The sequence below is a fragment of the Oncorhynchus gorbuscha genome, unplaced genomic scaffold (genome assembly GCF_021184085.1).
Source record: "Oncorhynchus gorbuscha isolate QuinsamMale2020 ecotype Even-year unplaced genomic scaffold, OgorEven_v1.0 Un_scaffold_2204, whole genome shotgun sequence".
Taxonomy (NCBI): Eukaryota; Metazoa; Chordata; class Actinopteri; order Salmoniformes; family Salmonidae; genus Oncorhynchus; species Oncorhynchus gorbuscha.
The window spans coordinates 7,128-79,216 of NW_025746773.1; the positions used below are offsets into that span (position 1 = coordinate 7,128).

The 72,089-nt window shown below is 44.1% G+C and overlaps 2 protein-coding genes and 1 long non-coding RNA gene across 4 annotated transcripts; 1 reads left to right on the forward strand and 2 right to left on the reverse strand.

Annotated features, from left to right (window-relative positions):
• Window positions 1-2,458: 2,458 nt before the first annotated feature.
• LOC124025148 (melanophilin-like) lies at window positions 2,459-29,135 on the reverse strand. 2 transcript variants are annotated; one of them, XM_046338813.1, is made up of 15 exons: window positions 27,635-29,135; window positions 26,940-27,086; window positions 18,955-19,166; window positions 13,475-13,587; window positions 11,441-11,485; window positions 11,177-11,238; window positions 10,968-11,078; window positions 10,750-10,870; window positions 10,392-10,588; window positions 6,565-6,651; window positions 5,967-6,185; window positions 3,393-3,554; window positions 3,094-3,147; window positions 2,939-2,987; window positions 2,459-2,843 (listed from the first exon to the last, which is right to left on the reverse strand). In XM_046338813.1, exons 1-15 carry the CDS (start codon window positions 27,701-27,703, stop codon window positions 2,797-2,799), a joined length of 1,695 nt encoding a protein of 564 aa, XP_046194769.1. In that variant the 5' UTR covers window positions 27,704-29,135; the 3' UTR covers window positions 2,459-2,796. The 2 variants fall into 2 exon arrangements, with proteins under 2 accessions (XP_046194769.1, XP_046194770.1); XM_046338814.1 differs by having other exon boundaries at window positions 18,955-19,176; window positions 27,635-29,131.
• On the forward strand, window positions 10,731-41,378 carry LOC124025150. Its single transcript, XR_006837159.1, has 4 exons — window positions 10,731-10,872; window positions 10,975-11,115; window positions 11,245-11,387; window positions 40,791-41,378. It is a non-coding gene; the product is annotated as an uncharacterized LOC124025150 (long non-coding RNA).
• On the reverse strand, window positions 35,303-37,133 carry LOC124025149 (E3 ubiquitin-protein ligase TRIM63-like). Its single transcript, XM_046338815.1, has one exon. The coding sequence runs from the start codon at window positions 36,954-36,956 to the stop codon at window positions 35,877-35,879; it is 1,080 nt and encodes a 359-aa protein (XP_046194771.1). The 5' UTR covers window positions 36,957-37,133; the 3' UTR covers window positions 35,303-35,876.
• Window positions 41,379-72,089: the final 30,711 nt, after the last annotated feature.

A 72,089-nucleotide genomic window follows, 5' to 3' on the forward strand; every position in this document is an offset into this window, starting at 1 on the left:
CAGAGTCAATGTGGAGGCTATATACAGGGGGTACCAGTACACAGTCAATGTGGAGGCTATATACAGGGGGTACCGGTACAGAGTCAATGTGGAGGCTATATACAGGGGGTACCGGCACAGAGTCAATGTGGAGGCTATATACAGGGGGTACCAGTACACAGTCAATGTGGAGGCTATATACAGGGGGTACCGGTACAGAGTCAATGTGGAGGCTATATACAGGGGTACCGGCACAGAGTCAATGTGGAGGCTATATACAGGGGGTACCAGTACACAGTCAATGTGGAGGCTATATACAGGGGGTACCGGCACAGAGTCAATGTGGAGGCTATATACAGGGGGTACCAGTACACAGTCAATGTGGAGGCTATATACAGGGGTACCAGTACAGAGTCAATGTGCAGGGGCACCGGTGTCGAGGTAATTGAGGTAATATGTACATGGAGGTAGCGTTATTAAGGTGACTATGCATAGATAATAACAGAGAGTAGCAGCAGCGTTCCGGGGGGAGGGGAGGTAATGTAAATAGTCTGGGTAGCCATTTGATTAGCTGTTCAGGAGTCTTATGGCTTTGGGGTAGCAGTTATTTAGGAGCCTCTTGAACCTAGACTTGACGCTCTAGTACTGATTGCCATGCGGTAGCAGAGAGAACAGTCTATGACTGGGGTGGCTGGAGTCTTTGACAATTGTTAGGGCCTTCCTCTGACATTGCCTGGTATAGAGAGGAGGTTCTGGATGGCAGGAAGCTGGGTCCCAGTGATGTACTGGGCCGTACGCACTACCCTCTGTAGTGCCTTGCGTTTGGAGGCTGAGTAGTTGCCATACCAGGCAGTGATGCAACCAGTCAGGATGCTCTCGGTGGTGCAGCTGTAGGACCCATGCCAAATCTTTTCAGTCTCCTGAGGGGGAATAGTTTTTGTCGTGTCCTCTTCACGACTGTCTTGGTGTGCTTGGACCATGTTAGTTTGTTGGTGATGTGGACACCAAGGAACTTGAAGCTCTCAACCTGCTCCACTACAACCTTGTCAATGAGAATAGGGGCGTGCTCGGTCCTTCTTTTCCTGTAGTCCACAATCATCTCCTTTGTCTTGCTCACATTGAGGGAGAGGTTGTTGTCCTGGTACCACACTGCCAGGTCTCTGACCTCCTCCCTATAGGCTGTCTCATCGTTGTCGTTGATCAGGCATAGCACTGTTGTGTCATCAGCAAACTTAATGATGGTGTTGGAGTCATGCCTGGCAGTGCAGTCATGAGTGAACAGGGAGTACAGGAGGGGACTGAGCATGCACCCTGAGGGGCCTCTGTGTTGAGGATCAGCGTGGCGGATGTGTTGTCACCTACCCTTACCACCTGGGGGCGTGTTTAGTCCAAGGGCCCTTAGCTTAGTAATATAATAATATATGCCATTTAGCAGACGCTGAGTTTATCCAAAGCGACTTACAGTCATGTGTGCATACATTCTACCATGGGTGGTCCAGGGGATCGAACCCACTACCCTGGCGTTACAAGCGCCATGCTCTACCAACTGAGCTACAGGACCATTATGATGAGTTTGAGGGCAGTCTAATGGTGTTGAACGCTGAGTTGTAGTCAATGAACAGCATTCTCACAAGGCGTTCCTTTTGTCCAGGTGGGAAAGGGCAGTGTGGAGTGCATTGATATGGTCTTACAGTTTAATTGATGCCTTTTAGTGTCATTGATATGTTATTACAGTCTAATAGAAATCTTAAAAGTACACGTGTTTGTTTAAAAAGCAATAATGTATGAATGTGAAAACGCTGTGTCACTAGGTGGCAGCACTTTTCTGCCTGCAATCACTATACCAATATGGGCATGGCAGAACGGGCCTTCTTACCTGTAGTGTATGTTAAGATCCCCCAGAATAGAAACACTCAAACAGATGTGATACAATTTATTGGAAGCAGAAGCCCAGTGACAAACAACGCACTGCATATTTTCAAATGATACAGTATATATATATATATATTCATCCTACTGCAATATTTATAATTGTCTTGAAAACGGTTTCAGACATATTTTTTTATATGAATTGAGAGAAAACAGAGATCATTATCCAGACTAGATAACTTGTTATTTCATATCATATTTGTCTGGTCAGTGTCAAGACAACATTTCACTTTTTCAGAAAGATATGTACTAAGACAATATGTAACAGACACTCTGTTATTTGAATGTAACACAGTTGGTGATGTAAGATAGTAAGTCGTGGTGCTTGTTTCCCAGAATCCCATGCAACCCAAAAGGTCATTATTAGACTAGGTCATGATAGTCTACAGTAACTACCACTTTACCAGTGTTCACTAATCAAACTCCATTTTAACACAGAAAGTCACCTTGGCCTCTGCTTGAATATTGGTAGCCTATATGGCACAGATTCATCTTTTAAATCAGGAAACTTAGACTGTTTTGCAGCAGGAAGCCCAATTCTGATATTTTTCCCCACAAATTGCCCTTTTGACCAATCACATCAGAGCATTTCATGAGTTTAGACATCAGAGACATTGAGACTGAGAGGATACTTTATAATGCGTATGACTTTCAGGCAGTAAACCAGGGTTGTTTTTGCATTGAACACAGCTATGGTGTAGCCTGCTTTTACAGCACAGAACTACTGTGCATTGTGGGTGTGGTTATACCATTAACATACTGTAACAATGTGAATATGAGATTTACATCAGATATACAGTGGATCAGTGACAGATAAGGTTGAAGGTATATTTCAGTAACTAAGACAATACAGACAGTTTCATTGGGCGTATTCGTCGTACAGTCATTCTACATGTGATTGGATTTCCGTAGGGATCCTGAGCCGTTGCTGGGTTCTGATGGTGGAAACAAGAGGAGATGGTCATAAGCACAGTTGGTCAGGACTGAAAGACAACATATTAGGGGCATCACAATATGCTTTGGGCCTTACTTGTGGGGAAGTCTTGGTTAAACCTTTTCCTGTTCTGTGAACCTGATATCTGTCAGATAGAATAGTTGTTTTAGACAACAGCATGCGACAACAATAAGCATCAAAGCAAGCCAAGAGGGTCTGAAGAGAATTATTGAACTGCACAACATACTCACCTTTTTCTTCCCTGAGGCCCTTAGAGCAGCAAGTTTGTTCTCCAAATCAGACACCTAAGAGAGAAGGAAAAGACAGAAAGTACAAATTACACCCCTTCTGAAGGAAAACAAGTTATCTGAAAATAATAGATCAACTAAACGAGCTCTTGTGTTTTATTGTTATTTCTTCATGCGTCTCTGTAGGCCACAATGGTTCTTGGAAATCTACAGTTCACAGTGTGCTTTTCAGTCCATACAGCACATCCCTGTTGAGTAGAAAGCCTGCTCAGTAGAATCCGCAGTAGAGCCTCGTCACCTACCTCACTCTCAGTGCTCTGGACCCGATGTGCAGTCAGAGCCACCACGTCCTCCAGGTCAGACAGCTCCGAGTCTGTGGCCCCTCCGAAGCGGTTCTTGGCACTCTGCTCCAGATGCCTCAGCTTCTTCTCCAGATCAAAGGACTTCCCTGAGGTCATGTACACCTGGAACAGGGCACAGGACAACCACCACAAATGTACCCTTACAGATGAGCTGCTAACCAAACACCATTAGCAAGCTAACAGTTTCCAGACTGCTTGGAATACAAAGCGAATCTCTGCTTTAAGACAACACAAGACGTCTCTTCGCATGCTTTAAAGAAAAGGCTCCAGACCTACACTTGACACACAGCTATTTTGATTGGATTATGATTGCTTAGGAGGAAAAGAGTGTGATTTTTAAGCTTACATTTTCCTCAAGTTCTCTGTAAGACTCAGCTGCTTTCCTTACGTCAGCCACGTCAGTTATCATAGGGCTGTCATTAGACGTTATTGAGGGAAGTACTGTTCATGGCGCTTTCAGCGGCATTAATGGTTCTTAGAAACTCTTTGGTGATGTCACAGAGGGCCGCCGCGGTGGATCTCTGAAAGCCATGTAAGGGAACAGAAATTAGCCGGTGGGAAAGTACCTACGTCTCCTATATGTAGCGGAGGTGATTTGGAATCACACTTTCGTGATCAGGTAGCCCTGCCTGAGACTTGCTAGCCCACATGTCACCCTGAGACCACAAGGATTTTGTCTTGGTCTAATGGTGAAGACATTTACATTGACATTGCGGTCATTTAGCAAGAGACTCTTATCCAGAGGGACTGACGGTTGGTGCAACCACATATCACAGTCATAGTAAGTCCAACTTTTCCTCAGTAAAGCAGCTATCAGCAAAGTGCTGAAGTGCGAGTGAGAAAAGACAAGTGTGAGTATTAGTGCTAGAAAGAGTGATAGGGATTGTTTTAAGATGTTAGCTCTGCGTACGAGAGGTCCCTGGTTGGAGCCAATGATGTAAACCCTAGATGACTGACAGGGGGTGTTGTTTTGATGCCACCATACGGCCATTTTGGTACTCCCCCTGCATTTATTAATGTCTACATTGGTTTTTGACAAGTATATTCTATTACAGACACTTTAATGCATACGTTTAAATGACATTATGTGGGGCCTCCCAAGTGTCGCAGCTGTCTAAGGAACTGCATCACAATGCTGGAGGCGTCACTACAGACCCGGGATCAATCCCAGGCTGTGTTGCAGCCGGCCGTGACTGGGAGACCCATAAGGCGGCGCACAATTGGCTCAGCGTCGTCCGGGTTCAGGGAGGGTTTGGCAGGCCGGGATGTCATTGTTCCATTGCGCTCTCGTGACTCATTGTGGCGGGTTAAGCAAGCAGTATGTCAAGAAGCAGTGCAGCTTGGCATGGTCGAGTTTCGGAGGACGCATGGCTCTCGACCTTCACCTCTCTCAAGTCCGTAGGGGAGTTGCAACGATGGGACAAGACTTACCAACAATTGGGGAGAAAAAGGGGTAAAAAAATACAAAAAAACAAAAACACATTTATTTCATGTGAACTGAACATAAAAATACAAAATGTATTCCTTAAAATGTTTATTGTTGTTGTTGTACTAATGATATTGTCCCCACTACAACAAAGAAATACCTAAATACATGTTATTTTGTTCTTGATACATTTTATTGAAATACTGTAGAATTCCATTCATTCCCATGGAAGAGTTCTCCTATGGAGTTCTCCTATGTAGTTCTCCTATGTAGTTTTCCTATGGAGTTCTCCTAAGTAGTTCTCCTATGGAGTTCTCCTATGTAGTTCTCCTAAGTAGTTCTCCTATGTAGTTTTCCTATGGAGTTCTCCTAAGTAGTTCTCCTATGTAGTTCTCCTATGTAGTTTTCCTATGGAGTTCTCCTATGTAGTTCTCCTATGGAGTTCTCCTATGGAGTTCTCCTATGGAGTTCTCCTAAGTAGTTCTCCTATGTAGTTCTCCTATGGAGTTCTCCTAAGTAGTTCTCCTATGTAGTTCTCCTAAGTAGTTCTCCTAAGTAGTTCTCCTAAGTAGTTCTCCTATGTAGTTCTCCTATGTAGTTCTCCTATGTAGTTCTCCTAAGTAGTTCTCCTAAGTAGTTCTCCTAAGTAGTTCTCCTATGTAGTTCTCCTATGTAGTTCTCCTATGTAGTTCTCCTAAGTAGTTCTCCTATGTAGTTCTCCTATGTAGTTCTCCTATGTAGTTCTCCTATGTAGTTATCCTATGTAGTTCTCCTAAGTAGTTCTCCTATGTAGTTCTCCTATGTAGTTCTCCTATGTAGTTCTCCTATGGAGTTCTCCTAAGTAGTTCTCCTAAGTAGTTCTCCTAAGTAGTTCTCCTATGTAGTTCTCCTAAGTAGTTCTCCTATGTAGTTCTCCTATGGAAGAGTCCCAATATGGAGGCAGGGGGCTTGAAAACATCTCATTGGCCATTACATAGCATCAGCAATCCAGGGTTTATACACATCAGTGGTTGGATCCTATCACCTCCGCTACAGCTTTTTGGTGTGTGTCTGAGATGTAACAGGGTAACAGGACCCCCAAAATTCACCTGCTGAGCCTCGGTGGGCCCCTCATCGCTGGAGGAACTGAGGGGCTCTAGGGGGAGGACTGGGAGGTTACTCTTCACAGCGGCCCTCTTTAATAAAGGGGTCTTCTTCCCCCCTCCTGCTTCCTCGTCGGAGGACGGAACACTGATGTTCCCTGCCAGCTCGCTCAGCTTCCTCCTCAGCTTCTCCTCCTCTATCTGTGCAGCGGTCGGGGGCGTCTCCTGTGGATACAAGCAGGTTTGACTTACTAGACTATTTTCCATTTTGCTGCTAGTGGAACCTCGAGCCTCAACAGTGCATCTCCAGTGAACTCTGTTCTGGGCAGTTTTCTTGACTTTATTCCAGGTGGACAGAAACAGGGTTGGGGTCAGTTCCATCTAGGTTCTCGTCAGTTTAAGACTTGAATGTTTAGGAGTTGAATTGCTTATGTCCCAACTCTAGTTGGGCAACAACAGGTTAAGGCCAGAGTTAGCTAACAAGTTACCCTTTGATGAACAGCTGTGATTCTCTCTAATATGATTATTCCAAGAAAGGGTTAGGCAATAAGCAATAAGAAGCTCTGTTAGGAGAGCAGTAGTAAGGTTTTTAACCCTTTCTTACCTCATCGTCGGGGGGTAGAGTCATCTTGGACTCCAGCCGGTTCAGGAGACTCTCTATGGCTGACATTCGCTTGTTTAGCGCGTTGACCTGTATCACAATGACAGGAGAGGAGTGAGGTGAGACCAAGTGAGGTGAGACCAATACAAAATGACAGGAGAGGAGTGAGGTGAGACCAAGTGAGGTGAGACCAATACGAAATGACAGGAGAGGAGTGAGGTGAGACCAAGTGAGGTGAGACCAATACAAAATGACAGGAGAGACACCCTATTCTACATCCTACAATCTAAGCTTGTTGCCATCAATCTCACACAAATTATCAATGAACCTACCAGGTACAACCCCAAAACCATAAACACGGGCACCCTCATAGATATCAACCTAACCAGCTTGCCCTCCAAAGACACCGTAATGGGTCAGTGGTCAAACGACCTCCACTCATCAATGTCAAACGCTCCCTGAAACACTTCAGCAAGCATGCCTTTCTAATCGACCTGGCTGGGGTATCCTGGAAGGATATTGACCTCATCCCTTCAGTTAGAGGATGCCTGGTTATTCTTTCAAAATGCCTTCCTACCATCTCAAATAAGCATGCCCCATTCAAAAAATGTAGAACCAGGAACAGATATAGCCCTTGGTTCTCTGCAGACCTGACTGCCCTTAACCAGCACAAAAACATCCTGTGGCGTTCTGCATTAGCATCAAACAGCCCCCGTGATATGCAACTTTTCGGTGAAGTAAGAAACCAATATACACATGCATAGAAAAGCCAAGGCTAGCTTTTTCAAGCAGAAATTTGCTTCCTGCAACACAAACTCAAACAGGTTCTGGGACACTGTAAATTCCATGGAGAATAAGAGCACCTCCTCCCAGCTGCCCATTGCACTGAGGATAGAAAACTCTGTCACCGCCGATAAATCCACCATAATTGAGAATTTCAATAAGCATTTTTCTACGTCTGGCCATGCTGTCCACCTGGCTACCGCTACCCCGGTTAACAGCACTGCACCCCCCACAGCAACTCGCCCAAGCCTTCCACATTTCTCCTTCTCCCAAATCCAGTCAGCTGATGTTCTGAAAGAGCTGCAAAATCTGGACCCCTACAAATCAGCCGGGCTAGACAATATGGACCCTTTCTTTCTAAAATGATCTGCCAAAATTATTGCCACCCCTATTACTAGCCTGTTTAACTTCTCTTTCGTGTCGTCTGAGATTCCCAAAGATTGGAAAACAGCTGCGGTCATCCCCTATTCAAAGGGGGACACTTTTGACCCAAACTGCTACAGACCTATATCTATCCTACCCTGCCTTTCTAAGGTCTTCGAAAGCCAAGTTAACAGATTACCGACCATTTTGAATCCCACCGTACCTTCTCTGCTATGCAATCTGGTTTCAGAGCTGGTCATGGGTGCACCTCAGTCACGCTCAAGGTCCTAAACGACATCATAACCGCCATCGATAAGAAACAATACTGTGCAGCCGTATTCATTGACCTGGCCAAGGCTTTCGACTCTGTCAATCACCACATCCTCATCAGCAGACTCAACAGCCTCAGTTTCTCAAAAGATTGCCTCGCCTGGTTCACCAACTACTTTTCCGATAGAGTTCAGTGTGCCCTTCTTTGGACACTGTGTTAACTACCCTCCAGGTGAGCTTCAATGCCATACAACTCTCCTTCCGTAGCCTCTAACTGCTCTTAAATATAAGTAAAAAATAAATGCATGCTCTTCAACCGATGGCTGCCTACACCTGCCCGCCCATCCAGCATCACTACTCTGGACGGTTCTGACTTAGAATATGTGGACAACTACAAATACCTAGGTGTCTGGTTAGACTGTAAACTCTCCTTTCAGACTCACATCAAACATCTCCAATCCAAAGTTAAATCTAGAATTAGCTTCCTATTTTGCAACAAAGCATCCTTCACTCATGCTGCCAAACATACCCTTGTAAAACTGACCATCCTACCGATCCTCGACTTTGGCGATGTCATTTACAAAATAGCCTCCAACACCCTACTCAACAAATTGGATGCAGTCTATCACAGTGCCATCCGTTTTATCACCAAAGCCCCATACACTACCCACCACTGCGACCTGTGCGCTCGTTGGCTGGCCCTCGCATCATACCTGTCGCCAAACCCTCTGGTTCCAGGTCATCTACAAGACACTGCTAGGTAAAGTCCCGCCTTATCTCAGCTCGCTGGTCACCATAGCAGCACCCACCCGTAGCATGCGCTCCAGCAGGTGTATTTCACTGGTCACCCCCAGGGCCAATTCCCCCTTTGGCCGCCTCTCCTTCCAGTTCTCTGCTGCCAATGACTGGAATGAACTACACAAATCTCTGAAACTGGAAGCACTTATCTCCCTCACTAGCTTTAAGCACCAGCTGTCAGAGCAGCTCACAGATCACTGCACCTGTACATAGCCCATCTATAAATAGCCCAAACAATTACCTCACCCCTACTGTATTTATTTATTTATTTTGCTCCCTTGCACCCCAGTATTTCTACTTTGCACATTCACCTACTGCAAATCCAGTGTTTTTAATTGCTATATTGTATTTACTTCGCCACCGTGGCCTTTTTATTTTTACCTCCCTTATCTCACCTCATTTGCTCGTATATAGACTTGTTTCTACTGTATTATTGACTGTATGTTTGTTTTACTCCACGTGTAACTCTGTGTTGTTGTATGTGTCGAACTGCTTTGCTTTATCTTGGCCTGGTCGCAATTGTAAATGAGAACTTGATCTCAACTTGCCTTCCTGGTTAATTAAATAAAGGTAAAATAAAATAAAATAAAAATTTAAAAAATCTTTAATTATCCAAATCAAGAAACAAAGTTGTCTTTGTTCTGCTCTCTGAAGTTCAATCCACTAAAAACCCCAGCATGCATCACTTGAGACACAAAACTTCCAATAAATACATGTACAATGTAAATCAGCCCAACAGTGTTTGAAATCCATCTTCCCAGGCTTGAGTGGAAGGACAAGCCCACCCTTGTTTCTCAGTTAATGTGGCTCATTTTCTATGGTCAGGGTAGTTTAATAGTGGAGAGAGATGTCATCTGTCTCATGTCAGGGTAGTTTAATAGTGGAGAGACGTCATCTGTCTCATGTCAGGGTAGTTTAATAGTGAAGAGAGAGATGTCATCTGTCTCATGTCAGGGTAGTTTAATAGTGGAGAGAGACGTCATCTGTCTCATGTCAGGGTAGTTTAATAGTGGAGAGAGACGTCATCTGTCTCATGTCAGGGTAATTTAATAGTGGAGAGAGACGTCATCTGTCTCATGTCAGGGTAGTTTAATAGTGGAGAGAGACGTCATCTGTCTCATGTCAGGGTAGTTTAATAGTGAAGAGAGACGTCATATGTCTCATGTCAGGGTAGTTTAATAGTGGAGAGAGACGTCATCTGTCTCAAGTCAGGGTAGTTTAATAGTGGAGAGACGTCATCTGTCTCATGTCAGGGTAGTTTAATAGTGGAGAGAGACGTCATCTGTCTCATGTCAGGGTAGTTTAATAGTGGAGAGATACGTCATCTGTCTCATGTCAGGGTAGTTTAATAGTGGAGAGAGACGTCATCTGTCTCATGTCAGGGTCATTTAATAGTGGAGAGAGACGTCATCTGTCTCATGTCAGGGTAGTTTAATAGTGGAGAGTGACGTCATCTGTCTCATGTCAGGGTAGTTTAATAGTGGAGAGAGATGTCATCTGTCTCATGTCAGGGTAGTTTAATAGTGGAGAGAGACGTCATCTGTCTCATCTCTGTTTCAGCTCTATTTCATTCTCTCCTTCTCACACACACACACACACACCAACACACATCCTACCGGTTGTTGTGTTGGGGCCTGCAGGTTCTCGTGAGAGCCAACTCGGCTGTAGGAAGGGCGTCGGCGATAGGGGGTCTGGTACATGGTGTTGCGCCCTCCCTCCTCCTCTTCTGACGTGTCCACATAGTGTTGGCGGTTCATAGAGGAGCTGATCTTGGATAGGGAGCGGGCACGCACCATCCCATACTGCCCATCGTCTGAGGACCATCGCTTTAGCTCAGGTTATATTACAAAATGTCGGTTTGGCGTGAGATTACTGTTGTTTTAGTATTGTAATGCCATTACATCGCAAACTAACCAGCTCTGATTTAATGTCTGTGTTTGTGTGGGAGTGTGTGTGTGTGTGCTTGTTGCTTACCAGGGCGCATGTTGTACCTATCCAGGCTCTTCCTACGGTTCATGCGGTGTTGTTGTTGCTGCATGGAATCCATGAACTCCATGTCACCCCGGTGACCACCACCTCGCTCCTCCTGGATCTGCTGTAGGTGACATAACCATCACAACCTTAAATAACCCCCTATTCCCACAATACACTACTTTTGGCTAGTAGAAACCAGGACTGTTTTGTCCGTCTACCTGGTAGGATTGTCGACGAGAGTGAGTGCGAGAGTGGGGTGGAAAATACTCTTCTATATCCACATCCAAGTCCATGGGATGAACAGAGAGCAGGCGCTTGTTCTTTCGCATCTGACAGAACAACAGGATGGAGACATAAAGAGAAGTGGTGAGTCTGGGATATGATATCCAGTTTCTCCAGAACGATATTGAGAGGAGAAACTGTTTACCATTTTGTATCGCTGAGCTTCTGCTTCTGCATAGTCCTCATCATGACCATTGTACCTGTCATCTACAGGGGAGAGAGGGAGAAGAAGGGGTGACTTCTTTTCTTCTCAAATTGTGTAACCCCTTGTTACGTTTGCATATCATAGTGCTTATGCTGGTGTTGTCAACTCCACTATGATATGCAAAAGTACCACAGGGTTAAGCAGTTTTCAGGTATGTTGAAATATTGATATATTTTTCCCATTGCCTTCGTCTATTCTACTTACTGCGGAAATCAGGCATGCTTTGTGTGTCACTGTCACGACGGGCGCCTGTGCAGACAGAGAGAAGTGATATTCTGTTATTAATAGTTATATAGACAGTACCAGTCACCTGCTCATTCCAAGATCTTTATTTTTACTATTTTATACATATTACAATAATAGTGAAGACATCAAAACTATAAAATAACACATATGGAATCAAAATATATTTTATATTTGAGATTCTTCAGTTGCCACCCTTTGCCTTGATGACAGCTTTGCACACTCTTGGCATTCTCTCAACCAGCTTCATGAGGTAGTAACCTGGAATACATTTCAATGAACAGGGGTTCCTTGTTAAAAGTTCATTTGTGGAATTACTTTCCTTCTTAATGCATTTGAGCCAATCAGTTGTGTTCTGACAAGGTAGAGGTGGTATACAGAAGCCCTATTTGGTAAAAGACCAAGTCCATATTATGGAAAGAACAGCTTAAATAAGCAACGAGAAACGAGAGGACATCATTACTTTAGGACATGAAGGTCAGTCAACCCGGAACATTTCAAGAACTTTGAAAGTTTCTTCAAGTGCAGTCACAGAAACCATTAAGCGCTATGATGAAACTGGCTCTCATGACGACCGCCACAGGAAAGGAAGATCCAGAGTTACCTCTGCTGCAGAGGATATGTTCATTAGAGTTAACAGCCTCAGAAATTGCAGCCCAAATAAATGCTTCACAGACTTCAAGTAACAGACACATCTCAACATCAACTGTTCAGAGGAGACTGCGTGAATCAGGCCTTCATGGTCGAATTGCTGCAAAGAAACCCCTACTAAAAGATATCAATAATAAGAAGAGACTTGCTTGGGCCAAGAAACATGAGCACTGAACATTAGACCGTTGGAAATCTGTCCTTTGGTCTGTTGAATCCAAATGTGAGATTTTTGGTTCCAATCGCCACGTCTTTATGAGACGCAGAGTAGGTGAATGGATGATCTGGATGATCTGGATGAATGGATGATCAAGGCACACTTAACCAGCATGGCTACCACAGCAGTCTGCAGCAATACGCCATCCCATTTGGTTTGCCCTTTGTGGCACCATCATTTGCTTTTCAACAGGACAATGACCCAAAACACACCTCCATTTGACCAAGAAGGAGAGTGATGGAGTGCTGCATCAGATGACCTGGCCTCCACAATCACCTGACCTCAACCGAATTGAAATGGTTTGGGATGAGTTGGACCGCAGAGTGAAGGAAAAGCAGCCAACAAGTGCTCAGCATATGTGGGAACTCCTTCAAGACTGTTGGAAAAGCATTCCAGGTGAAGCTGGTTGAGAGTGTGCAAAGCTGCCAAGAGTGTGCAAAGCTGTCTTCAAGGCAAGAATCGAAAATGTATTTTGATTTGTTTAACACTTTTTGGTTACTACATGATTCTAGATTATTTCATAGTTTTGATGTCTTCACTATTCTACAATGTAGAAAATAGTCAAAATAAAGAAAAACCCTTGAATGAGTTGGTGTGTCCAAACTTTTGACTGGTACTGTACTTCAAATCATCTCTTCGTCCTATGTGAGGTCTGGGTCAAGAGGACTGTTAGAATACAGAACAGACAACAGTCACTCAGTTCTAGAACACTGTTCCCAGTTCTAGAACGCTACATGTAACCATTAGTGGAGGCTGGTGGGAGGAGCTATAGGAGGACAGGCTCATTGTAATGGCTGGAATGGAATCAATGGAACGGAGTCAAACATGTGGTTTCCATATGTTTAATGTGTTTGATACCATTCTGTTTACAATGAGCCCGTCCTCTTATAGCTCCTCCCACCAGCTGCCAGTGGTGACCATATGTCATCATAGCATGGCTGTGTCACCCCGGTGTCAATTACAGGCCCTACCATGTGACTCTTCATTACAGCCAGCCATGTGTCACACTCCTGATCATTTGGTGACCAAAATGTGACACTTGGACACTCTCAACAACAACCACAACTGTAACATGTGATTACATTTAGAAGTATGCACAATGAATCAATAATCAAACAAAAAGAACCCACCCTCTCCATTGAGTCGCTTGTAAAGAGACTTCATCACCTTGGCACTGCCGAAGCGCTTGAAACGGGTGCGCACGTTGTCATGGTACCATCCCACTGTTCCAATTTTCAGGACCCTGCAAGGTAAACACAAGAGTCACTTCAGTCTCAATATGAACCCCATAGAGCTAGGAGAGTCACTTCAGTCTCAATATGAACCCCATAGAGCTAGGAGAGTCACTCCAGTCTCAATATGAACCCGATAGAGCTAGGAGAGTCACTTCAGTCTCAATATGAACCCCATAGAGCTAGGAGAGTCACTTCAGTCTCAATATGAACCCCATAGAGCTTGGAGAGTCACTCCAGTCTCAATATGAACCCCATAGAGCTAGGAGAGTCACTTCAGTCTCAATATGAACCCCATAGAGCTAGGAGAGTCACTTCAGTCTCAATATGAACCCCATAGAGCTAGGAGAGTCACTCCAGTCTCAATATGAACCCCATAGAGCTAGGAGAGTCACTCCAGTCTCAATATGAACCCCATAGAGCTAGGAGAGTCACTCCAGTCTCAATATGAACCCCATAGAGCTAGGAGAGTCAATTCAGTCTCAATATGAACCCCATAGAGCTAGGAGAGTCACTCCAGTCTCAATATGAACCCCATAGAGCTAGTAGAGTCACTCCAGTCTCAATATGAACCCCATAGAGCTAGGAGAGTCACTTCAGTCTCAATATGAACCCCATAGAGCTAGGAGAGTCACTCCAGTCTCAATATGAACCCCATAGAGCTAGGAGAGTCACTCCAGTCTCAATATGAACCCCATAGAGCTAGGAGAGTCACTCCAGTCTCAATATGAACCCCATGGAGCTAGGAGAGTCACTTCAGTCTCAATATGAACCCCATAGAGCTAGGAGAGTCACTTCAGTCTCAATATGAACCCCATAGAGCTAGGAGAGTCACTTCAGTCTCAATATGAACCCCATAGAGCTAGGAGAGTCACTCCAGTCTCAATATGAACCCCATAGAGCTAGGAGAGTCACTCCAGTCTCAATATGAACCCCATAGAGCTAGGAGAGTCACTCCAGTCTCAATATGAACCCCATAGAGCTAGGAGAGTCAATTCAGTCTCAATATGAACCCCATAGAGCTAGGAGAGTCACTTCAGTCTCAATATGAACCCCATAGAGCTAGGAGAGTCACTTCAGTCTCAATATGAACCCCCATAGAGCTAGGAGAGTCACTCCAGTCTCAATATGAACCCCATAGAGCTAGGAGAGTCACTCCAGTCTCAATATGAACCCCATAGAGCTAGGAGAGTCACTCCAGTCTCAATATGAACCCCATAGAGCTAGTAGAGTCACTCCAGTCTCAATATGAACCCCATAGAGCTAGGAGAGTCACTTCAGTCTCAATATGAACCCCATAGAGCTAGGAGAGTCACTCCAGTCTCAATATGAACCCCATAGAGCTAGGAGAGTCACTCCAGTCTCAATATGAACCCCATAGAGCTAGGAGAGTCACTCCAGTCTCAATATGAACCCCATGGAGCTAGGAGAGTCACTTCAGTCTCAATATGAACCCCATAGAGCTAGGAGAGTCACTTCAGTCTCAATATGAACCCCATAGAGCTAGGAGAGTCACTTCAGTCTCAATATGAACCCCATAGAGCTAGGAGAGTCACTCCAGTCTCAATATGAACCCCATAGAGCTAGGAGAGTCACTCCAGTCTCAATATGAACCCCATAGAGCTAGGAGAGTCACTCCAGTCTCAATATGAACCCCATAGAGCTAGGAGAGTCAATTCAGTCTCAATATGAACCCCATAGAGCTAGGAGAGTCACTTCAGTCTCAATATGAACCCCATAGAGCTAGGAGAGTCACTTCAGTCTCAATATGAACCCCCATAGAGCTAGGAGAGTCACTCCAGTCTCAATATGAACCCCATAGAGCTAGGAGAGTCACTCCAGTCTCAATATGAACCCCATAGAGCTAGGAGAGTCACTCCAGTCTCAATATGAACCCCATAGAGCTAGGAGAGTCACTCCAGTCTCAATATGAACCCCATAGAGCTAGGAGAGTCACTCCAGTCTCAATATGAACCCCATAGAGCTAGGAGAGTCACTCCAGTCTCAATATGAACCCCATAGAGCTAGGAGAGTCACTCCAGTCTCAATATGAACCCCATAGAGCTAGGAGAGTCACTCCAGTCTCAATATGAACCCCATAGAGCTAGGAGAGTCACTCCAGTCTCAATATGAACCCCATAGAGCTAGGAGAGTCACTCCAGTCTCAATATGAACCCCATAGAGCTAGGAGAGTCACTCCAGTCTCAATATGAACCCCATAGAGCTAGGAGAGTCACTCCAGATATGAACCCCATAGAGCTAGGAGAGTCACTCCAGTCTCAATATGAACCCCATAGAGCTAGGAGAGTCATTTCAGTCTCAATATGAACCCCATAGAGCTAGGAGAGTCACTCCAGTCTCAATATGAACCCCATAGAGCTAGGAGAGTCACTCCAGTCTCAATATGAACCCCATAGAGCTAGGAGAGTCACTCCAGTCTCAATATGAACCCCATAGAGCTAGGAGAGTCACTCCAGTCTCAATATGAACCCCATAGAGCTAGGAGAGTCACTCCAGTCTCAATATGAACCCCATAGAGCTAGGAGAGTCACTCCAGTCTCAATATGAACCCCATAGAGCTAGGAGAGTCACTTCAGTCTCAATATGAACCCCATAGAGCTAGGAGAGTCACTCCAGTCTCAATATGAACCCCATCATCAATGGAATGTATATGAACCCCATAGAGCTAGAATAGTTTCCTGACCATGTCACCTGAACAGGACTCTTGGCTCTATTCTCTATAACTATATATTATCACTATCCTTCTAAGAGTTGGCCCTCTTCTCTAACTATATATTATCACTAGCCTTTTAAGAGTTGGCCCTCTTCTCTAACTATATATTATCACTATCCTTCTAAGAGTTGGCCCTCTTCTCTAACTATATATTATCACTAGCCTTCTAAGAGTTCGCCCTCTTCTCTAACTATATATTATCACTATCCTTCTAAGAGTTGGCCCTCTTCTCTAACTATATATTATCACTATCCTTCTAAGAGTTGGCCCTCTTCTCTAACTATATATTATCACTAGCCTTTTAAGAGTTGGCCCTCTTCTCTAACTATATATTATCACTATCCTTCTAAGAGTTGGCCCTCTTCTCTAACTATATATTATCACTAGCCTTTTAAGAGTTGGCCCTCTTCTCTAACTATATATTATCACTATCCTTCTAAGAGTTGGCCCTCTTCTCTAACTATATATTATCACTATCCTTCTAAGAGTTGGCCCTCTTCTCTAACTATATATTATCACTATCCTTCTAAGAGTTGGCCCTCTTCTCTAACTATATATTATCACTATCCTTCTAAGAGTTGGCCCTCTTCTCTAACTATATATTATCACTATCCTTCTAAGAGTTGGCCCTCTTCTCTGACTATATATTATCACTAGCCTTCTAAGAGTTGGCCCTCTTCTCTAACTATATATTATCACTATCCTTCTAAGAGTTGGCCCTCTTCTCTAACTATATATTATCACTATCCTTCTAAGAGTTGGCCCTCTTCTCTAACTATATATTATCACTATCCTTCTAAGAGTTGGCCCTCTTCTCTAACTATATATTATCACTATCCTTCTAAGAGTTGGCCCTCTTCTCTAACTATATATTATCACTATCCTTCTAAGAGTTGGCCCTCTTCTCTAACTATATATTATCACTATCCTTCTAAGAGTTGGCCCTCTTCTCTGACTATATATTATCACTAGCCTTCTAAGAGTTGGCCCTCTTCTCTAACTATATATTATCACTATCCTTCTAAGAGTTGGCCCTCTTCTCTGACTATATATTATCACTATCCTTTTAAGAGTTGGCCCTCTTCTCTAACTATATATTATCACTAGCCTTCTAAGAGTTGGCCCTCTTCTCTAACTATATATTATCACTATCCTTCTAAGAGTTGGCCCTCTTCTCTAACTATATATTATCACTATCCTTCTAAGAGTTGGCCCTCTTCTCTAACTATATATTATCACTAGCCTTTTAAGAGTTGGCCCTCTTCTCTAACTATATATTATCACTAGCCTTCTAAGAGTTGGCCCTCTTCTCTAACTATATATTATCACTATCCTTCTAAGAGTTGGCCCTCTTCTCTAACTATATATTATCACTATCCTTCTAAGAGTTGGCCCTCTTCTCTAACTATATATTATCACTATCCTTCTAAGAGTTGGCCCTCTTCTCTAACTATATATTATCACTATCCTTCTAAGAGTTGGCCCTCTTCTCTAACTATATATTATCACTATCCTTCTAAGAGTTGGCCCTCTTCTCTAACTATATATTATCACTATCCTTCTAAGAGTTGGCCCTCTTCTCTAACTATATATTATCACTAGCCTTTTAAGAGTTGGCCCTCTTCTCTAACTATATATTATCACTATCCTTCTAAGAGTTGGCCCTCTTCTCTAACTATATATTATCACTAGCCTTTTAAGAGTTGGCCCTCTTCTCTAACTATATATAATCACTATCCTTCTAAGAGTTGGCCCTCTTCTCTAACTATATATTATCACTAGCCTTTTAAGAGTTGGCCCTCTTCTCTAACTATATATTATCACTAGCCTTTTAAGAGTTGGCCCTCTTCTCTAACTATATATTATCACTAGCCTTTTAAGAGTTGGCCCTCATCTCTAACTATATATTATCACTATCCTTCTAAGAGTTGGCCCTCTTCTCTAAATATATATTATCACTAGCCTTTTAAGAGTTGGCCCTCTTCTCTAACTATATATTATCACTAGCCTTTTTAAGAGTTGGCCCTCTTCTCTAACTATATATTATCACTAGTCTTTTAAGAGTTGGCCCTCTTCTCTAACTATATATTATCACTATCCTTCTAAGAGTTGGCCCTCTTCTCTAACTATATATTATCACTAGCCTTTTAAGAGTTGGCCCTCTTCTCTAACTATATATTATCACTAGCCTTTTAAGAGTTGGCCCTCTTCTCTAACTATATATTATCACTAGCCTTTTAAGAGTTGGCCCTCTTCTCTAACTATATATTATCACTAGCCTTTTAAGAGTTGGCCCTCTTCTCTAACTATATATTATCACTAGCCTTTTAAGAGTTGGCCCTCTTCTCTAACTATATATTATCACTATCCTTCTAAGAGTTGGCCCTCTTCTCTAACTATATATTATCACTATCCTTCTAAGAGTTGGCCCTCTTCTCTAACTATATATTATCACTAGCCTTTTAAGAGTTGGCCCTCTTCTCTGACTGCCTGAAGCTTCATAATGATACAGACGATCTGGGTTCAAGACCTGGTCAGTCAAACACGATTGCAAATGTTTCCAAACTCATCTGTTATTACTATGTGTTCAGGAGAATCTCTTAATGCTGTGTGTTCAGGATGCCCTGACACCCACGGCCCCCACCTTGTCATACGACAGGGGTCGCACACCCAGCCGTGATCCTTCTTGTTGTAGCGGCTGCATGCCTTGCAGGTGTACATCTTACAGTCTATGCACTGTCGCTTACTGTTGACCAGGAACTTAAAGGGCTGCAGACAGCGGATACAGTGAGAGTCTACCAGGGTGGTCTGAGTACCCAGCAGCTCAATCTTAGTGTCCTCCTTCTCTATCTTAGTCTTTAGGTCCCTAGAGGAGAGGGGGGAAGGGAGGGGAGGGGAGGAGGAGAAGAGCGGAGAAGAGGGGAGAGGAGGGGAGAGGAGGGGAAGAAGAGGAGAGGAGAAGGAGGAGGGGAGGGGAGGAGGAGAAGAGCGGAGAAGAGGGGAGAGGAGGGGAAGAAGAGGAGAGGAGAAGGAGGAGGGGAGGGGATAGAGAAGTGATGAAATCATTATACAGTATATTAGTATATATCAAGTAAAATCTAATTCTATTAGTCACTTGCGCCGAATACAACAGGTGTACTTGAGCTTACAGTGAAATGCTTACTTACGAGCCCCTAACCAACAATGCAGTTTAAACAAAATACAGATAAAAATAAGAGTTAAAGTAACACGTCATTAAAGAGTAAGTAAAATAACAAAAGCAGCAGTAAAATAACAATAGCCAGATTATATACAAGGAGGTACCGATACAGAGTCAATGTGCGGGGGCACTGGTTAGTTGAGGAAGTATGTATATGTAGGTAGAGATATTAAAGGGACTGTGCATAGATGACAACAGAGAGTAGCCGTGGTGTAAGGGGGGCAATGCAAATAGCCATTTGACTAGATATTCAGGAGTCTCCAGGATCCAGTTGCAGAGGTGGTGTTTAGGTGTTTAGTCCCAGGGTCCTTAGCTTATTGATGAGCTTTGAGGTCACGACGGTGTTGAGTGCTGAGCTGTAGTCAATGAATAACATTCTCACATTTTTATTTGATTTGATTTATTTCATCTTTATTTAACCAGGTAGGCTAGTTGAGAACAATTTCTCATTTACAACTGCGACCTGGCCAAGATAAAGCAAAATAGTTTGACACATACAACAACACAGAGTTACAAGTGGAATAAAAAAACATTCAGTCAATAATACAGTAGAAAAAGTCTATATACAGTGTGTGCAAATGAGGCAAGTTAAGACAATAAATAGGCCATAGTGGCGAAGTAATTAAAATATACCAATAAAACTCTGGAGTGACAGATGTGCAGAAGATGAATGTGCAAGAGGAGATACTGGGGTGCAAGGAGCAAGATAAATAAATACAGTAAGGGGATGAGGTAGTTGGATGGGTTATTTACAGATAAAATCAAATCAAATCAAATGTATTTATATAGCCCTTCGTACATCAGCTGATATCTCAATGTGCTGTACAGAAATCCAGCCTAAAACCCCAAACAGCAAGCAATGCAGATGTAGAAGCACGGTGGCTAGGAAAAACTCCCTAGAAGTGAGGCAAGCAATACAGGTGCAGGGATCTGTGAGCTGCTCTGACAACTGGTGCTTAAAACTAGTGACGGAGATATGAGTCTTCACCTTCAATGATTTTTGCAGTTTGTTCCAGTCATTGGCAGCAGAGAACTGGAAGGAAAGGCGGCCAAAGGGGAATTGGCTTTGGGGCAGCATGAGTGAAGAATGCTTTGTTGCAAAATAGGAAGCCTATTCTAGATTTAATTTCGGATTGGAGATGCTTAATGTGAGTCAGGAAGGAGAGTTTACAGTCTAGCCAGACACCTAGGTATTTGTACTTGTCGACATAGTCTAAGTCAGAACCATCCAGAGTAGTGATGCTGGACGGGCGGGCAGGTGCGGGCAGCGATCGGTTGAAGAGCATGCATTTAGTTTTACTTGCAATTAAAAGCAGTTGGAGGCCACGGAAGGAGAGTTGTATGGCATTGAAGCTCATCTGGAGGTTAGTTAACACAGTGTCCAAAGAAGAGCCAGAAGTATACAGAATGGTGTAGTCTGCGTAGAGGTGGATCAGAGACTCACCAGCAGCAAGAGCGACATCATTTATGTATACAGAGAAGAGAGTCGGCCCGAGAATTGAACCCTGTGGCACCCCATAGAGACTGCCAGAGGTCCGGACAACAGGCCCTCTGATTTGACACACTGACACAATGAAAGTAGTTGGTGAACCAGGCGAGGCAGTCATTTGAGAAACCAAGGCTGTTGAGTCTGCCGATAAGAATGTGGTGATTGACAGAGTCGAAAGCCTTGGCCAGGTCGATGAATACGGCTGCATAGTAATGTCATTTATGGATGGCGGTTATGATATAATTTAATGACCTTGAGCGTGGCTGAGGTGCAACCATGACCAGCTCTGAAACCAGATTGCATAGCGGAGAAGGTATGGTGGGACTCAAAATGATCGGTAATCTGTTTGTTAACTTGGCTTTCGAAGACCTTAGAAAGGCAGAGTAGGATAGATATATGTCTGCAGCAGTTTGGGTCTAGAGTGTCTCCCCTTTTGAAGAGGGGGAAGATCGCGGCAACTTTCCAATCTTTGGGAATCTCAGACGATACGAAAGAGAGGTTGAACAGCCTAGTAATAGGGGTTGCAATCATTTTGGCAGATAATTGTACAAAGAGAGGATCCAGATTGTCTAGCCCGGCTGATTTGTAGGGGTCCATATTTTGCAGCTCTTTCAGAACATCACCTATCTGGATTTGGGTGAAGGAGAAATGGGGAGGCTTGGGAGTGTTGCTGTGGGGGTGCAGGGCAGTTGACAGGGGTAGGGGTAGCCAGGTGGAAAGCATGGCCAGCCGTAGAAAAATGCTTATTGAAATTCTCAATTATAGTGGATTTATCGGTGGTGACAGAGTTTCCTAGCCTCAGTGCAGTGGGCAGCTGGGAGGAGGTGCTCTTATTCTCCATGGACTTTACAGTGTCCCAGAACGTTTTTTTGAGTTTGTGCTACAGGATGCAAATTTCTGTTTGAAAAGCTAGCCTTAGCTTTCCTAACTGCCTGGGTATATTGGTTCCTAACTTCCCTGAAAAGTTGCATATCACGGGGGCTGTTCGATGCTAATGCAGTACACCACAGGATGTTTTTTGTGCTGGTCGAGGGCAGTCACGCCTGAAGTGAACCAAGGGCTATATCTGTTCCTGGTTCTACATTTTTTGAATGGAGCATGTGTATTTAAGATGGTGAGGAAGGCACTTTTATCGAATAACTAGGCATCCTCTACTGGCGGGATGAGATCAATATCCTTCCAGGATACCCGGGCCAGTTCGATTGGAAAGGCCTGCTTGCAGAAGTGTTTTAGGGAGCGTTTGACAGTGATGAGGGGTGGTCATTTGACCTCTGACCAATTACGGATGCAGGCAATGAGGCAGTAATCGCTGGGATCTTAGTTAAAAACAGCAGAGGTGTATTTGGAGGGCAAGTTGGTTAGGATGATATCTATGAGGGTGCCCGTGTTTACGGATTTGGGGTTGTACCTGGTAGGTTCACTGATAATTTGTGTGAGATTGAGGGCATCAAGCTTAGATTGTAGGATGGTCGGTGTGTTAAGCATGTCCCAGTTTAGGTCACCTAGCAGCACAAACTCTGAAGATGGATGGGGGGCAAACAGTTCACATATGGTGTCCAGGGCACAGCTGGGGCAGAGGGTGGTCTATAGCAAGTGGCAATGGTGAGATACTTGTTTCTAGAAAGGTGGATTTTTAAAAGTAGAAGCTCGAATTGTTTGGGTACAGACCTGGATAGTAAGACAGAACTCTGCAGGCTATCTCTGCAGTCGATTGCAACTCTGCCCCCTTTGGCAGGTCTATCTTGTCTGAAAATGTTATAGTTAGGGATGGAAATGTCAGTGTTTTTGGTGGTCTTCCTAAGCCACGATTCAGACACGGCTGGGACATCCAGGTTGGCAGAGTGTGCTAAAGCAGTGAATAAAACAAACTCAGGGAGGAGGCTTCTAATGTTAACATGCATGAAACCAAGGCTTTTGTGGTTACAGAAGTCAACAAATGAGAGCACCTGGGGAATAGGAGTGGAGCTAGGCACTGCAGGGCCTGGATTAACCTCTACATCAGCAGAGGAACAGAGGCTAAAGGCTATAAGAACTGGTCGTCTAGTATGTTCGGAACAGAGAGTAAAAGGAGCAGGTTTCTGGGCGCGATAGAATAGATTCAAGGCATAATGTACCGTCAATGGTATGGTAGGATGTGAATACGTTGGAGGTAAACCTAGGCATTGAGTGATGATGAGAGAGATATTGTCTCTAGAAACATTTAAACCAGCTGACGTCACCGCATGTGTGGGAGGTGGAACTAAAGGGTTGGCTAAGGCATGTTGAGCAGGGCTAGAGGCTCTACAGTGAAATAAGACAATAATCAGTAACCAGAACATCAATGGACAAGGCATATTGACATTAGGGAGAGGCATGCATAGCCGAGTGATCATAGGAGTCCAGTGAGTAGATAGGCTGGCTGGAGAGACGGCGATTCAGACAGATAGCAGGCCGGGGCTAGCAAGCTAGCAGAAGGCCTTAGAGGGACGTCATGACGGAGGAAGTCTGTTATAGCCTCCTCGTGCGGTTACGTCGATAGACCAGTCGTGATGGATTAGTAGGGTTCCATTCAGAGCTTGAATCCGGGGATATGGAGAGAAAATAGGTCCGTTATGCTCTGGTTTGAATCAAGTTGTGCAAACTGCCGAGAGTTTTCCGAGCTATAGGTTAGCTGATGACCACTAGCAGTGGTTAGCTGACTACTAGCTAGTAGTTAGTTAGCTGGCTGCTTCTGTTGGGGGATTCCGGTTCAGAAGTAAAGAAAAATACTTTAGAAACAAAGCAGATCCACACCAAATTGGGTGAGGCGTGTTGCAGGAGAGTATTTTGAAGTTGAGGTTTAGAAAAAAAGAAAATATATGCAAAGAAAAAAAAATATAAATATATATACACGGGACATGACAAGACGAGGACAAAGACATCTGATTGCTACGCCATCTTGGAAACACATAGGTGTTCCTTTTGTCCAGGTGGGAAAGGGCATTGTGGAGTGCAATAGAGATTGCATCATCTGTGGATCTGTTGGGGCGGTATGCAAATTGGAGTGGGTCTAGTGTTTCTGGGATGATGGTATTGATGTGAGCCATGACCAGCCTTTCAAAGCACTTCATGGCTTCAGAAGTGAGTGCTACGGGTTGGTAGTCATTTAGGCAGGTTACCTTAGTGTTCTTGGGCACAGGCACTATGGTGGTCTGCTTAAAAAATGTTGGTATTACAGACTCAGACAGGGAGAGGTTGAAAATGTCAGTGAAGACACTTGCCAGTGGGTCAGCGCATGCTTGCAGTACACGTCCTTGTGAATATTGATCTGTTTAAAGGTCTTACTCACGTCGGCTGCGGAGTGCGTGATCACACAGTCTTCCGGAACAGCTGGTGCTCTCATGCATGTTTCAGTGTTATTTGCCTAAATCGAGCATAGAAGTAGTTTAGCTCGTCTGGTAGGCTTGTGTCATTGGGCAGCTCTCGGCTGTGCTTCCCTTTGTAGTCTGTAATGGTTTGCAAGCCCTGCCACATCCGACGAGCGACGATCCGGTGTAGTACGATTTGATCTCAGTCCTGTATTGACGCTTTTCCTGTTTGATGGTTCGTCAGAGGCCATAGCAGGATTTCTTATACGCTTCAGGGTTAGAGTCCCGCTCCTTGAAAGCGGCAGCTCTAGCCTTTAGCTTAGTGCGGATGCTGCCTGAAATACATGGCTTCTGGTTGGCGTATTTACGTACGGTCACTGTGGGGATGAAGTCATCGATGCACTTATTGATGAAGCCAGTGACTGATGTGGTGTACTCCTCAATGCCATCGGAGGAATCCCGGAACACATTCCAGTCTGTGCTAGCAAAACAGTGCTGTAGCTTAGCATCTGCTTCATCTGACCACTTTATTGTTATTTTTCCTCTGTTTGCACATTTAACATGCTGATACAAATTTGGTAAAACGGATTTAAGTTTCCCTGCATTAAAGTCCCCGGCTGCTAGGAGCGCGCCTCTGGGTGAGTGTTTTCTTGTTTGCTTATGGCGGAATACAGCTCATTCAATGCTGTCTTAGTGCCAGCCTCTGACTGTGGTGGTATGTAAACAACTACGACGAATACAGATGAAATCTCTCTTGGTGGGTAGTGTGGTCTACAGCGTATCATGAGAAACTCTACCTCAGGAAAGCAATAGCTCAAGACTTCCTTAGATATCGTGCACCAGCTGTTATTTACAAAAATACATAGTCCGCCGCCCTTGTCTTACCAGACACCACTGTTCTATCCTGCCGGTACATCGTATAACCAGGCGTCGTGAAAGGGAAAAAAGGATTCTGCCAGTCCGTGGTGAGTAATCGCAGTCCTGTTGTCTAGAAGTTATTTTCAGTCATAAGACATTGTAGCAGCAACATTATGTATAAAATAAGTCAAGAAATAAGTTACAAACAACGCAAATAGACTAACAAAAAAAGCATGAAATCATTATAAAGTAGATTAATATATAGCATTAAATCATTATACAGTAGATTAGTATATAGCATTAAATCATTATACAGTATATTAGTATATAGCATGAAATCATTATAAAGTAGATTAATATATAGCATTAAATCATTATACAGTAGATTAATATATAGAATTAAATCATTATACAGTAGATTAGTATATAGCATTAAATCAGTATACAGTAGATGAATATATAGCATTAAATCATTATACAGTAGATTAATATATAGCATTAAATCATTATACAGTAGATTAATATATAGCATTAAATCATTATACAGTAGATTAGTATATAGCATTAAATCATTATACAGTAGATTAGTATATAGCATTAAATCATTATACAGTAGATTAGTATATAGCATTAAATCATTATACAGTAGATTAGTATATAGCATTAAATCAGTATACAGTAGATGAATATATAGCATTAAATCATTATACAGTAGATTAATATATAGCATTAAATCAGTATACAGTAGATTAGTATATAGCATTAAATCATTATACAGTAGATGAATATATAGCATTAAATCATTATACAGTAGATTAGTATATAGCATTAAATCAGTATACAGTAGATTAGTATATAGCATTAAGAAGATAACATTAAGTCCCTGTTAACTCCAGGGATTATAATAAATCAGTTTAAAATTGGCTCTGTGGAATCATGCATGCAGAATCACACTTATAATGTACCATTCTGTTCTGGTCAGTTTCAGCAGGGACTACATTACATAACTTATCGAGAACATTTAACACAATGTCCTTCTGACAGTTTGTGAATAAAATAAAGTGATGTCTGGCAGGAAGTCTGTTTTCCTTTAAAAGTATGACAAGATGAGGAAGACAGACAGAGGAGTCTTTGTGTCCCAGAGAGAATAGGCCTCTTGGCAACTTGTTTTCCCTGGGACACAGTACAGGCAGAACGGGCCTTGTGACTAAGCCATGATCACTGTGATGAGCTGACTCACAACAGCAGGCCTGTTTCACACTTACATTCCAGAAGCCTGAACACACTTACACTTACACACACACACTTACACACACACACACACACACACACACACACACACACACACACACACACACACACACACACACACACACACACACACACACACACACACACACACACACACACACACACACACACACACACACACACACACACACACACACACACAGTGGAAAACATATGGCTAATATATAGTTCGCTGAGGACCTCAGTGTGATCGACTCGTATGGAATCTATAGTGTTGGCATTCAGATAAAAGACAGACAATAAGTATCCAATGTTGTAGAGTCCTAAATGCTGTCAGCGTAAGACTTCATGATTTTATATGTCACATACAGACAAGGGGTTTGTTATGTCAGATATGCTATTGAAAAACACATCCAAGCCTTCCACCCTTCAACATTGATTCAATTTAATATTTTCTCACTAAACCTCTGAAATATGATATTGAACCTTTTTGAAAAGTGACCTACCCCAGTCTCTCTTCTTCTATCTTCCTGAGGGTGAAGTCTCTCTGTATGACCTCCCAGACGTGCTTGGCCTCGTCGTCTGAAAGCGCGGTCAGGTCCATGGTTATGGAGAATATGAACCAGTACTCTACAGCAACACAGAGATGGTCCCTGTAAAGTAACCAAAACTAGTGAGAATATGGCCCCTGTAAAGTAACCAAAACTAGTGAGAATATGGTCCCTGTAAAGTAACCAAAACTAGTGAGAATATGGCCCCTGTAAAGTAACCAAAACTAGTGAGAATATGGTCCCTGTAAAGTAACCAAAACTAGTGAGAATATGGTCCCTGTAAAGTAACCAAAACTAGTGAGAATATGGGTTTATCACCCATGTACCCAAGCTAACACAACATAAGGATACATTGACACCCCTGATAAATGTCCACTTACTCCACAGGGTGGACCAGATTAGCCCGGTTGACTAGACTGACCCCTCATCTTAACATCGTTTTACTGTGAGTGCAGCCAGCGGTCAGTCTAGTCAACCAGAATATATCACCAGATTGATTTAAAAAGCAACTTCTGAATAGATTTTCTAATTCATGTTTATACATTTTCTTGTACTTACTTTTCTAGAGAAAAATACGCTGCATGGAAATGAAATCACGTATGCTACAAAAACCATAATCTTTGATTTAGCATATTAATATCATGAATTACCTTTACGCCCGGCGCAGAGCAGACAGCTGTGAGGTCAGCTGTTAATTCCCTGGAGTTGAGGCAACACATCTGCGAATGGCCTGAAGAAGTCGGTTGTTCATCACATGCTCTGAGTCTCACAGAAGAGAGAGGATGAGCGAGCTTCTCACCCCTCCTCCAACCCCAAGTAGTTTTAACAACTAAATAACAGGTCAAAATGGCCTGTATTTTTGCCAAATTTGAATTCAGTCATAATATACTGATGTAAGGGCCTCGGATGGCAGTAACCCCCAAAAGATACCAAAATAACATCATATCAGTAAGTATGTTTTCCCCAACAGAGTAAATATGAGTACAGCTATTAGAAAACAAAATATTTTCCTGATAAATGAATAAGGACACTGAAGAGTTGTGTAATATTTTAAATAGCATGTGTTATTATGTGAATATGAATAAATACATCAGAATATTTTTTTTAATGAAAATATGTCAATCATTATTTGAATATGTTCTTTAACCCGTTGTATATTTAAATAAGCAATAATGCCCTCGAAGCCGGTGTTTGGAGGATATATTAGCACGGTTTGCCAACTTTGCCCATGCCAATATATCCTCCAAACACAGACTTCTCTGGCTTTATCACTTCATTAAATGTCTGCATTATTCTACCTGTTTCAACACAGACCACTGACACCTTGTGTTGCTATAATACTCACCAAACGTCTAGGCTTGAGTTTCACTCACTCCTAATCCCATTTTTACCTCTCACTGCACATTGGTGACTGCACTCTCACTGCACTCTTGGTGTGAAAAGCTATTTTGAACAGTGATAAGTTACAACCATCAAATAGAGCATCAACAACATGAAGGCCTCTATTGTTGACAGTGTGCTGGAGAAAGGTGCCCTTAGCAGCATAAAGATAGCACTGGCTGTCCACACAGAGGGAAGAGGGCACATTAGCCCAGTCAGGAAGACTTTGTTTCTGGAAACTTGATTCCTTTCCCCTGTATTTGATGGCAACTTATTGTGGTGGACAGGATACAGATGTAAGATCTTAATCTGATCACCCTGTTGCAAGAGAACTTTCCTACAGGAAATATACAACTTGTAGTTCATTTGAAGTTTTAAAAATGCTTCTGATGTTTGTAATTTCCACTTTTCAGACAGAAATTTCAGACTTGATTTTCCCTTACGGAAAATGTATGAAATCCACATAATCATTCACATTTCCTGTTGCTGCAGGATTATGTTCCTGCTGTAGCAAACTGTCTCAAAACGCATCATCATCATGATGTGGCAACTGACAATTCGCTTCACCGCTGACATGCAAAAGATTTTGGGACTAAAATACAAAAATATAGTTTTTCAACAAAATAATTCCTTCGACAGTAATTCATATAAATGTACTGTATGATATTTTATCAGTAAAGGACTCAACCATGCATGCTGGCTAGGTTTGGTCATTGAGACAGTATGCTGTAGTTGTCGTTTCAAGGGCCAAACACAAGCCTTGAAGGTCTGAAAGGTCCTTACACATTATGTGGTCCTCTTTTAGTCCCCGACTCCTGCAACCATCCGTCTAACTAAAGCATTGGCCCACTTCCTGGCTTAACAGGGGCAGTCTGATTCAAGGCTCTAAAATTAGCAGCCGGCAGGGCACTGGTAGCCTTTCAGGGGATGTCCAGCTCTCATTTAGTAAAACTCTGCATTGCTATGGCTGCTACACTTAGAAGTGCTGATCTATGATCAGGACCCCTCTGTCCATGTCATATTACTCATTATAATCTAAAAGCCCAAACTGATCGTATATCAGCACTCTTACTTTGGTCCTACTCTTATTTAGTAAGACTCTGCATTGCTATGGCTGCTACACTTAGAAGTGCTGATCTATGATCAGGACCCCTCTGTCCATGTCATATTACTCATTATAATCTAAAATCCCAAACTGATCGTATATCAGCACTCTTACTTTGGTCCTACTCTTATTTAGTAAGACTCTGCATTGCTATGGCTGCTACACTTAGAAGTGCTGATTTATGATCAGGACCCCTCTGTCCATATCATGTTACTCATTATAATCTAAAAAGCCAAACTGATCCTAGATCAGCACTCATACTTTGGCACTACTCTTACCTAGTAAAACATTGCTGCATTGCTGGCTGCTACACTTAGAAAGAGCTGGCCACTGCAGCACAAAGTCGATCGACCTTGCAGCCCAATCAAGCCCAAATGTGGAGCAGGTCAATACACTTTAAGGTTACAGTAGAGAGCAGACCTTTAGAAAGATCTAAGATTAGAAATGAAAGGCAAAGGTTAGCTGATTGGCCAGCTGTACTGTAGTGACTGTACACATGTAAGAGTCAAGGGCCAGTTTTACTTGAGCTTTAGTGAATTGACTAGTCATTGATGCCCAGTTTGCCAACCTAAGGTGAGCTGTAACAAATTTGCATTTGTACGATGATATAACAGCAAAACGACTTTTCCTCTCCTATGTAAACCATGCTGTACACTGCATTAGATTGAGATTGACAGGACCACATTGTCTGGTGCCTGTCGTGGCCCTCACTGTACATCCACATACACCGTCTGTAATATGAGGCCCTAGGCCCTAGGCCATGCACTCTCACATACCAGACACGTGAGACCTATAGGCTTCATACAGCTATAGGCATTGCACACGTTGGCAGGTTTCCATAGGTCTATAACTGACCACCTGGACGTGGCAGAGAGCCAAGAATACACCACCATCTCAAATATACTTATCATCTCAGATCATGTCAATGCTAATGTATGCACACATGACTGTAAGTCGCTTTGGATAAAAGCGTCTGCTAAATGGCATATATTATTATTATTATTATTACTTTGACAAGTTATGGTGTACAATTCCAGCTGATCTAAATTCCATACAGTCAGTTCACATTCACACTCTGCCTGGGCTGAGTGGTCTAAAGAGTAGAAGCTTGAAGACAGATGTGTGAAGTTTTGTTTGCAGAGTCAGGAAACGCAGCCGTCGCCTTCGTCATGTCTAGCTTGTTTTACATTAGACTACCGTCTAATATGTTAGTACAGTATGGGTTGTTTTACAGTAACCTACCGTCTAGTACAGTATGGGTTGTTTTACAGTAACCTACCGTCTAGTACAGTATGAGTTGTTTTACGGTAGCCTACCATGTAATATGAGAGTAAAGCATGGGTTTGTTTAAGTAGCCTACATATGATACTGTATTACAGTATGGGTTGCTTTACAGTAGCCTACTGTCTAATACACAATATATGGGTTGTTTTACAGTAGTCTACTGTATAATACGGTAATACAGTATGGGTTGTTTTACAGTAGCTTACCATCTAATACGGTAAAACAGTATGGGTTGTTTTACAGTAGTCTACTGTATAATACGGTAGGACAGTATGTCTTTTTTTGCCCACCATCAAATATGGCAGTATAGTATGGGTTGTTTTACAGAAGCCTAACATCTAATACAGTAGGACTGTATGGGTTGGTTTACAGTAGACTTTAGTCTTATACGGTAGTACAGTTCTTTTTTTTTTACAGTAGACTACCGTCTAATACAGTAGGACATTATGGGTTGTTTTACAGTAGCCTGCAGTCTAATATGGTAGGACAGTATGGGTTGTTTTACAGTAGCCTGCAGTCTAATACGGCAGAACAGTATGGGTTGTTTTACAGTAGCCTGCAGTCTAATATGGTAGGACAGTATGGGTTGTTTTACAGTAGCCTGCAGTCTAATATGGTAGGACAGTATGGGTTGTTTTACAGTAGCCTGCAGTCTAATATGGTAGGACAGTATGGGTTGTTTTACAGTAGCCTGCAGTCTAATATGGTAGGACAGTATGGGTTGTTTTACAGTAGCCTGCAGTCTAATATGGTAGGACAGTATGGGTTGTTTTACAGTAGCCTGCAGTCTAATATGGTAGGACAGTATGGGTTGTTTTACAGTAGCCTGCAGTCTAATATGGTAGGACAGTATGGGTTGTTTTACAGTAGCCTGCAGTCTAATATGGTAGGACAGTATGGGTTGTTTTACAGTAGCCTGCAGTCTAATATGGTAGGACAGTATGGGTTGTTTTACAGTAGCCTGCAGTCTAATATGGTAGGACAGTATGGGTTGTTTTACAGTAGCCTGCAGTCTAATGTGGTAGGACATAACTAACCGTACATAGTCTTTGGTGACAGACATTTAACATAAACTGCTAGCCAGCGGCAACACACAAAATATTTGGTTCCCTACATAACACTGTGTGCCTCCTGGCTCGGTAGCTGCATGGTAGAGTAGAGTGGTTGTGGTGGTGGTGATGGTGGTGGGGGGGGGTTCTGGGCTCTGCCTACATTGGCTGGTACTGTACAGTCACTACAGTGAGTGGCGGTGAGGTTTCTGTGCTCTCAGTGAGTGGTGGTGGTGAGGTTTCTGTGCTCTCTCAGTGAGTGGTGGTGAGGTTTCTGTGCTCTCTCAGTGTGGTGGTGAGGTTTCTGTGCTCTCTCAGTGAGTGGTGGTGAGGTTTCTGTGCTCTCTCAGTGAGTGGTGGTGAGGTTTCTGTGCTCTCTCAGTGAGTGGTGGTGAGGTTTCTGTGCTCTCTCAGTGAGTGGTGGTGAGGTCTCTGTGCTCTCTCAGTGAGTGGTGGTGAGGTTTCTGTGCTCTCTCAGTGAGTGGTGGTGAGGTTTCTGTGCTCTCTCAGTGAGTGGTGGTGAGGTTTCTGTGCTCTGTGCTCTCTCAGTGAGTGGTGGTGGTGAGGTTTCTGTGCTCTCAGTGAGTGATGGTGGTGAGGTTTCTGTGCTCTCTCAGTGAGTGGTGGTGAGGTTTCTGTGCTCTCTCAGTGAGTGGTGGTGAGGTTTCTGTGCTCTGTGCTGTCTCAGTGAGTGGTGGTGGTGAGGTTTCTGTGCTCTCTCAGTGAGTGGTGGTGAGGTTTCTGTGCTGTCTCAGTGAGTGGTGGTGGTGAGGTTTCTGTGCTCTCTCAGTGAGTGGTGGTGAGGTTTCTGTGCTCTCTCAGTGAGTGGCGGTGAGGTTTCTGTGCTCTCTCAGTGAGTGGTGGTGAGGTTTCTGTGCTCTCTCAGTGAGTGGTGGTGAGGTTTCTGTGCTCTCTCAGTGAGTGGTGGTGGTGGGGTTTCTGTGCTCTCTCAGTGAGTGGTGGTGGTGAGGTTTCTGTGCTCTCAGTGAGTGGTGGTGAGGTTTCTGTGCTCTCTCAGTGAGTGGTGGTGAGGTGTCTGTGCTCTCTCAGTGAGTGGTGGTGGTGAGGTTTCTGTGCTCTCTCAGTGAGTGGTGGTGAGGTTTCTGTGCTCTGTGCTCTCTCAGTGAGTGGTGGTGAGGTGTCTGTGCTCTCTCAGTGAGTGGTGGTGGTGAGGTTTCTGTGCTCTCTCAGTGAGTGGTGGTGAGGTTTCTGTGCTCTCTCAGTGAGTGGTGGTGAGGTTTCTGTGCTCTGTGCTCTCTCAGTGAGTGGTGGTGAGGTGTCTGTGCTCTCTCAGTGAGTGGTGGTGGTGAGGTTTCTGTGCTCTGTGCTCTCTCAGTGAGTGGTGGTGAGGTGTCTGTGCTCTCTCAGTGAGTGGTGGTGGTGAGGTTTCTGTGCTCTCTCAGTGAGTGGTGGTGAGGTTTCTGTGCTCTCTCAGTGAGTGGCGGTGAGGTTTCTGTGCTCTCTCAGTGAGTGGTGGTGGTGAGGTTTCTGTGCTCTCTCAGTGAGTGGTGGTGAGGTTTCTGTGCTCTCTCAGTGAGTGGTGGTGAGGTGTCTGTGCTCTCTCAGTGAGTGGTGGTGGTGAGGTTTCTGTGCTCTGTGCTCTCTCAGTGAGTGGTGGTGAGGTGTCTGTGCTCTCTCAGTGAGTGGTGGTGGTGAGGTTTCTGTGCTCTCTCAGTGAGTGGTGGTGAGGTTTCTGTGCTCTCTCAGTGAGTGGTGGTGAGGTTTCTGTGCTCTCTCAGTGAGTGGTGGTGAGGTGTCTGTGCTCTCTCAGTGAGTGGTGGTGGTGAGGTGTCTGTGCTCTCTCAGTGAGTGGTGGTGGTGAGGTTTCTGTGCTCTCTCAGTGAGTGGTGGTGGTGGTGAGGTTTCTGTGCTCTCTCAGTGAGTGGTGGTGGTGAGGTTTCTGTGCTCTCTCAGTGAGTGGTGGTGAGGTTTCTGTGCTCTCTCAGTGAGTGCAGCCTGACAGCCTGTTGACTGTCTTTATCAGTTCTTCACCAGCACCACAGGGTCAGTGAGAGGCTGATAGCAGTCAGATGGATGGCTCCAGAGCAGAGGGCAGTCAGGTCGTTCCCATAAAGATACAGCCCTACCAACGTCAGAGAAATGAATTCTAGTTCCACTAGAGATGGTGATACAGGCTTTGGTTCCACACAGTTTCACTGCTGTTGATGTTGATGTCAGCTACTTACATAAAAGGGTCGTTCCATTTGATTTCAATCACTTTTTGACTGCACCCTTTTTGATTTGAACTCAATTTTCTCTACATATTTGCAACTTTCAGACCTGAATGCCAAAGCATTTAGGAGATAAGAGGTGCTCAAAGTTGACTCATGTCTCATACTCCACTATGCCATGAGACATCCATGTCTTCATCACTGGAAAATATAAACTGTTGAGTTTAATATAATTTAAAAGCTTACAAACAGGGTTGTCAAAAAATGTAATAATTTTCTTTAAAAAACAATGTTTTTATTAAAATGATTTTTCCTTTAACATCAAATATCTAAAAACACGTAAACTCCGATTCTTTTCATTTTCATGTTGTAGCTTAGATCCTATTTTACGTCATCTGATGTGTTTGTGTTGTTCCAGTCATCGGTTGAGACACAGTAGACTCTAGAATATAGACATGGATGTCTCATGGTAGGGAGGCGTCTGCAAAATGGCTCAACTTCAAGCACCTCTATCTCCTAAATGTTGAGTCATTCTGGTTCAAAAGGCCCCTTTCGGACACTTCTAACAGGGGTAAATATGTCTGGGAAGTTACATCCAAACTAAAGGGCTGTGTCAAAAAGGGATTGGAGTCAAATGGAACGACCCACAAGTCTATTCACACGCTGGGAACTGTACTGTAGAGAAATGTGTCGTTGGTGTTGAATGGCGAATGGATTAAACATCGTCTATCATTTGAAGTCATCGTTTTATAGACGATCTGCAGAAGAGGATCCACAGTGATAACGGATTACAGTACATTGCTTCGAAACCACAAACATCTCCTATTGACTCAATACATTGTCATCGCACTAGCATGCAGAGCATGTACCAAAGGATTCATGTGACCAGCTTAACATGTACGTTGTCCATCAGAAATAACCCCTGGTCAAAGTGGTCTCGACTCGCAGACCGTTTGTGTGAAGTGCTGCTGCTACCCCTTTTATTTTCCATTCATGTCCGATAATGGTATCAGGCTTGACCTCTGACCTATAGGCATACCAGACAGAGTCAGACAGCAACTGGAATGATCAAGACAAGTGGAAAAGAGGCTAGGTCAGAGAGGGAAACATGAGACCCCCACCAATCCTCTACCCACCCTACACTGATCTATTCCAGACCTTTAAGGCCCTTCACCACCTCTCCCATTCTAGCCCTGTAAAAATAGACCCTATTTTTCACTAGCAAGAACACTAAGTAAGGCTACGGTCTAAATTCATGAGCCATGTAAATGTGTAGATCTAAATAAAGCCCTGTCGGTGAGGTGTGGGATATTGACAGGACGAGCAAAGTATTTCCACAACACTTTATTTATTTAAACTGTTAATTACATTAGAAAAATTACAGTTGTGTTAAAAAAACAACACCAAGTGAATTAAGTGCATTTTGCAGCAATTCAAGTTTTCAATAGTTTGACAGACAACGATATATTATTATACACAACATGAATAATGCTTTGCTATATTTTTTGATTTTATTTTTCAATCTAGTCTAGACTTGAGCAATGTACATTATGTGAAAAGAGTTCAAGTGTAAACTTAGTTATTTCCATGAGATTTCAGTAGATATCAACAAACAGTACCGGTTAAACGGAGAAATACAAAAGTATAAAAAAAAGAACAAGTCTAAACAAAATGTTGCATTTTGTTAGTGAAAAAATCTACTTTTCAGAATTGCACTTTCCACCTTGGCTCTAAATTGTGTATTCACCACAGTGAATATCCTAGTTATAACTAGTTGATAAATAACTAGTTACTCTTTCTAAAAAGCAGCTTGTTCATCAAACCAATCCTTATCTCTTAGCCCAAACCTCTCCTCAACTGCAATAATACAGTACTTCTAATACAGTCTTGAGTTAGAGTTTTACTATTCCTCCTCTTCTTCCTCCTCTTCTTCTTCCTCCTCCCCTTCTTCTTCCTCTGTCACCACATCATCATCATCATCATCCCCCAGTCCAAAGCCCATTTGGTACAAGATGACCTCCACTTCTTCTGTGCACAGTGTAAGGTGCTCCATGTTCTCGAACCCAGGCTCGGGCCTTTCTAAGTTGGAGCCTTTAGCTGCCTCTTTGGCCTGTGCAATCAGCTCCTTCCCACTAATCAGGAACTCGGCTGCATTGCCCTTCTCCATGGTCTGGGCCGCCTTCTCCTTTAGGTTGATACTAGCCTGGAGCTGCTCCGTGTACCTCTCCACCAGGGACCTCAGCAACCCCAGCTTCCTCTCCTCCTCCTGGGTGATCTTTTCCAGGAGCTGGCCCTTACGTTCCTCCAGGATGGCATAGAGCAAGTCGAAGCTCTCCCCCAGACGTCTCTTCTGAAGCTGGCTGTTCTCCTCGATGCTCTTGCATGTGTCCTCCATCTGAGCCATCACGGCCTGGACACAGCTGTTACCCGCCGCAAGGAGATCTACGGCGTTCCGCAGCTCGGCCTTCTGGGTATCGTAGATGCTCTGCAGGGGTGACACCTCACAGTCCTTGTGCTGGCCGAACACTTTGCACATGGAGCAGGTGGGCGTCTGGCAGGTCACACAGTAAATATTAATGCGCTCGTCCTCGTGCTCCGTACACATGGGCTCCTTGGTGTCTTTGTCCTTCAGCGGTGGGTCTGCAACGTTACTTCCTACTTCTCCGCCGCCGCTCTCCGGCTGCTGCTTGTAGATATCAATGATGTTCTCCACTAGCAGGTTCCTCTGAAGGCCGTAGACGCCGTGGCGGTCCAGGACGACCTCGAAGCGGCAGGTGGGGCAGCGGAAGATGCCCCCGGAGTAGTGGTAAGGGTTGCGGGAGTCGTAGAGGTCGCTGGCGCAGCCGCGGCACAGGTTGTGTTGGCAGGGCAGGATGACTACGGGCTTCTGGAACATCTCCAGGCAGATGGGGCAGCTCAGCTGGCTCTCCAGGCTCTCCCTGGGGCTGGGCTGGTGCGTCACCTGGCCGGTCTGGATATCCATGTCTGGATAGATGTGTTTCTCTGTTCTTACAAGGTATAAGTCCTTAATGTTCTGAGTGGGTGGCCTAGGCGCTTTGTCTTAGGTGGTGTGGCTCTTTCTCTGTCTGTCTCTCCTTCTGTTGCAGTCTGGTATAGTGACTGCTTTCTCCACTTGGTTTATTTTGATCTAGCCACTCTCCGGGCCACAGCTGACAATTTATACTGCTGGGCTGGCCGTGACACCCGAGCCTCCACGCGGTCTGAGGCACGGGTCCCACCCTTTGCTTGTTTGCAAGGCTCAATTCTGAGATAATTAACCCCTTCTGGCCCCGGCACGTCATACTTAGCAACACCCACCGTCCCGCCCTCCCCCTCTCTCTCTCTTTCTGTGGGAGGGGCTAAATCAATAGACAACTGGCCAAACAACCCCCAATAACAACAGGTCACCCACCACACCACAAAACACGATTAGGGTCGTTCACATCTGTTTACATCTTAGATTGACCCCTTTCGGCCTCTGCAGAAATAGGTCAGACGTAATGCATATGCCTTCTCATAGCCAGACATCAGGTATGTTATAAATTCATCTCTCGTGGACAGACTACGTCAACATAAAAATAAGCATCTGACCAAATTATGCTTCTGGGTTAATGGAGATTAGTAATAACATAAACATGTCCACATTCTGCTGTTATACAGAGAAATTGTAAACATGCTGGTTTTCTTGAAGATGCTCTAGCAGACTGTAAATGTAATCCGTGGCTGACAGAAAAAATACAGATTTGACAGATTAAACAACGTAGAAATAGAATGAACACAAGTTGTAGAATCCACATAGTTTGTAATAGAGCAGGTAGAATGTGCCATATTGCTCTACTATATGTCTACAGAGAAGAGTGACTGAGCTGGTAGTACACATTATAGAAATAGAATGAACACAAGTTGTAGAATCCACATAGTTTGTAATAGAGCAGGTAGAATGTGCCATATTGCTCTACTATATGTCTACAGAGAAGAGTGACTGAGCTGGTAGTACACATTATAGAAATAGAATGTCATGTCCTATCCTCTGCCAGGTTCCCCTCCCCCTCTTCCTTTACCCTGTACCCCTGCATAGCCTAAAAGACAGATTGTGTGTGTGTGTGTGTGTGTGTGTGTGTGTGTGTGTGTGTGTGTGTGTGTGTGTGTGTGTGTGTGTGTGTGTGTGTGTGTGTGTGTGTGTGTGTGTGTGTGTGTGTGTGTGTGTGTGTGTGTGTGTGTGTGTGTGTGTGTGTGTGTGTGTGTGTGTGTGTGTGTGTGTGTGTGTGTGTGTGTGTGTGTTGTGTGTGTTGCACAACTCTGGAAAGTTTGGGGTTGTAAACATTAAAAGTTATGTGCCCTCATTGACACCCCAGTAGGACACGGTCGACCCAGTCCGGGTGATCACAGCAGCTTGTGCAACACTGTCCACATCACACACCACAACAAAGAACATCCATGGTACTCATTGAGCCGCTCTGAAAACCAGCAACAACAAAATAACAGGTGCTGTACACAGGGGGGTGTACTCATGCACATGGGCTTGGTTGCAGGGGTGGTATCCCAAACATTTCCACCATGGAGGAGTGTTGTGTCAGGTTGTGCCACGTTGGAGGTGTAGGGGGACATTAGTCACGTGGGTGTAATCATGTCAACATGCTGGATATGGCGTAGAGAAGAAGATGGGGCCAATCGTCTGTAGTTTAGGACAGACACACAGTATACTGACTGTCATCCCTACCTGCACTGGTTCACAGGTACTGTAGTTTAGGACAGACACACAGTATACTGACTGTCATCTCTACCTGCACTGGTTCACAGGTACTGTAGTTTAGGACAGACACACAGTATACTGACTGTCATCCCTACCTGCACTGGTTCACAGGTACTGTAGTTTAGGACAGACACACAGTATACTGACTGTCATCCCTACCTACACTGGTTCACAGGTACTGTAGTTTAGGACAGACACACAGTATACTGACGGTCATCCCTACCTGCACTGGTTCACAGGTACTGTAGTTTAGGACAGACACACAGTATACTGACTGTCATCCCTACCTGCACTGGTTCACAGGTACTGTAGTTTAGGACAGACACACAGTATACTGACGGTCATCTCTACCTGCACTGGTTCACAGGTACTGTAGTTTAGGACAGACACACAGCATACTGACTGTCATCTCTATCTGCACTGGTTCACAGGTACTGTAGTTTAGGACAGACACACAGTATACTGACTGTCATCCCTATCTGCACTGGTTCACAGGTACTGTAGTTTAGGACAGACACACAGTATACTGACGGTCATCTCTACCTGCACTGGTTCACAGGTACTGTAGTTTAGGACAGACACACAGTATACTGACTGTCATCTCTACCTGCACTGGTTCACAGGTACTGTAGTTTAGGACAGACACACAGTATACTGACTGTCATCTCTACCTGCACTGGTTCACAGGTACTGTAGTTTAGTTCACCTGTAGCCCAGATAGCTCACCTGTGGATGCTGTGCCCGATATCACACCTTCCTTATTATCTTGTGCATATGATATCATCACTGAATGGTGCTTTCTAGTACACAACATTTGATGTTGAATCATGAATAGATCATCCATCCTTTCATCTGTTCACCCCAGAAAACACTCATAAAATATACATTCACAGTTTGAGTATATCAACAGCCATGTAACTGACCACTCCAGCATCCCTAGAGTACCACAACAAACGCATGAGGTTGTGGTGATGCAAGACTTCTCTGAACCTGCCTGTCCCAGCCCTTCCAGTAATGTTGAGAGACAGAGTCATGTGCTGCCTGGTCCTGCAGTGGGTGGTGCTATGGGACTGGTGGAAGGGAGCAGACAGGGTAGACAGTGTACTTCAGAGAGATATACATGTGTGGTTCCAGGAGACCAGTGGCGGGGTGAAGGGTCACACTCCTCAAAATGTCAGCAGGCGCATCACAGGCCAAGGCCACTGGCACCAGTGGATGAGGGAGGGAGGAGCTACGGGAGGACGGGCTCATTGTAATGTCTGGAATGGAATACATGGAACGGTATCAAACACATCAAAAGTTTGGAAACCACATGTTTGACTCCATTCCATCGATTCCATTCTATCCATTACAATGAGTCCGTCCTCCTATAGCTCCTTCCACCAGCCTCCACTGACTGGCACTAATAATGAAACCTAGCCTGGAATCCAAACGTATATGGATGAAACAGAACAAACTCCAGGCTAGACCGAGAATGTGGTTATGTAATATGCATGTTGTTGTTGTTTGTGTTTGTTTCTGTTTCTTGTTGATCACTTTATCACTAAATTCTATTTGTTTTATCTGGGAACCCAGGACCAACTGTTGAATGCGGTGGACAACTACTCGATTAGTTGACAGTTGCTTTAACAGTGTGTCATGAGAGCCTTATGTACACATTGCTAAAAACATTGTGTCAACTCTTCTATGACATCATCAGTGTGTCCCGGGTTACCAAGGTAAATAGTCAGTCATGAAACGAACCACTAGATGGCGAACCTTACCATTTATTTATCTGATGAGACAAGTTGTAGCATTGACCGCCTTACTGGCATGATGCGTGACTGGGTCTGAGAGACTGACTACTTTTTTCCACACAGACATATGCACAGAGACAGACAGATGCAGACACATAAACAAACACACCCTTAAATGTCAGTTGTTTGGAAACTAAATGAATTTGTTTCCCCCCCTATGGAACAATGACATATCCAATGAGACTCAGTAAGCTGAGAGGATGTTTGTGTTCTTGTGACAATCAAAGATAAACAATGAAATGTATGTTTCCTCTGTGGTGCCACTCAGATACATATCAGCTGTCCCATCGCCGTGTCAGAGCCCTGACAAAATGAATGATCCATTGTGCTGTTGTGTGTGGAAACACAATGATGGGGACTGACGTGGGGAGGATAAGTGGCTGAAGGAGGCCCAGGACCTACTGGCAGAGGATCTTCATTTGATCACACTTTTGTTTTGAGAATGTTCCTGTACAGAAGGAAATGCAAACCTATAGTGTATTTTGAGGTTTGAAAAAGATTGTAAAGTTTGTGATTTCCACTTTAATATGTCAGACTTGATTCGCCCCAATGAAAAATGTATCAGCCCCTACAAAGAATGTCCATTAATTGTCATTCACATAATAATTCACATTTCCTGTTGAGGCAAGATTATTTTCCTGCTGTAGCAAACTGGATCAAATTAAGATCCTAGGCCTCAGCCCAGGCACAGGACTACCAATATGGGCAGCAACAGGATCCTAGGCCTCAGCCCAGGCACAGGACTACCAATATGGGCAGCAACAGGATCCTAGGCCTCAGCCCAGGCACAGGACTACCAATATGGGCAGCAACAGGATCCTAGGCCCCAGCCCAGGCACAGGACTACCAATATGGGCAGGAACAGGATCCTAGGCCTCAGCCCAGGCACAGGACTACCAATATGGGCAGCAACAGGATCCTAGGCCTCAGCCTAGGCACAGGACTACCAATATGGGCAAGAACAGGATCCTAGGCCTCAGCCCAGGCACAGGACTACCAATATGGGCAGGAACAGGATCCTAGGCCTCAGCCCAGGCACAGGACTGCCAATGTGGGCAGCAACAGGATCCTAGGCCTCAGCCCAGGCACAGGACTACCAATATGGGCAGGAACAGGATCCTAGGCCTCAGCCCAGGCACAGGACTACCAATATGGGCAGCAACAGGATCCTAGGCCTCAGCCCAGGCACAGGACTACCAATATGGGCAGGAACAGGATCCTAGGCCTCAGCCCAGGCACAGGACTACCAATATGGGCAGGAACAGGATCCTAGGCCTCAGCCCAGGCACAGGACTACCAATATGGGCAGGAACAGGATCCTAGGCCTCAGCCCAGGCACAGGACTACCAATATGGGCAGGAACAGGATCCTAGGCCTCAGCCCAGGCACAGGACTACCAATATGGGCAGCAACAGGATCCTAGGCCTCAGCCCAGGCACAGGACTACCAATATGGGCAGCAACAGGATCCTAGGCCTCAGCCCAGGCACAGGACTACCAATATGGTCAGCAACAGGATCCTAGGCCTCAGCCCAGGCACAGGACTACCAATATGGGCAGGAACAGGATCCTAGGCCTCAGCCCAGGCACAGGACTACCAATATGGGCAGGAACAGGATCCTAGGCCTCAGCCCAGGCACAGGACTACCAATATGGGCAGGAACAGGATCCTAGGCCTCAGCCCAGGCACAGGACTACCAATATGGGCAGCAACAGGATCCTAGGCCTCAGCCCAGGCACAGGACTACCAATGTGGGCAGGAACAGGAACTGGGCAGCAGGAAAGGTCAGCCTTAGCCCGCCATCTTGTATAAACACCCTTTCTGTCTCTGAGACTGTGTTTAATTCCCTGTAAATCCAGGTCCACTTTGAGACATTATGCCATTCTGAGGGTCCTACCCTGTTTTGTTCTGTTCAGCTCTGTTCTCAGTGCTTATCCCACGGTCAATTAATATACATGTCAGAACGTTTCCATGTTGGTTTTATAATGGGAGAGAGAAGAGGAGGACATCAACGTTGCCACTCATCAAGAGAAATAGAAGTGATTGAAACGTGGAAACCTGGGCCCTTGTCCACAAACCGTCTCAGAGTGCTGATCTAGGTTCAGTGTAGCCTTTTAGATCATAATTAATAATATTATATGAACAGATCCTAGATCCCCACTCCTACCCTGAGACACTTTGTGTATACGGCCCTGACAGTAAACTGCCCTTTCACCAAAGTCCTTCTACCGACTGTGTTTTATTTAGATTTATTTCACCTTTATTTAACAAGGTACGCCAGTTGAGAACAAGTTCACATTTACAACTGCGACCTGGCGTGTGTCTGTGTCTGTGTCTGTGTCTGTGTGTGTGTGTGTGTGTGTGTGTGTGTGTGTGTGTGTGTGTGTGTGTGTGTGTGTGTGTGTGTGTGTGTGTGTGTGTGTGTGTGTGTGTGTGTGTGTGTGTGTGTGTGTGTGTGTGTGTGTGTGTGTGTGTGTGTGTGTGTGTGTGTGTGTGTGTGTGTGTGTGTGTGTATCGTGTGGTAGAGGACAATGCAGGGATGTGATCTTACTGTGGCCATTCCCACAGACCATGGCCATGGAGAGAAGAGGGTTAAAGTCTTATCTCTCTGTTCTCACACCAGTCAGGTTAAAGGTTAGCTTCCTTCTCTAGCCTGACCTTTCTCTCTTGCCTCTGGACACATGTACATGTTATGTTATTTTAACATGGCTTTGGTGTTCATTTATCAAACTGGTATGACATTCATGATGGAGGGTGGATGGAGTGTGTATTTGGCAGTACTAAAATGTTACGTCATTACGAAGATCATTTTAAAAATAATTTTTAGATGTTATCTTGATACCCAACAGACGTAGCAACAGAGTGTTATTTGTTGTCCCGTTACTTCTTGAGAAATGGTTGTTTTATTTCCCAGAGAAGACACAACATACTGTAGAATCTTGTCACAGCAGTTACTCTCTTTCAGATGTCTGAAACGGAATATTACACTACAGCTCCCATTTCAGCCGGCTGAAGTCAGTTGAATCATGAATCTCCCAAATAAATGTGTATATTCATTAGACAGTTAAAAGACAAATAGTTGACTCCCAACCCAACAGGGGTAAAGGAGGCATCAAATTAGTAGTGATCTCTCTACCAACCTTTATGGCTCAGTAATCCCTTCGGAAGGAATACGGTGGTTCTCGTCCCTCAATCCTGACGAGTTTCATGTTTGCAGGACTCACACTTGAATCATGAAAAGCTTCTGGACTATTGAATATGACTTTCTGTTCTGTCTGCTTGAAAATGTCCTTTGGGCATTACATAACGCTCATGACACAATGTTAGGTCACAAGTTCACAACCCTCCAAGGTCTTTCAGGAAGCCCCTATCTAATCTTTTCAGCAACATCCTTTATTTACTAGACTAGCTGTCAAAATAAACCGTTTTTTTTTATTCAGTGGTGGTTTGTTTCCAGGTTAAACACTTCTAGAGCATTGAGGTTGGCTCTAAAAAATACTGAACATGAAGGAGTACTCCCAGTCCAGCCTGGTCTCATAAACTAGACGTAACATAGTAAACACTCAAAATTGTATGATATGTTACGATTGATATGGTTACATAAGACTGAAGGTTACTTAAGAAGGCTAAAGGCTAAAACAAAAGTAGGGTGGTTGGTCAGGGTGAATAGGTAGGCGTATTATGAGAACATTTAGCAACCTAGATGTTGAGTGTTCAAATCTGATCTCGGTTGAGATTAGCTAACTTTAGCTAATTAGCAATGTTGCAACAACTTACTACTTTTTAGCTACTTCGCAACTACTTAGCATGTTAGCTAACCCTAACCCTAACCTTAACCCTTAACCTAACTCCTAACCTTAACCCTAACCCTAACTCCTAGCCTAGCTAATGTTAGCCACCTAGCTAACATTAGGCCACCTAGCTAACATTAGGCCACCTAGTTAACGTTAGCCACCTAGCTAACGTTAGCCACCTAGCCTCCTAATGTGACGTGGTAAGGTTAGACCCAGGTGCAAAGAGTCCAGATGAGTAATCAGTATTTAAGGATAAACATAATATTTCACAGTACACTGGAAAGGGAAAAAAAGCAAACACTAAGTCTCAAACTCACTCAGGAAATATTTCAAGCTTCTGCAAAGGACAACAGAAAACACAGGGAATTCATAATGAGTAAATTGGACACACCTGAGTGGCGTTAATGTCTCTAGGACGGTCTCTGCCATCCTCTGGTGACAGGTGGAACCATGAGCCCTAATTAGTGTTAGCCACAACACATTGGAATTCATAACATATCATATGAATTGTAAAAGTAACAGATCATACAAAATGGATGATGGACAGTCACAAATAAATGACTGGATTTACATTTACTATGTTATGTCTACCCCTGAGTCCAGGTTGCCCAGTCCAGTTATTATTCCCATGCCCCTACTCTGCCTGCCTGCCTGCCTGCCTTGCTGGGCGGAAGGCGTGAGAATGTGGTTGCCTAGTAGTGTCATTGTTTACTGTGCCAGCCCCAGCGTGTGAGCCCTCACCCCTGCTTGTGAGGCCCTGGCCCACACTGTGCCCGCCTGGAGCCACTGGCGTCCCCTCAGTCCCCGGGAATGGAGTTTCCATCCAGGGGCCTCCCTGGCGCCAGAGTGATGCCAGCCTAGATCTCTCAACTTTGATTGAGGTTGGTTTTACCAGGCTCTCACTGGGATTTTTATTGTGTTCATTTATTGTGTGTCAGTTTACAGCGTCATTCATCCCCATGCCTGTCCTTTTTCTCCCTTCTTTTTATTTTGATACACAGACAAATATATATAGACCATAATGGCATGTCCATCGCACTCCAGAAACAGCGTTGATCCATTTAGAGATGGAAGGATGTTTGGCTTAATAGATAGAGCTCACTGGTACTTCCTCCTCTCACATATTGCTGTGTCGCCTGGCCCTAAACTGCTGTCTCTGTTTGAGTCTGTATACCTCAAACAGCTCTGTGGCTTTAAGTGTTTTAAGTCAGAGGGCCTCTTTTTAAAAAACAGATCTGTTCAGATTGTGGGATCTCCTGCTATAAGCAGCCTAGGGGCCTTGAGAACGAAACAGATCTGTTCAGATTGTGGGATCTCCTCCTATAAGCAGCCTAGGGGCCTTGAGAACGAAACAGATCTGTTCAGATTGTGGGATCTCCTCCTATAAGCAGCCTAGGGGCCTTGAGAACAAAACAGATCTGTTCAGATTGTGGGATCTCCTCCTATAAGCAGCCTAGGGGCCTTGAGAACAAAACAGATCTGTTCAGATTGTGGGATCTCCTCCTATAAGCAGCCTAGGGGCCCTGAGAACAAAACACCATCTGAAAAGATACTGCAGCATTTTCCTACCAAGCCTTTAAAAACAGAAGACTATTGTATTGTTGAAGATTTTCCATATGACATGTTTGGAAAGTAGGTAAAGAAACCGTCCGAGTCACACAGAACATGATGTGTGGAGGCAGTTTGACTATAAATTATGTTGTGCCTTAACGTCCATCAGGCAGAGTCACACAGAACATGATGTGTGGAGGCAGTTTGACTATAAATGATGTTGTGCCTTAACGTCCATCAGGCAGAGTCACACAGAACATGATGTGTGGAGGCAGTTTGACTATAAATTATGTTGTGCCTTAACGTCCATCAGGCAGAGTCACACAGAACATGATGTGTGGAGGCAGTTTGACTATAAATGATGTTGTGCCTTAACGTCCATCAGGCAGAGTCACACAGAACATGATGTGTGGAGGCAGTTTGACTATAAATGATGTTGTGCCTTAACGTCCATCAGGCAGAGTCACACAGAACATGATGTGTGGAGGCAGTTTGACTATAAATGATGTTGTGCCTTAACGTCCATCAGGCAGAGTCACACAGAACATGATGTGTGGAGGCAGTTTGACTATAAATGATGTTGTGCCTTAACGTCCATCAGGCAGAGTCACACAGAACATGATGTGTGGAGGCAGTTTGACTATAAATGATGTTGTGCCTTAACGTCCATCAGGCAGAGTCACACAGAACATGATGTGTGGAGGCAGTTTGACTATAAATGATGTTGTGCCTTAACGTCCATCAGGCAGAGTCACACAGAACATGATGTGTGGAGGCAGTTTGACTATAAATGATGTTGTGCCTTAACGTCCATCAGGCAGAGTCACACAGAACATGATGTGTGGAGGCAGTTTGACTATAAATGATTTTGTGCCTTAACATCCATCAGGCAGAGTCACACAGGATCCACCACTGGGCACACACGAGATTAGACAATCATGCTGTATCCTCGACTAATGGAATTAATGCTCAAACATGTTGAACCGATAAACAAAAGGGATATTTGCGTATGTCCGCCATGTTGCCTGTTCTCATGGGTTCCTCTCTTTTCTCAGCGGTGATGGTGAAAGACGGGTGGGTTTTGGGTAATATACTTAAGCAGATAGTACACAGAGCAAAGAAGATCAGCATTGACTGACTGACTGACTGACTGACTGACTGACTGACTGACTGACTGACTGACTGACTGACTGACTGACTGACTGACTGACTGGCTGACTGGCTGACTGGCTGACTGACTGGCTGACTGAGTGACTGGCTGACTGAGTGACTGGCTGAGTGACTGACTGACTGACTGACTGACTGACTGACTGACTGACTGACTGACTGAGTGAGTGAGTGAGTGAGTGAGTGAGTGAGTGAGTGAGTGAGTGAGTGAGTGAGTGAGTGAGTGAGTGAGTGAGTGAGTGAGTGAGTGAGTGAGTGACTGACTGACTGAGTGACTGAATGACTGACTGCGTGACTGACTGACTGACTGACTGACTGACTGACTGACTGACTGACTGACTGACTGACTGACTGACTGACTGACTGAGTGACTGACTGACTGACTGACTGGCTGACTGAGTGACTGGCTGAGTGACTGACTGACTGCCTGCCTGACTGAGTGAGTGACTGACTGACTGACTGACTGACTGACTGACTGACTGACTGACTGAGTGACTGACTGACTGACTGACTGACTGACTGGCTGACAGAAAATCTGGTTGCTGACCATTGAGGAAGTCACATTATTTATTTTGGTGGCCACAGTGTTTGGGTTTACGGAGTAAAAATGTCCTCAGTTGAGACTCTTCTCAGAGATTTATAATGATGGATTGGTACAACAAAGTATTTTACAACGTTTGAACGGATGTTGATGTAATCTAAAAGTGTCTGTTACTGGCAACATTTGGGGAGAGGAATTTCAACCCGAGAGAAAAATAGTTCCTTCTGGTTATTTATATATTGTATGTTTTTTATTTAACCAAATTAATGTTAATTGACATATTCTAAACATGTAGACAAAACCTAATTTAGTAAGATGATCTGTGTGTCTTTGGATAAGCTAAAATGGGCCAGTGTCTCTCCAACTGACCTAACCATATTTTCCCATGAACTTTCTAAAAGACATTAGCAAATCTCCCTCAGAGGGACAGCTGTAGGATGTGATATATGTTGAAACGCCGTGACCCTGCCTGAATGCTAGTGTATAACCTCCATGCTGCTTACCCAGGTCACATCTCTCCCTGATTAGATCAGATCAGGGAGAAATATACACTGAGACCACGTCAGTTCTCTCATAGAGTCTGGAGCATGGCCAATGTGTTGAAACTCAGGTCAAAACACAGGTGATATATTATACAGTCTATGGTCAAAACACAGGTGATATATTATACGGTCTATGGTCAAAACACAGGTTATATATTATACAGTCTATGGTCAAAACACAGGTGATATATTATACAGTCTATGGTCAAAACACAGGTTATATATTATACGGTCTATGGTCAAAACACAGGTTATATATTATACGGTCTATGGTCAAAGCACGGGTTATTTATTATACGGTCTATGGTCAAAACACAGGTTATATATTATACAGTCTATGGTCAAAACACAGGTGATATATTATACAGTCTATGGTCAAAACACAGGTGATATATTATACGGTCTATGGTCAAAACACAGGTTATATATTATACAGTCTATGGTCAAAGCACAGGTTATTTATTATACGGTCTATGGTCAAAACACAGGTTATATATTATACAGTCTATGGTCAAAACACAGGTGATATATTATACGGTCTATGGTCAAAACACAGGTTATATATTATACAGTCTATGGTCAAAACACAGGTGATATATTATACGGTCTATGGTCAAAACACAGGTTATATATTATACAGTCTATGGTCAAAACACAGGTTATATATTATACAGTCTATGGTCAAAACACAGGTGATATATTATACGGTCTATGGTCAAAACACAGGTTATATATTATACGGTCCATGGTCAAAACACAGGTTATATATTATACAGTCTATGGTCAAAACACAGGTTATATATTATACAGTCTATGGTCAAAACACAGGTTATATATTATACAGTCTATGGTCAAAACACAGGTGATATATTATACAGTCTATGGTCAAAACACAGGTTATATATTATACGGTCTATGGTCAAAACACAGGTGATATATTATACAGTCTATGGTCAAAACACAGGTGATATATTATACAGTCTATGGTCAAAACACAGGTTATATATTATACAGTCTATGGTCAAAACACAGGTTATATATTAAAACACAGGTTATATATTATACGGTCTATGGTCAAAACACAGGTTATATATTATACGGTCTATGGTCAAAACACAGGTTAGATATTATACGGTGTATGATCAAAACAGGAACCTCATATTTAGATAATTTTTTGTTATTAGTTATTTCTCCACTTTAGCTGAAGTTAGTAGGCTATATTTGTTTGATTTATTATACCTTGTCATTTCTGTCCTCTGGCCTCCAGTAGGGAGACAGCGGCATTCTGACTTATTGTTTTGCCTTGTTGTTGCCAAGGGGGACCTCATACTGGTACTGAAATATATTAGCCCAAGTATCTCCGTCCCTCTGTAGTTCATTTGGGGAGATCAAAGATGGAGACTAGATGTCCGTGCCCTTCCTCCCTCTCTCTCTCTCTCTCTCTCTCTCTCTCTCTCTCTCTCTCTCTCTCTCTCTCTCTCTCTCTCTCTCTCTCTCCCCTCTCTCTCTCTCTCTCTCTCTCTCTCTCTCCCCTCTCTCTCTCTCTCTCTGTCTCTCTCTCTCTTAATGTTTCCTTAACCTCTCCTTTGTCACTGCCCTGTTGATATTTTGGATGCTTGCTAAAACCAAAGGTGTTCAGAATATGCTTAATGAATCATTGTTTTCTTACTGCAATGCTTCATTCTTCTTTTGTGAATCAGACACAATACAATGTGTGGCAGAAGAACATATTCAGAGAAACAGAGTGGATTGTTTTCTCCTTCTACCTGTCTGTGAAAGTTGATTTGATAATGTGATTTTATTTTCCCTTGTCTGCAGGTTAATATCAGAACACACTTGACCCTCTCATCAGAAGCTGACTGGTAATGAGCCAAAAGAGTTCAGTGCTAATTGTCAGGGGTTTAAAGCCGTCTTACTTTCTGAAGTAAATCTTAGTAAATCTTTGATGAATCCATCGTAGGAACTCCCTTAATTGGAACGTTTTGCAGCTTCTACGGGTCACTGCAGGGTCAAAAAGCAGAGTAATTAGAAAAAGAAGAAAAGGAAATGCTTCTTGAGTTGAGCACATGAACAATTGGCTTATTTGAAGTTCTATGAAATTGTAACGGTTGTCTTCGGTGGAAGGAGAGGAGGACCAAAGTGCAGCGTGGTTTGTGATCATGATATATTTTAATGAAATATCACTGGACACAGAAAACAAAAGGAGCAAGAGAAATAAATGAAAACCGACACAGTCCCGTGTGGAACAAACACTGACACAGAAAAATATTACCCTCAAAACACAGGTGGGAAAAGGCTACCTAAGTATGGTTCTCAGTCAGAGACAACGATTGACAGCTACCTCTGATTGGGAACCATACCAGGCCAAACACATAGAAATAGAAAACATAGAAAAAACACATAGAATGCCCACCCCAACTCACGCCCTGACCAAACCAAAATAGAGACATAAAAAAGGAACTAATGTCAGGACGTGACAGAAATGTCTGTGAAATGTGTCAGAACCACCGAAGCACTGCCCTAACCTGTCCTGTCTGGCTCCAAATGTGATTGAAAGGAAGACTGATGGACTGTGGTGGGTTTATGTTTGGGTTGATTTTAGCCTCTGTGTGACAGTAAGGTTCCAGTGACTTCATTAAGGAGATCAAACACAGAAGGATGACTGTGTGAAGGTCCTCTCCCTTCATCTCACTTCATCTCCCTTCATCTCCTTCCTCTCCTTCATCTCCTTCCTCTCTCTTCCTCTCCTTCATCTCCTTCATCTCCTTCCTCTCCCTTCCTCTCCTTCCTCTCCTTCCTCTCTCTTCATCTCCCTTCCTCTCCTTCCTCTCCTTCCTCTCCTTCCTCTCTCTTCATCTCCCTTCCTCTCCTTCCTCTCTCTTCCTCTCATTCCTGTCCCTTCATCTCCTTCCTCTCCTTCCTCTCCCTTCCTCTCCTTCATCTCCCTTCCTCTCCTTCCTGTCCCTTCCTCTCTCTTCCTCTCCTTCCTCTTCCTTCCTCTCTCTTCCTCTCCTTCCTCTCCCTTCCTTTCCTTCCTCTCCTTCCTGTCCCTTCCTCTCCCTTCCTCTCCCTTCCTCTCCTTCCTCTCCTTCCTGTCCCTTCCTCTCCCTTCCTCTCCTTCCTGTCCCTGCCTCTCCCTTCCTCTCTCTTCCTCTCCTTCCTCTTTCATCCTCTCCTTCATCTTCCTTTCTCTCCTTCCTCTCCTTCCTGTCCCTTCCTCTCTCTTCCTCTCCTTCCTCTCCATTCCTCTCCTTCCTGTCCCTTCCTCTCTCTTCCTCTCCTTCCTGTCCCTTCCTCTCTCTTTCTCTCCTTCCTCTCGCTTCCTCTCCCTTCATCTCCATTCCTCTCCTTCCTCTCCCTTCATCTCGCTTCCTCTCCTTCCTCTCGCTTCCTCTCCCTTCATCTCCATTCCACTCCTTACCATCCCTTCCTCTCTCTTCCTCTCTCTTCCTCTCCTACCTCTCCTTCCTCTCCTTCCTCTCCCTTCCTCTCCTTCCTCTCTCTTCATCTCCCTTCCTCTCCTTCATCTCCTTCCCCTCCTTCCTGTTCCTTTCTCTCTTCCTCTCCTTGTTAGCTAGATTACTTGTTGGTCATTACTGCATTGTCGGAACTAGAAGCACAAGCAGTTCGCTACACTCGCATTAACATCTGCTAACCATGTGTATGTGACAAATACAATTTGATTTGATTTGATTTCCTCTCGCGTCCTCTCCCTTCATCTCCCTTCATCTCCATTCCTCTCCATCCTCTCCCTTCATCTCCCTTCCTCTCCTTCCTGTCCCTTCCTCTCTCTTCCTCTCCTTCCTCTCCATTCCTCTCCTTCCTGTCCCTTCCTCTCTCTTCCTCTCCTTCCTCTCCCTTCATCTCCCTTCCTCTCCTTCCTCTCGCAACTGTCCTCTAGAGGCATGCTGTATGAGGGTCTGCCAGTCCTGGGGTGCACACTGCAGAGACCTGTGATGAAACCACCCAGGGCCAACAAGCCAGGACTGGGTGGATGGAACGGGTCTGAACTGATCTGAACTGTCCTCTAGAGGCATGCTGTATGAGGGTCTGCCAGTCCTGGGGTGCACACTGCAGAGAGCTGTGATGAGACCACCCAGGACCAACAAGCCAGGACTGGGTGGATGGAACTGGTCTGAACTGATCTGAACTGTCCTCTAGAGGCATGCTGTATGAGGGTCTGCTAGTCCTGGGGTGCACACTGCAGAGAGCTGTGATGAGACCACCCAGGACCAACAAGCCAGGACTGGGTGGATGGAACTGGTCTGAACTGATCTGAACTGTCCTCTAGAGGCATGCTGTATGAGGGTCTGCTAGTCCTGGGGTGCACACTGCAGAGAGCTGTGATGAGACCACCCAGGACCAACAAGCCAGGACTGGGTGGATGGAACTGGTCTGAACTGATCTGAACTGTCCTCTAGAGTCATGCTGTATGAGGGTCTGCCAGTCCTGGGGTGCACACTGCAGAGAGCTGTGATGAGACCACCCAGAGCCAACAAGCCAGGACTGGGTGGATGGAACTGGTCTGAACTGATCTGAACTGTCCTCTAGAGGCATGCTGTATGAGGGTCTGCCAGTCCTGGGGTGCACACTGCAGAGAGCAGTGATGAAACCACCCAGGGCCAACAAGCCAGGACTGGGTGGATGGAACTGGTCTGAACTGATCTGAACTGTCCTCTAGAGGCATGCTGTATGAGGGTCTGCCAGTCCTGGGGTGCACACTGCAGAGACCTGTGATGAAACCACCCAGGGCCAACAAGCCAGGGGAGCTGATGTTTCTATTTATTAGTTGGTCCAGAAACCAAACTGCCTCCTCTGGAAATTCCTTCCTGGAACTTGGATTTTTGATTTAGTGGAACTTTTGGGTCCAGAGTGGAGCAAATAAGTTTAACTGTGAGTGAATGAACTGACCACAATGTATTTTTCCCATATTTTCCCATATTTATTTCCCTTCCTTTTTAGAAAGTGGCAACAATTAGAGGTTCTATACTTGGCTGTTGAAATGTGTGTCTGTCAGCGAACCACTAATCAACTGCACTGTGTGTGACCAAACCATTACATAAAACATGTACACATCCTCTACTTATATTTGTTAAATATACTGTTTTTACAATCTTAAACCATTGACTTTTCCTGTCTTTTCGTTCTACTGATATTGTCTGTAAGGTCTGTAAACATCTTTAAACAGTTGGTTTTATATGTTTGAACACCGTAACGGCCCGTAAAGAAATAGACGGAAGGAGTTCATTTGGGAAAGCTTAATAGCTTTCAGCACTGGTAGAAACACAACACTGACCATGCCTGGCTTTGAGATAAGAGCTCGATACATTAGGCGATGAGAGAATATGTCTGGACAAATGAGGAAATGAAATATTGCTTTTGTAGCAACATAATGAACACATTTCATAATTTCTTCAGACAATCAGGCACATTGCCAGCATTAGTGCATGTATTTTGATCCTATTCAAGCCACCTCTCAACTCTCAAAAGGGGATGTGACAAATAAATGTTATATCCGTATATCTGTTATATACGTATATAACAGTATATCTCAATATGTCCATTATATCTATTAGAACTATGTCATAATAACACATTACATTTAAGTGCAATCATGACTATATGTCAAGTAAGCTAACCAATACCCCACTGCTAACCAATACCCCACTCTATGGGCCAATCAACCTCCCAAATACACCCCCTTGTTCAGATGTTTCCTCTGGCAGTAAATCCCTGACAGACTGACAGCTATAGGAAACACTCACTAACACTCACTAACCTGGTCATTGAAGTGTCTATGGTAGTTAATACCCCTGGTCTAACCTGGTCATTGAAGTGTCTATGGTAGTTAATACCCCTGGTCTAACCTGGTCATTGAAGTGTCTATGGTAGTTAATACCCCTGGTCTAACCTGGTCATTGAAGTGTCCATGGTAGTTAATACCCCTGGTCATTGAAGTGTCTATGGTAGTTAATACCCCTGGTCTAACCTGGTCATTGAAGTGTCTATGGTAGTTAATACCCCTGGTCATTGAAGTGTCTATGGTAGTTAATACCCCTGGTCATTGAAGTGTCCATGGTAGTTAATACCCCTGGTCATTGAAGTGTCCATGGTAGTTAATACCCCTGGTCTAACCTGGTCATTGAAGTGTCTATGGTAGTTAATACCCCTGGTCATTGAAGTGCCTATGGTAGTTAATACCCCTGGTCATTGAAGTGTCCATGGTAGTTAATACCCCTGGTCATTGAAGTGTCTATGGTAGTTAATGCCCCTGGTCTTACCTGGTCATTGAAGTGTCTATGGTAGTTAATACCCCTGGTCTAACCTGGTCATTGAAGTGTCTATGGTAGTTAATGCCCCTGGTCTAACCTGGTCATTGAAGTGTCCATGGTAGTTAATACCCCTGGTCTAACCTGGTCATTGAAGTGTCTATGGTAGTTAATGCCCCTGGTCATTGAAGTGTCTATGGTAGTTAATGCCCCTGGTCTAACCTGGTCATTGAAGTGTCTATGGTAGTTAATACCCCTGGTCATTGAAGTGTCTATGGTAGTTAATACCCCTGGTCTAACCTGGTCATTGAAGTGTCTATGGTAGTTAATGCCCCTGGTCTAACCTGGTCATTGAAGTGTCTATGGTAGTTAATGCCCCTGGTCTAACCTGGTCATTGAAGTGTCTATGGTAGTTAATGCCCCTGGTCATTGAAGTGTCTATGGTAGTTAATGCCCCTGGTCTAACCTGGTCATTGAAGTGTCTATGGTAGTTAATACCCCTGGTCTAACCTGGTCATTGAAGTGTCTATGGTAGTTAATACCCCTGGTCTAACCTGGTCATTGAAGTGTCTATGGTAGTTAATACCCCTGGTCTAACCTGGTCATTGAAGTGTTTATGGTAGTTAATACCCCTGGTCATTGAAGTGTCTATGGTAGTTAATACCCCTGGTCATTGAAGTGTCCATGGTAGTTAATACCCCTGGTCTAACCTGGTCATTGAAGTGTTTATGGTAGTTAATACCCCTGGTCATTGAAGTGTCCATGGTAGTTAATACCCCTGGTCATTGAAGTGTCTATGGTAGTTAATACCCCTGGTCATTGAAGTGTCCATGGTAGTTAATACCCCATGTCATTGAAGTGTCCATGGTAGTTAATACCCCTGGTCATTGAAGTGTCCATGGTAGTTAATACCCCTGGTCATTGAAGTGTCTATGGTAGTTAATACCCCTGGTCTAACCTGGTCATTGAAGTGTCTATGGTAGTTAATACCCCTGGTCTAACCTGGTCATTGAAGTGTTTATGGTAGTTAATACCCCTGGTCATTGAAGTGTCCATGGTAGTTAATACCCCTGGTCATTGAAGTGTCCATGGTAGTTAATACCCCTGGTCATTGAAGTGTCCATGGTAGTTAATACCCCTGGTCATTGAAGTGTCTATGGTAGTTAATACCCCTGGTCTAACCTGGTCATTGAAGTGTTTATGGTAGTTAATACCCCTGGTCATTGAAGTGTCTATGGTAGTTAATACCCCTGGTCTAACCTGGTCATTGAAGTGTCCATGGTAGTTAATACCCCTGGTCTAACCTGGTCATTGAAGTGTCCATGGTAGTTAATACCCCTGGTCTAACCTGGTCATTGAAGTGTCCATGGTAGTTAATACCCCTGGTCATTGAAGTGTCTATGGTAGTTAATACCCCTGGTCTAAACTGGTCATTGAAGTGTCCATGGTAGTTAATACCCCTGGTCTAACCTGGTCATTGAAGTGTCCATGGTAGTTAATACCCCTGGTCATTGAAGTGTTTATGGTAGTTAATACCCCTGGTCATTGAAGTGTTTATGGTAGTTAATACCCCTGGTCATTGAAGTGTCTATGGTAGTTAATACCCCTGGTCTAACCTGGTCATTGAAGTGTCCATGGTAGTTAATACCCCTGGTCTAACCTGGTCATTGAAGTGTCCATGGTAGTTAATACCCCTGGTCTAACCTGGTCATTGAAGTGTCTATGGTAGTTAATGCCCCTGGTCTAACCTGGTCATTGAAGTGTCTATGGTAGTTAATACCCCTGGTCTAACCTGGTCATTGAAGTGTCTATGGTAGTTAATACCCCTGGTCTAACCTGGTCATTGAAGTGTCTATGGTAGTTAATACCCCTGGTCTAACCTGGTCATTGAAGTGTCTATGGTAGTTAATACCCCTGGTCTAACCTGGTCATTGAAGTGTCTATGGTAGTTAATACCCCTGGTCTAACCTGGTCATTGAAGTGTCTATGGTAGTTAATACCCCTGGTCATTGAAGTGTCTATGGTAGTTAATACCCCTGGTCTAACCTGGTCATTGAAGTGTCTATGGTAGTTAATACCCCTGGTCATTGAAGTGTCTATGGTAGTTAATACCCCTGGTCTAACCTGGTCATTGAAGTGTCTATGGTAGTTAATACCCCTGGTCTAACCTGGTCATTGAAGTGTCTATGGTAGTTAATACCCCTGGTCATTGAAGTGTCTATGGTAGTTAATACCCCTGGTCATTGAAGTGTCTATGGTAGTTAATACCCCTGGTCTAACCTGGTCATTGAAGTGTCTATGGTAGTTAATACCCCTGGTCTAACCTGGTCATTGAAGTGTCTATGGTAGTTAATACCCCTGGTCTAACCTGGTCATTGAAGTGTCTATGGTAGTTAATACCCCTGGTCTAACCTGGTCATTGAAGTGTCTATGGTAGTTAATGCCCCTGGTCTAACCTGGTCATTGAAGTGTCTTTGGTAGTTCATGCGTAGTGGCAGCAGTATAGAAACCAATAACCAATGGCTAGCACACCATTAATGGTACTTGGACTGACAGCCTGGCTCCACTCTGTGTTTACAGACACAGAGCCCTCTATTTAGACACTGTAGTAGCAGCCATGGTTGCCACAGTGACATGGGATTGATCAGTGGCAGGGGGCTGAATAGAGACTGGTCTTTACAACTGGCAGATGTAGAATGTATACACCACCTGAGTGGTGTTAATGATAGTCAACTGAAAGTCCAGACAGTCCCAAATACCAGTTAGATTATATAGAATATCTGAACAATAGCTTCCTACGGGCTTGCCACAGTGACAGTCTGGGAAATTGAGTTCTTGTGGCAAGTGTTAGGAGGTGTCATCTCAGATGTTGAAGAGGTGTCGGATTGAGTTTCCTTAGTGTGTTAGGAGGTGTCATCTCAGATGTTGAAGAGGTGTCGGATTGAGTTTCCTCAGTGTGTTAGGAGGTGTCATCTCAGATGTTGAAGAGGTGTCGGATTGAGTTTCCTCAGTGTGTTAGGAGGTGTCATCTCAGATGTTGAAGAGGTATCGGATTGAGTTTCCTCAGTGTGTTAGGAGGTGTCATCTCAGATGTTGAAGAGGTGTCGGATTGAGTTTCCTCAGTGTGTTAGGAGGTGTCATCTCAGACGTTGAAGAGATTTGGGTTGAGTTTCCTCAGTGTGTTAGGAGGTGTCATCTCAGACAATGAAGAGGTGCCGGGTTGAGTTTCCTCAGTGTGTTAGGAGGTGTCATCTCAGATGTTGAAGAGATGTCAGGTTGAGTTTCCTCAGTGTGTTAGGAGGTGTCATCTCAGACGTTGAAGAGATTTGGGTTGAGTTTCCTCAGTGTGTTAGGAGGTGTCATCTCAGACGATGAAGAGGTGCCGGGTTGAGTTTCCTCAGTGTGTTAGGAGGTGTCATCTCAGATGTTGAAGAGGTGTCAGGTTGAGTTTCCTCAGTGTGTTAGGAGGTGTCATCTCAGACGTTGAAGAGATGTCAGGTTGAGTTTCCTCAGTGTGTTAGGAGGTGTCATCTCAGATGTTGAAGAGGTGTCAGGTTGAGTTTCCTCAGTGTGTTAGGAGGTGTCATCTCAGACGTTGAAGAGATGTCAGGTTGAGTTTCCTCAGTGTGTTAGGAGGTGTCATCTCAGACGTTGAAGAGGTGTCAGGTTGAGTTTCCTCAGTGTGTTAGGAGGTGTCATCTCAGACGTTGAAGATGTTGAGTTTCCTCAGTGTGTTGAAGAGGTGTCAGGTTGAGTTTCTCAGTGTGTTAGGAGGTGTCACGTTGAAGAGGTGTCAGGTTGAGTTTCCTCAGTGTGTTAGGAGGTGTCATCTCAGACGTTGAAGAGGTGTCAGGTTGAGTTTCCTCAGTGTGTTAGGAGGTGTCATCTCAGACGTTGAAGAGGTGTCAGGTTGAGTTTCCTCAGTGTGTTAGGAGGTGTCATCTCAGACGTTGAAGAGGTGTCAGGTTGAGTTTCCTCAGTGTGTTAGGAGGTGTCATCTCAGACGTTGAAGAGATGTCAGGTTGAGTTTCCTCAGTGTGTTAGGAGGTGTCATCTCAGACGTTGAAGAGATGTCAGGTTGAGTTTCCTCAGTGTGTTAGGAGGTGTCATCTCAGACGTTAGGATGAAGAGGTGTCAGGTTGAGTTTCCTCAGTGTGTTAGGAGGTGTCATCTCAGACGTTGAAGAGATGTCAGGTTGAGTTTCCTCAGTGTGTTAGGAGGTGTCATCTCAGACGTTGAAGAGATGTCAGGTTGAGTTTCCTCAGTGTGTTAGGAGGTGTCATCTCAGACGTTGAAGAGGTGTCAGGTTGAGTTTCCTCAGTGTGTTAGGAGGTGTCATCTCAGACGTTGAAGAGTGTCAGGTTGAGTCAGTGTGTTAGGAGGTGTCATCTCAGACGTTGAAGAGATGTCAGGTTGAGTTTCCTCAGTGTGTTAGGAGGTGTCATCTCAGACGTTGAAGAGGTGTCAGGTTGAGTTTCCTCAGTGTGTTAGGAGGTGTCATCTCAGACGTTGAAGAGGTGTCAGGTTGAGTTTCCTCAGTGTGTTAGGAGGTGTCATCTCAGACGTTGAAGAGGTGTCAGGTTGAGTTTCCTCAGTGTGTTAGGAGGTGTCATCTCAGACGTTGAAGAGGTGTCAGGTTGAGTTTCCTCAGTGTGTTAGGAGGTGTCATCTCAGACGTTGAAGAGGTGTCAGGTTGAGTTTCCTCAGTGTGTTAGGAGGTGTCATCTCAGACGTTGAAGAGATGTCAGGTTGAGTTTCCTCAGTGTGTTAGGAGGTGTCATCTCAGACGTTGAAGAGGTGTCAGGTTGAGTTTCCTCAGTGTGTTAGGAGGTGTCATCTCAGACGTTGAAGAGATGTCAGGTTGAGTTTCCTCAGTGTGTTAGGAGGTGTCATCTCAGACGTTGAAGAGATGTCAGGTTGAGTTTCCTCAGTGTGTTAGGAGGTGTCATCTCAGACGTTGAAGAGATGTCAGGTTGAGTTTCCTCAGTGTGTTAGGAGGTGTCATCTCAGACGTTGAAGAGGTGTCAGGTTGAGTTTCCTCAGTGTGTTAGGAGGTGTCATCTCAGACGTTGAAGAGATGTCAGGTTGAGTTTCCTCAGTGTGTTAGGAGGTGTCATCTCAGACGTTGAAGAGATGTCAGGTTGAGTTTCCTCAGTGTGTTAGGAGGTGTCATCTCAGACGTTGAAGAGATGTCAGGTTGAGTTTCCTCAGTGTGTTAGGAGGTGTCATCTCAGACGTTGAAGAGGTGTCAGGTTGAGTTTCCTCAGTGTGTTAGGAGGTGTCATCTCAGACGTTGAAGAGATGTCAGGTTGAGTTTCCTCAGTGTGTTAGGAGGTGTCATCTCAGACGTTGAAGAGATGTCAGGTTGAGTTTCCTCAGTGTGTTAGGAGGTGTCATCTCAGACGTTGAAGAGATGTCAGGTTGAGTTTCCTCAGTGTGTTAGGAGGTGTCATCTCAGACGTTGAAGAGGTGTCAGGTTGAGTTTCCTCAGTGTGTTAGGAGGTGTCATCTCAGACGTTGAAGAGGTGTCAGGTTGAGTTTCCTCAGTGTGTTAGGAGGTGTCATCTCAGACGTTGAAGAGGTGTCAGGTTGAGTTTCCTCAGTGTGTTAGGAGGTGTCATCTCAGACGTTGAAGAGATGTCAGGTTGAGTTTCCTCAGTGTGTTAGGAGGTGTCATCTCAGACGTTGAAGAGGTGTCAGGTTGAGTTTCCTCAGTGTGTTAGGAGGTGTCATCTCAGACGTTGAAGAGATGTCAGGTTGAGTTTCCTCAGTGTGTTAGGAGGTGTCATCTCAGACGTTGAAGAGGTGTCAGGTTGAGTTTCCTCAGTGTGTTAGGAGGTGTCATCTCAGACGTTGAAGAGATGTCAGGTTGAGTTTCCTCAGTGTGTTAGGAGGTGTCATCTCAGACGTTGAAGAGGTGTCAGGTTGAGTTTCCTCAGTGTGTTAGGAGGTGTCATCTCAGACGTTGAAGAGGTGTCAGGTTGAGTTTCCTCAGTGTGTTAGGAGGTGTCATCTCAGACGTTGAAGAGGTGTCAGGTTGAGTTTCCTCAGTGTGTTAGGAGGTGTCATCTCAGACGTTGAAGAGGTGTCAGGTTGAGTTTCCTCAGTGTGTTAGGAGGTGTCATCTCAGACGTTGAAGAGGTGTCAGGTTGAGTTTCCTCAGTGTGTTAGGAGGTGTCATCTCAGACGTTGAAGAGATGTCAGGTTGAGTTTCCTCAGTGTGTTAGGAGGTGTCATCTCAGACGTTGAAGAGATGTCAGGTTGAGTTTCCTCAGTGTGTTAGGAGGTGTCATCTCAGACGTTGAAGAGATGTCAGGTTGAGTTTCCTCAGTGTGTTAGGAGGTGTCATCTCAGACGTTGAAGAGATGTCAGGTTGAGTTTCCTCAGTGTGTTAGGAGGTGTCATCTCAGACGTTGAAGAGATGTCAGGTTGAGTTTCCTCAGTGTGTTAGGAGGTGTCATCTCAGACGTTGAAGAGGTGTCAGGTTGAGTTTCCTCAGTGTGTTAGGAGGTGTCATCTCAGACGATGAAGAGATGTCAGGTTGAGTTTCCTCAGTGTGTTAGGAGGTGTCATCTCAGACGATGAAGAGATGTCAGGTTGAGTTTCCTCAGTGTGTTAGGAGGTGTCATCTCAGACGTTGAAGAGATGTCAGGTTGAGTTTCCTCAGTGTGTTAGGAGGTGTCATCTCAGACGTTGAAGAGATGTCAGGTTGAGTTTCCTCAGTGTGTTAGGAGGTGTCATCTCAGACGTTGAAGAGATGTCAGGTTGAGTTTCCTCAGTGTGTTAGGAGGTGTCATCTCAGACGTTGAAGAGATGTCAGGTTGAGTTTCCTCAGTGTGTTAGGAGGTGTCATCTCAGACGTTGAAGAGATGTCAGGTTGAGTTTCCTCAGTGTGTTAGGAGGTGTCATCTCAGACGTTGAAGAGATGTCAGGTTGAGTTTCCTCAGTGTGTTAGGAGGTGTCATCTCAGACGTTGAAGAGATGTCAGGTTGAGTTTCCTCAGTGTGTTAGTGTGTCATCTCAGACGTTGAAGAGGTGTCAGGTTGAGTTTCCTCAGTGTGTTAGTGCTGGTTCACTACAGTGGTTAGATACAGGCGTTGTTCTTTCTAATCAGCACCCCTATCGGGTTTCTCTGTGGTGAAGCAAGGCGCCACAACCACGTACACACACACACACACTTCATCCATCCCCTTCTCCAACGACCGCCGACTGGCTGGCTGTGTGTGGGTGTGTGTGATGATGAATGAGAATGTGTACGGCCCGAGGTCCTTTTCTCCATTCCTTTCTCCTCCAACAGGATTTCTTGTAGGTGTCCTATTGAGCCGTGGTTTGAGGGTGGCTGGGTGGTTGAGTCTGGAGACAGTGATGGATGGGAACATGCGAGGCCATGTTAGCGTAATGTTATTAATTACAGGCTAAGAGAACAGATGAGTGGGAGAGAGACCACCGAGCCAGGGAGAGACAAGTAGAGTTAATGATGACGGCCTCCCTTGACCGCGCTGAGATGGGCCACTTCATTCTCTGACTGGTGGCTGGATTTAATGGGTTTAATGTTGAGGTTTACAGTTTGGGGGTAAATGTTGCTCCTAGAGAGAAAGCTGGTAAATGGAAAATGTGATGCTTTGTGCTGCTGAGGCGTTTTGATGGATTTCAAATATGTATAATTATGAATGGGTCTTCTCCATAGACTGTCCCCAACCAGGAAGACATAAGGGTACAGAATCCTGAGGGCTAATAACTTCCACTTGCGCTTTCCACCCGAGGTCTGTCATAAGGCTTGAGAAATAAAACTTGGGATCAACTAATCCTAACCCGAGCTTCATATCCATATCCTGGTTCAACCCTAACTTTAGCCTCCATCCTAACCCTAACCCTAGCTTCATATCCATATCCTGGTTCATCCCTAACCTTAGCCTCAAACCTAACCCTAGCTTCATATCCATATCCTGGTTCATCCCTAACCTTAGCCTCAACCCTAACCCTAACCCTAGCTTCATATGCATATCCTGGCTCAACCCTAACCTTAGCCTCAACCCTAACCCTAACCCTAGCTTCATATCCATATCCTGGTTCAACCCTAACCTTAGCCTCAATAATAACCCTAACCCTAGCTTCATATCCATATCCTGGTTCATCCCTAACCGTAGCCTCAATCCTAACCCTAGCTTCATATCCATATCCTGGTTCATCCCTAACCTTAGCATCAACCCTAACCCTAGCTTCATATCCATATCCTGGTTCATCCCTAACCTTAGCCTCAACCCTAACCCTAGCTTCATATCCATATCCTGGTTCATCCCTAACCTTAGCCTCAACCCTAACCCTAACCCTAGCTTCATATGCATATCCTGGCTCAACCCTAACCTTAGCCTCAACCCTAACCCTAACCCTAGCTTCATATCCATATCCTGGTTCAACCCTAACCTTAGCCTCAATAATAACCCTAACCCTAGCTTCATATCCATATCCTGGTTCATCCCTAACCGTAGCCTCAATCCTAACCCTAGCTTCATATCCATATCCTGGTTCATCCCTAACCTTAGCCTCAACCCTAACCCTAGCTTCATATCCATATCCTGGTTCATCCCTAACCTTAGCCTCAACCCTAACCCTAGCTTCATATCCATATCCTGGTTCATCCCTAACCTTAGCCTCAACCCTAACCCTAGCTTCATATCCATATCCTGGTTCAATCCCTAACCTTAGCCTCAATCCTAACCCTAGCTTCATATCCATATCCTGGTTCATCCCTAACCTTAGCCTCAATCCTAAAGCTTCATATCCTAATCCCCCTAGCTTCAATAACCCTCTTCATATCCTGGTTCAACCCTAACCTTAGCCTCAAACCTAACCCTAACCCGAGTTTCATATCCATATCCTGGTTCAACCCTAACCTTAGCCTCAACCCTAACCCTAGCTTCATATCCATATCCTGGTTCATCCCTAACCTTAGCCTCAACCCTAACCCTAGCTTCATATCCATATCCTGGTTCATCCCTAACCCTAGCCTCAAACCTAACCCAACCCTAGCTTCATATTCATATCCTGGTTCAACCCTAACCTTAGCCTCAAACCTAACCCTAGCTTCATATCCATATCCTGGTTCAACCCTAACCTTAGCCTCAACCCTAACCCTAACCCTAGCTTCATATCCATATCCTGGTTCAACCCTAACCTTAGCCTCAACCCTAACCCTAACCCTAGCTTCATATCCATATCCTGGTTCAACCCTAACCTTAGCCTCAACCCTAACCCTAGCTTCATATTCATATCCTGGTTCAACCCTAACCTTAGCCTCAAACCTAACCCTAACCCTAGCTTCATATTCATATCCTGGTTCAACCCTAACCTTAGCCTCAACCCTAACCCTAGCTTCATATCCATATCCTGGTTCAACCCTAACCTTAGCCTCAACCCTAACCCTAGCTTCATATCCATATCCTGGTTCAACCCTAACCTTAGCCTCAACCCTAACCCTAGCTTCATATCCATATCCTGGTTCATCCCTAACCTTAGCCTCAACCCTAACCCTAGCTTCATATTCATATCCTGGTTCAACCCTAACCTTAGCCTCAACCCTAACCCTAGCTTCATATTCATATCCTGGTTCAACCCTAACCTTAGCCTCAACCCTAACCCTAACCTTAACCCTAACCCTAACCCTAACCCTAACCCTAGCTCTAACTGGTCATTTTATTCCATGTGATAAACAACATTTATATTCCTGTGCTTAATTGCTTCTGGCTTTCTTTGCACATGACTGAAAGTTGAGCTCCTCTTAGCGATATGAATGACCCTTACTGTAGGTGGTGTCTGTGATGAGATGGTTGAATGAGGGATACGTCACCAGACAATTACCTAAAATAGCTCACCAGTCTTTTTGTTACCGCGATCTTTCAGTGAACCTAAACTATCACCACAGGGGAACAACAAATACAAGGACTGAGAAAAAGATCATCGAAAATCACCTTAGGTTGCCATGGTTATACTGTACTTTTTAAAATGGTGGATTAACTACCCCAGAGACTACACTCCATATTACCACTCCCAAATATCAAAATAATTTGTCTGAATACACCCATTAAGATATGTGGTTGAGTGGATACCATATATATTTCAGTGTTGGGGTAATGATAATGATGGTTTTATTAATGTGAGGTATGCAATTGAATAGAAAATACCTGCATGCATACAAGCACAATGGGAAAGGAAATGATGCAAAATGCCAACAAAACAAGTATCCAGTTCCACAGTATAATCAGATAAATATTTTAGATTCTGTTTAATTCACCTCCTACATTTTGTTTTGCTAAGTATACTGTTTGGCAACAGAATATCGTACCCAGAGAAGCATCAGAATTAAAGCAACATATTTTCTCAGAATCATAGACTGTTTCAGGATCAGTCTGTGGAGTGTTTGCACCACTGTCTGTTGTTTCCACTATTCCAGCTTGTTCAGGGTGATATAAGACGTTGGTCCCTCAACACCATGGTAGCCTATAGTTTTCATGTCATGGTTCAGGAAGAGTTTTACCGTGTTTAGTCAAATAAAATAAAATGTTATTTGTCACATGCGCGAATACAACAGGTGTAGACCTAACAGTGAAATGCTTACTTACAACTCTTAACCAACAATACAGTTTTAAGAAGATAGAGTTAAGAAAATATTTACTAAGTAAACTAAAGTAAAAAATACAAAAATACAAAAAGTAGCACAATAAAATAACAATAATGATGCTATATACAGGGGGTACAGGTACTGAGTCAATGTGCAGGGGTCCAGGTTAGTTAAGGTCATTTGTAGGTAGGGGTAAAATGATTATGCATAGATAATAAACATGCCGGATTAAGTGATATGACATGCTATTCTATAAAATAATTTCTCCCTAATTAATATTACCTGATTGAGATAATCATGTAAATGTAATTAACTAGAGAGTCGGGCACCACAAAATAATATTTATAGAGCTGTTATCTTCCGAATAAACCTGGTAATATTTTACATCAATAGCAGTCAATATCAATCGTCATCTTAATTCAGTCTCATCTGAAAGTTGTAAATTCTTGGTTATCTGCACGAACCCTGGCTAACAATTTGAATCAGCTATAAAGAACAAAATTGGGTTTAATTATTTATTTACTAAATACCTAACTAATCACACAGAATTACACATACACATAATTAAATCATAACTTGATTACAAATTACATCATAAAGGAAAACGTCCCTAGCAGGCGGAACAGATATGACAGCTTGTTACACAAAGGGGCTGGGTTTGAGTGAAAGAGCGGGAAGACTGAGGAACAAAGGGAAGAAGCTGTGCTATCGTAAATACAGTATCATATGCATTCTAAATTACAGGCCATTTGGAAAAGGAAAATGCAATAAATAATTACTCTGAGCTGCGCTTCGGTAGGTTGGTGGTAGATGGAAGGCCGTGTTGCGCAACCGAGTCCTTTAAAGAATGTCTCTGGTTGTCAATTGGATACATTGTAGTAACGTCGTTGGGTGATAGACGGGATACTGTCTGTTCTTTCCTTGCCCTCGTTTGCAGCTGCTGTTGCTAACTCAGCGGCTAGGAGGCATCCCTTCTGTTGTGAATAAGAGTTCAAAGTTCATACCATTCGCAACCAAAGCTCACGCTGATGTTGGCTTCGTTTTGTAGTTATTATCTGAACCATTCTGACATCGGACCGTCGTACTCACGTCCTCGGAACAGGAGGTTATATTGTCATCAAGGGCTTATATAGGAAGGGAGAGGAGGGCGTGTTTGAAAAGTTTTATAGCCCATGTCCCTTCACAGGGGCGGGCCACTGATTGAGCAGAGGCCAATCTTATGAAACCCCAAATCTCACATTTTAGAAGCTAAAATCACATTTCATCCCATAACGACATCATATTCATGACATCATATTCATTAAGTACCACCGCATAAACTCAATTGATCGGATTACCAGAATATAGTTAATTTTCCCCCACCTTCTGATGTTCCCAGAATCTCTATGTTAAAGGAAAAAGTGGGGAAGAGGTATTTATGACTGTCATAAACCTACCCCCCAGGCCAACGTCATGACAACAGCGAGTAGCATCAGTGTGAAAACAAAGGTGGGGGGGGTCAATGCAAATAGTCTGGGTGGCCATTTGATTCATTGTTCAGCAATCTTATGGCTTGGGGGTAGAAGATGTTAAGGAGCCTTTTGGACCTAGAGTTGGCACTCTACCATTTCTCTTGCGGCCAGGGTGGCCTGGGCGGCCAGGTCACAGTTGTAAATGAGAACTTGTTCTCAACTGGCCTACCTGGTTAAATAAAGGTGAAAAAAATAAATAAAAGTACAGTCTCAGACTTGGGTGATTGGAGTCTTTGACAATTTGTTGGGCTTTCCTCTGACACCGCCCAGTATATAGGTCCTGGATGTCAGGAAGCTTGGCCCCAGTAATGTATTGGGCCATACGCACACACTCTGTAGCGCCTTACGGTCGGATGCAGAGCAGTTGCCATACCAGGCAATGATGCAACCAGTCAGGTTGCTCTCGATGGTGCAGCTGTAGAACGTTTTGAGGATCTGGGGATCCATGACAAATCTTTTCAGTCTCCTGAGGGGGAAAAGGTGTTGTCGTGCCCTCTTCCCAACTTTCTTGGTGTGTTTGGACCATGATAGTTTGTTGGTGATGTGCACACCAAGGAACTTTAAACACTCGACCCACTCCACTACAGCCCCATCGATGTGAATGGGGGCATGTTTGGCCCCCCTTTCCCTGTAGTCCACGATCATCTCCTTTGTCTTGCTCACGTAGAGGGAGAGGTTGTTGTCCTGGGAGCACACTGCCAAGTCTCAGAACTCCTCCCTATAGGCTGCCTCATCGTTGTCAGTGACCAGGCCTACTACCGTTGTGTCGTCAGCAAACTTAATGATGGTGTTTGGAGTGGTGCTTGGCCACACAGTCGTGGGTGAACAGGGAGTACAGGACGGAACTAAGCATGCACCCCTGAGGGGCCCAGTGTTGAGGATCAGCAGATGTGTTGTTACCTTAGTCTTATTCCTGTATTGACGCTTTGCCTGTTTGATGGTTTGTCTGAGGGCATAGTGGGATTACTTATAAGTGTCCGGATTCGTGTCCCGCTCTTTGAAAGTGGCAGCTCTAGCCTTTAGCTCAGTGCGGATGTTGCCTGTAATCCATGGCTTCTGGTTGGGATATGTACGCACGGTCAATGTGGGGAAGACATTGTCGATGCACTTAATGTGACTGTGGTGGTATACTCCTCAATGCCATTGGATGAATTTCAGAGCATATTCCAGTCTGAAACAGCATAGCATCTGTCCTGTAGCGTAGCATCTGCGCCATCTGACCACTTCCATATTGAGTAAGTCACTGGTACTTCCTGCTTTAGTTTTTGCTTGTAAACAGGAATCAGGAGGATATAATTATGGTCAGATTTTCCAAATGGAAGGTGAGGGAGAGCTTTGTGCGCGTATCTGTGTGTGGAGTAAAGGTGTAGGGTTTTTTTTCTCTGGTTGCACATGTGACATGCTGGTCGAAATGAGGTAAAACTGATTTTAGTTTGCCTGCATTAAAGTCCCCGGCCACTAGGAGGGTCGCTTCTAGATGAGCATTTTCTTGTTTGCTTATGGCCTTATACAGCTCGTTGAGTGCGGTCTTAGTGCCAGCGTTGGTTTGTGGTGGTAAATAGACGGCCACGGAAAATATAGATGCAAACTCTCTTGGTAATAGTGTGATCTACAGCTTATCATGAGGTACTCTATCTCAGGCGAGAAATACCTCGAGACCTTAATATTAGACATCGCGCACCAGCTGTTATTGACAAATAGACACACACTCTCACCCCTCGTCTTACCGGACGTAGCTGTTCTGTCCTGCCAATGCACAGAAAACCCAGCCAATTGTATATTATCCATGTTGTAGTTCAGCCACAACTCGGTGAAACATAAAATATTACAGTTTTTAATGTCCCGTTGGTAGGATATTGTTGAATGGAGCTCATCCAGTTTATTCTCCAGTGATTGCACGTTGGCCAATAGAACGGATGGTAGAGGCGGGTTACCCACTCACAGACAAATTCTCACAAGGCACCCTGATCTGCGCCCCTGTATCTCCTTCTTTTCTTCATGGGGATTTGGGCCTTGTCCGGGAGCAGCATTATATCCTTCGCGTCCGACTCATTAAAGAAATAAGGTGAGTAATCGCTGTTCTGATATCCAGAAGCTCTTTTCAGCCATGAGTAACGGTAGCATCAACATTATGGGCAAAATAAATTACAAACAACGCAAAAAAACTCACAAAATAGCACATTTGGGTAGTTCCCAGTCATATCTCATTAGATACCAAAGCAAGGACACGCATTCAGACACATACCAGTATTCAGGAAAATAATTTAAGGCCAGTTATCTGATCAACCTTACCCCACAGTCAGCTGAAAAATGCCTGTGATGAGAAGAGAATGAATAGGAACAATGCCCATCCATGTTTTAGCACCAGGATGCTGTTTGCTTTGGCAGTCTGACAGACAGACTGTGGAATGCAGAATGCTGTGTTTTCTCTGGGCCATTTCCATCATATAAAGAAAGACTTCAAGATACAGCTCATCTCCAGGGTGTAGTGTCATGACAACGCTGCCTCGAAGCATTCAGTAAATAGAGGTGTCATTTGTCAATCTGAGTTACACCATCACAAAACAGATATCATGTTTGAGATATCATTTGTTTCTATGTGACAGGAAGCCACAATGGAAGTCGTACCCCAGTTCAATTCCACATCATAATGTCGCTTTCCCCGGGTCTATGAGTGGCCCTGGTGAGTGACAGGGTTCAGGACCCCCAAACAAACACGCTAAAACACACACACACACACTGCCGTCAGCTGGCCTTGTGTGCTCAACGGCCCCTCGCTCTAAATAAATGAGCCACTGAGTTCATCACACTACAGAGGCGCTCAGACAGGATGAGGAAGCAAAGACCATTTGATGCATTTTCCTATAATATCTCATGATTCACTGCAGCTGTGTCCTCCCTTGTAGATCTTTAATTCCTCTTTTTGTCCATTTAATAAGGGATACACTCATTCACACATCTTCAGTAGTAAGACTAGTGCAGGTGTCCTGGAGACATTCCCAAAAACAGATTGCTAGCCTAAGTTGAACCTTTTTATTGAAAATGAAGTCACTGTTCTGGTCTAATCAGCATGAAATGTTTTAACAGAGGTTGGTAGACCAAAACATAACTCAAATGATTGTATACCATACATGTACATTAGCAAATGCTTTCCAACAGATGTTCAATAGGACCTGTTTAGATTTTCTTTGTGTTATGGTTATCGTACTTTCCCAGCGGTGAGGTTTCTCTATCTTGTACGTGTCATACGATAGATGGGAGTCCTACGGTAATTACTACTAACCATTCATAAAAACTAAAACAAAAGAGAGCAGCGATGCAGAACTAAGACAAACCGCTGGCCAGCCAAGGTTTCGTGAACATGGCATGTTACTTAACGATGGCGTGCTTCGTTTGCCAACACTGACATGCCCACATTTCACAGGCTCATCCATCAAACTAAACTCTACCCTTTAAAGTGAACAAGTGAAGGGAGAAATATTAAGTACATCTCTCCCTTCTTCTTCACAGAGGGCATGCCAAAACATACAATAACTGTTTACGATTTACAAGAATAGGAGCATGATTATTTTGAGGGAGCTGAAGTAGTATGCCTACTGGAACAATCAGTAAAATACATCTGGCCTCAGCCAATGAGAGCTCTTAAACACTGTCGTCCTGGAGACGTTTAGTCTAGGGCTCCCTGCTGGGAGAGGAGGTCAGTGAAGCATGTCGTGAGGTTTGACCCCAATGGCATTTCCTATTGGCCCAGGTCAGGATTCTGGAATGTGTGGAGCCGGTGCCCTCTTTGATTCACACCTGCTCTCGGTTAACATGACCTCTGTGGATCTAAAGGTTAACTGCACGCCCCTTTCTTAAATAGTTATGTGGTTTTTAGAGCAAGTGGCTTGTTTTGGGTGTGTGGGTGTGTACATTGTAAGATGCATTCTGGGTAAGAGCGCATACTATGACTAAAATGTAAATGTAAGATCGCCTTTTTTCAGTTCTACAACAGTGTTATATTTCCTTGTTATGCATTACGAATGTACATTTAGGGATTCATGCCTACATAAAGGCTGATATAAGGAGCTATGAGCTGTTATGAATGCTTACAACAGGTCTTAGAATACATTATGATCTGATGGAAGGCTATGTAATGGGGGATCATTGGAATGATGTGATTGGTTTAGATCCAGCTCATACACCCTTGATGTATGTTTCTGGAACTAGTTGAAGGAACCCCGTGACAGTCAATCATGCCTGATGATTTTCAGTCCTAGTTGAAGGAACCCCGTGACAGTCAATCATGCCTGATGATTTTCAGTCCTAGTTGAAGGAACCCTGTGACAGTCAATCATGCCTGATGATTTTCAGTCCTAGTTGAAGGAACCCTGTGACAGTCAATCATGCCTGATGATTTTCAGTCCTAGTTGAAAGAACCCCGTGACAGTCAATCATGCCTGATGATTTTCAGTCCTAGTTGAAGGAACCCCGTGACAGTCAATCATGCCTGATGATTTTCAGTCCTAGTTGAAGGAACCCCGTGACAGTCAATCATGCCTGATGATTTTCAGTCCTAGTTGAAGGAACCCCGTGACAGTCAATCATGCCTGATGATTTTCAGTCCTAGTTGAAGGAACCCCGTGACAGTCAATCATGCCTGATGATTTTCAGTCCTAGTTGAAGGAACCCCGTGACAGTCAATCATGCCTGATGATTTTCAGTCCTAGTTGAAAGAACCCCTTGACAGTCAATCATGCCTGATGATTTTCAGTCCTAGTTGAAAGAACCCCGTGACAGCCAATCATGCCTGATGATTTTCAGTCCTAGTTGAAGGAACCCCGTGACAGTCAATCATGCCTGATGATTTTCAGTCCTAGTTGAAAGAACCCTGTGACAGCCAATCATGCCTGATGATTTTCAGTCCTAGTTGAAAGAACCCCGTGACAGTCAATCATGCCTGATGATTTTCAGTCCTAGTTGAAAGAACCCAGTGACAGTCAATCATGCCTGATGATTTTCAGTCCTAGTTGAAAGAACCCTGTGACAGCCAATCATGCCTGATGATTTTCAGTCCTAGTTGAAGGAACCCCGTGACAGTCAATCATGCCTGATGATTTTCAGTCCTAGTTGAAAGAACCCCGTGACAGCCAATCATGCCTGATGATTTTCAGTCCTAGTTGAAAGAACCCTGTGACAGTCAATCATGCCTGATGATTTTCAGTCCTAGTTGAAAGAACCCTGTGACAGTCAATCATGCCTGATGATTTTCAGTCCTAGTTGAAGGAACCCCGTGACAGCCAATCATGCCTGATGATTTTCAGTCCTAGTTGAAAGAACCCCGTGACAGTCAATCATGCCTGATGATTTTCAGTCCTAGTTGAAAGAACCCCGTGACAGTCAATCATGCCTGATGATTTTCAGTCCTAGTTGAAGGAACCCCGTGACAGTCAATCACGCCTGATGATTTTCAGTCCTAGTTGAAGGAACCCCGTGACAGTCAATCATGCCTGATGATTTTCAGTCCTAGTTGAAGGAACCCCGTGACAGTCAATCACGCCTGATGATTTTCAGTCCTAGTTGAAAGAACCCTGT

Excerpts from the sequence above, each read along its gene's own strand:
- LOC124025148 (XM_046338813.1), bottom strand. The coding sequence starts at position 27,703 with ATGTGTTGCCTCAACTCCAGGGAATTAACAGCTGACCTCACAGCTGTC. Across the intron at positions 10,589-10,749 it reads TAGGTACAACATGCGCCCTG|ACGATGGGCAGTATGGGATG; the intron begins GTAAGCAACAAG and ends GATGGTCCTCAG. Across the intron at positions 3,148-3,392 it reads TCCAGAGCACTGAGAGTGAG|GTGTCTGATTTGGAGAACAA; the intron begins GTAGGTGACGAG and ends CTTCTCTCTTAG.
- LOC124025149 (XM_046338815.1), bottom strand. The coding sequence starts at position 36,956 with ATGGATATCCAGACCGGCCAGGTGACGCACCAGCCCAGCCCCAGGGAG.